Source organism: Myotis nattereri (assembly GCF_964212035.1).
Source record: "Myotis nattereri genome assembly, chromosome: 1".
Classification (NCBI taxonomy): Eukaryota; Metazoa; Chordata; class Mammalia; order Chiroptera; family Vespertilionidae; genus Myotis; species Myotis nattereri.
In genome coordinates this window covers 88572358-88644446 of record NC_138075.1, presented here as the reverse complement: position 1 = coordinate 88644446, position 72089 = coordinate 88572358, and the positions used below count along the sequence as shown (strand labels likewise).

Sequence of the window (72089 nt, the reverse complement as noted above, 5' to 3'; positions counted from 1 at the left end):
CGTAAACACTGGACAGCTAAAGGAGACCACCGTGGCATCGGCGAGGGACGTCATATGGAAAGCGTAGTATAAAAGGATCATGGCGGTAGAACCGAAGACTCCTCTGAGAATGAGGAAGATTCGTAGGTCTTTTGGGCCTATAAACCCAGTTTTTCTGTATATTAAGCAAGGGATAACGACTAACATTTGGAACACACATCGGAATGTACTAATTTCTACAGCATGGAGGTCTTGCACTTTTTTAACAAGAGGCCACTGAGAAAAGGCAGGCAGACAATAATGTGTAAAACAGACCAAATCCACGACATGCTTTCTTCTTGGCTTCCGGCTGCGCGCACGAACCGCAGGGCGAGGAGCAGCATAGCGGGCACCAGCTGGGGCCCGGGGTTTCCACTGCCTCCACCGGCTCTTCCCTCACGGCCAGCGACTCTTCACTCGCAGATGGGGATGTGGCTGTGACAGCTGTGAGCGCCAGCCCTGGCGACTCTTCACTCGTGGACAGGGATGTGACAGCTGTGAGCGGCAGCCCGGGCTCCCACAGCATGGCGACCTGGGTGCTGCTGAGTGCTCTCCCCGTGGCTGTTGGAGTGCCAGATGTTGGGGTCCAGCCCGAGTAGGTCCAGGGGTTGCCAAAGGTGTGGACGGAGTCGTGGAAGAAGGAATGATACCGAGGCAGCATTCAGATGATCAGCAAAGCCAGGTTCTCTAGCCAGGTTCTCTTTTATTCTCCTTGTTACATCTGTATTTATACCAGTTGATTTTAACCCTTTCCATTCTATTTTAAAGGTTAGGGCGTTTCTTATCTCCATTCCAAGGTTACTGTATTGTTCTGTTAAGCTACAAGGAAGTAACTGAAGGAGATTATCCTAAGTAAAGATTATGTAGCTTAAGCGTGATTGTTCGTAGTTAAGGTGATTAACTACCTGCCTGGCACTTAGTTAAGGGGTTTTACTGATTTATTCCCTTCCTTAGTCCTGTTAATCCCTAACTCCAGGGAAAAACCCCCACCTGGGGAAACAACCTTTCTCGGAGAGGTAACCCTGGTTAGAACACATAGTGCTAAGAAGGGGAGCAAACATATTAAGAACAGTATGCCACATACGCCAGGTCCCTTGAAACATATGCTGTGCCGGATGGACCGGCCTCCGGCAACTCTCCCATTCTTATTTTTTAAATGTAGCGCTTGTAAATCGGCAGCCACCTCTCAGATTGCGTTGTTTAAGACTTGGAAGAAGACTGGGAAAAGACAAATAGTTATTAAAGTTATGAATAAAAATAGGCCTTCGGCCCTAACCGGTTTGGCTCAGTAGATAGAGCGTCGGCCTGCAGACTGAATGGTCCCAGGTTTGATTCTGGTCAAGGGCATTTACCTTGGTTGCGGGTACATCCCCAGTAGGGGGTGTGCAGGAGGCAGCTGATCGATGTTTCTCGCATTGATGTTTCTAACTCTCTATTCCCTCTCCCTTCTTCTCTGTAAAAAATCAATAAAATATATTAAAAAAAAAAATAGGCCTGCGCTTAAAAGCATGGGGATAATGCTTTGTTTAGAGATGGTTTAAAAAAAACAAACCCAAGTCAGAAGACAATTAAAATTATGGAATGACAGTTAAAGTTGCTAATGTCACTGAACGAGAAACTATTAGTCAAATTTGGTGATTTAAAAACTTTCAAATAGTTTACATATAAAAAATCTGGCATTAAAATTAAAAAGGCACAGATTAAAATTAAAATTAAAATTAAAAAGGCACAGATATGGGTTAAAAGAATAATAATCATTTATAAAAGTCTTGAAAATAAGGCTAATTTATTCGTATCTTTAACACCATTAAGTAGGACCTATTCGACAGTATTGGTGATAAGGATGGAATGCTGACAGAGACATGGGCTGCTGGATGATGAAGGATAGTGGCCAACAGGCCAGTGAGAGATGAGACAACTCCCTGGCACCCAGTAATAAATGCTCTTGCCCAAGTATTAGGTTGATTAGGGTAATAAGGACCATACCAGTATCCTACTTGTTAAAGATTAGAGGCTGAGCAATGGGAAGTAGGATTGAAACAAACTGCCTAAATGGTGCCTTAGGGGTTCACTCTTCTCTGGGCAGGTAGAAGTAGGAATCTTATTATAATGGGACAACTCTGAAGACAATGTGACTGGCTGTGAAGCCAAAGGATCCCCCAAACTGAAATAGATGGCATCTGCAGTAAGGGACAAGTTATTCAATACAGACCTTTGCGTGGTCTGAAAACATGTTCATTAGGGTGAACTGGGAGTGGGTGGCCACTGACAGTGAATGCAAAGCCTTGCTTATTGGCTCAGAGCTCTCTCTCCCTTTGTGCTCCCTTCTTGCTCCTCTTCTCCCCTGACCTCGCTTTCATTAAGGAGAAAGGTGATTAAGGGTGAGACCTGATACACACCTGCCTGAGGATGCTGGGGGCACTTTGTAGAGGGGAGAGATTCAAACTTTTATCACTCTGTTGGTTATAGCCACTCGAGTCATTATCCTATCAAGTCCTGTGTGAGGAGTGGGCACCAGAATCCAACTCTTGGAGTTTGGGCAATTTTTGCAACGAGCAAGGAAATAATGTGACCCTATTGGGTGGAGCCCTTTGGGCCTATTCAGTGTACTACTGCTGTAGCTTCCACTGATGATTGTATACAGGAGTCCTTGAATCATGTTATTTTATTTAATGTTTCACTATGACCTTATGAGGAAAAGTAATGGAGTCCCAGCAGGGGTCACTGTCTGTGTGGAGTTAGTGCGTTCTCCCTATGTCTGCGTGGGTTTTCGCCAAGGACTCCTGTTTCCTCCCACATCCCAAAGATGAGCATGAGGTGAATAGCGTGTCTACGTTGCCCCAGTCTAAGTGAGAGTGGTGGGTGTGAGTGGCCCTGCGGTGGAAGGGCGTCCTGTCCAGGATGGGGTCCTGCCTTGCATCCTGAGTTGCCGGGACAGGCTGCTGTCACCTGACCCTGAAATGAAATAAGTGGGTTGGAAAATAATTATTTTACTTTTTAAAAATGTTTTTTTAAATTTTACTTGTTTTTATTCATCTTTTTAAAATGATGAATAGCTCAAAATCTGTGTAATGTTTACTATTAGAACTACTTTGGGTCTTTATTTTTGGGATCAGAAATATGCCATAGGAATTTAATTCTTATTTATATCAATTAGCCTGTGGGAAAATTGTTTTTGTTATGTATGTCGCTTCGCTTAAAGTTGCAGTTCCCAAGAACCTATTGATGATGTTAAGTGAGAACTTTCTGTAATTGGTATCAATGTTTACATGTCTGTACTATGAATGCTTATGAGTACCAGGTGAATTTAGAGAATGCATCTCTTCCTAAATAATACTAGTGCCTTTGCATCCCCACAACCCTATCGACCCCTTTGGGCTACAAGTCTCTGTGACTAGTGGTTTATCCAATTAGAGTCTGGCAAAAAGAGGCATCCTCCATGTGAGGTGCTTCTGGTATTTGGGAATCCTGGGGCCGCTGGCTACCCTTTTGAAAAGCAGCTATTAACCTGCCACTAGACTGTTCTTGAAACTGACCCATGGAAGCCTTGCCACTCTTTGGCATGATAGTCCCATTTTGGGGCAGATCAACCAACTTAAAGGCAAACCAGGTGGGGAGGTCCAAACAAGCCTCACTGTCAAGTGGAAATGCCATGTTGCAGAACGCAGCTGAGCTCCTCAGCTTTCCATGAAAAAGTGGCAGCTTTGCTCTGGGTTATTTACTTCTCGTTCTGCTGCCTGAAGCAAAACTGTTGGTTCAATAGGGACCTGTTTGCAGAGATTACCCTAAGTGCAGGGGCCCACTTCACTGATGGTGTGGCTAAGCTAAGCTGAAACCTGATGTTCCCGCTGAGCTGCTGCTGCGGTTGAGCCTCAGTACCAGCTTTGCAGAACCAAACATGGGCAGGATTGATCCATTTGCTGTGCAAAACTCAAGGCTGTTCTCACAGCCCTGGCCAATACTCCTCTTGATAAAACTTGTATAGTTGCCTGGCCAGCGTGGCTCAATGGTTGAGCGTCGACCTATGAACCAGGAGGTCACGGTTTGATTCCCAGTCAGGGCCCATGCCTGTGTTGTGGGCTCGATCCCCAGTGTGGGGTGTGTAGGAGGCAGCTGATCAATGATTCTCTCTCATCATTGATGTTTCTCTCTATCTCTCTCCTCCTCTTCCCGTCCTCTCTAAAAAGTATATAAAAAACTTGTATATTTACTGACCGTTTGGGTGTAGCTCATGATCAGGTAGTTTGGTCTGTCACTTTGAAAAGTACAGATTGGTAGGTTAATGGCACCTTTCTTCGGGGCTGCCAAATATGACAAGTCACAGCTGCTGATCAAACTCTCTGGGCCACTCATGTAGATGCCCATAATAAGGGCCAGTTCTCTGGTGTCAAGCTGCTGTTCACATCAAGACTACGCTGCCCATTACTGCCTGGCTGTATTGTTGCCCTGGACATGGCAGCACATCCATCCTCTTAGGCTCAGCTCTTGGAAGATTGAGTATATCAGACTGTTGACCTCCTCTGCTGTTGACACCTTTTCAGCTTACAATATTGCGGTTCCAGCCTAATCAGCTAGTTCCAGCCTCTCTATTGTGGCCTTTGAAACAAATCTGTGTCATGTTTTCAGCTTTCTGGACCACCTATAACTTGATGCTGCTGTGCTTTTTATTACAAAAGCTGCTCAACAGTGTGCTGATGGTCAAGGTATTTGATGGATATGTCATGCTCTCTATCACTCACGGGCACGAGATACTGTTGAGTATTGGAATGGGCTCCTCAAACTAAATTCAGTTAGATTTTAAGCTCCAGCTTCCTCACCTCTTCCTGGCTCACACACTTTAATAAGGCACTTTGGTCGCTGACCATGGCTGTGCTCAGAAATGGGATCATCTCTCAGCCATTTCCTGGTTAATGATCAAGATGATCTATTATTATTTAAAAAATTGGGATTTCTTCCTGACCGTTCCTGGGCATGATGATCTTCTGTTCATTCATGGCAGCTCTAGACCGGTAGGTTGGCAGCCCAGTCAAAAGGGGCCCTCAGGCTTTCAGATTGGCTCAGCCACCTGGCTTCTTTTGTTGCATTGATATAGCCCCATATCATAAGGCTGATCACCACCTGGTGAGTGCACCGCCTTGTGAGTCATGCAGTGGTTCATGCTGGCCAGCGTGGGTGGCATAATGAGTTTCTGTAAGTTTTATAAAACGTCTTACCCCACATGCACCTGACTCTTCTGAATGAAAGGTCTGGGTGTGAGTAGAGATTATTGGAAAAAAGGCGAAGTTACAGCTATTGGAATGGGACAAACTGATTTTGTAGTGACAGTGAGAGAGCAACAACTCCAGCACCTGAGGCAAGAGCACGTTAGACCAAAGATCTTCAATCTTTTCTATCTCACGGCACCAATTACTATGTAAACCAATTACTAAAATTCTGCAGCACACCAAAAAATATAATTTCTGCCAATCTGACAAAAAAATAGGCATAATTTTCATTCATCCACACTGGTCGGCTATTGTGTTGGCTGTTTTTTATTTGGCAATCTAAGGGAAAATAGAGCAGTGCTCCTGACTAAATTTGTCAGGTATTGCACGTTTTAAAAATGCTTTGTGTTACACCAGTTGAAAATCGCTGCCTTAGACCTCGGAAGGGGGAGGATGGAACTCTAATGACATTATGTCTTTCAGAACCACACTGGATCCTTCCTCAGCTGTGACTCTTCCAAACTGTTACAAACGCCTTAAAGGGTCCTGATGCTGGAACTGCCATCTTCCTCCCCGACTTCCAGATGGCTCTGACCATGGTTTTGATTGCCATCCCCCTTGACCTTACCAAAAATCTATCAGATAAAACAGGACAGCCCCAGCTTCGGCATCTCCCATGCAAAGCACCGGTTACACCTCTGGATGCCTTCCATTCCCACAGCCATTGCAGGTCATTCGGGGGAGTGGTGAACGAATGCCACCTTTCTAGTGGTGTGCATAGATAGGACAGTTTGGACTGATAGCTCTCACTCAACCCCTCCAAAAATAGGGACTAGATTCAATTATTTACTAGTAAACGGAATGGGCACTTGCCAGAATCACTACCATCAATAAATCAACAAACGACAAGTGCTAGAGAGGATGTGGAGAAAAGGGAACCCTAGTGCACTGCTGGTGGGAATGCAGACTGGTGCAGCCACTGTGGAAAACAGTATGGAGTTTCCTCAAAAATTAAAAATGGAACTGCCTATGACCCAGTGAATCCACTTCTGGGAATATGTCTTAAGAATCCTGAAATATCAATCAGAAAGAATATATGCACCCCTATGTTCATAGCAGCGTTGTTTACAATAGCTAAGTTCTGGAAACATCCCAAGTGTCCACCAGTAAATGAGTGGATAAAAAAGCCGTGGTACATTTACACAATGGAATACTATGCAGCTGTAAAAAAGAAGGATTTCTTACTCTTTGAGACAGCATGGAGGGACCTGAGCATATTATGCTGAACAAAATCATCCCATGAGAAAGACAAATATCACATGATCTCACTTATATGTGGAATCTAATGAACAAAATAAACTGATAAATAAAATAGGTTCAGAATTATGAACACATGGAACAGAATGACAGATTTCAGAGGGGAGTGGGGTTTGAGGGGACGGGAAGAGATTAACCAAAGAATATATATGCATAACCCATGGACACAGACAATAGTGTAGGGAAGGCCTGGGGTGGGAGGGACTGGTTTTAGGGGGACAAATGGGGAGGATGGGGGGACATCTGTAATACTGTCCACAATAAAATAGAAATAAATAAACTGAATGGGAAATCCTAACTAAGGCTTACCAGCTTGCTAGGAGGCCCCGTTGGAGGAATGTCAACCTATGCTCTTTGAATGATGTAGGTCCCACTTGGTTTACAATGGTTACAACAATTATAAACATTTTCTTTCCAGGGATATCGTGTGTGCCCTCTGGACTTTATTTTTTGTGTGGAAGCCAGGAGTTAACTTGCCTCTTCTGAAAATTCCTTATGGACAGTCATAAGAGACCTTTGAGTTTTAAAGGAAAAACCTCTGATAGATCATGTAGCCCTTAGATGACTGAGAGATCTCTCCTAAATGAGGCACTCCAGAAATGAACAGTGCGCAATAAATAATGAACAGTTATGCGCACCTCGTGGGCAGTTATCCCTACAGTAGGAGTCATCCAATTAGGAAAGGTAGTACAGAAGTTATTCATGATTTTAGCTGAAGTGATTAATGACGCCGCCTTAGTCCTGGAAGGAAGTCAGGTCGGCCTCAGCTCATTAGCCACAGTTGTTACATGTGGGAGAATTGCCCTTGACGTCTTCCTCACGGGCCAAGGTGGAGTCTGTGCAGTCCCTATCACGTACTGCGGGGTCTGGGTTAGTGCCTTGGGACAAGTGGAAAGGTCAGTACAGAAACTTAAGAAAAAAGCCACTTGGCTTTCTTAGGTCAACCTGGATGGTTTCGGGATTCATTAAGTTGGTTGCTTCTAAGACTTCGGGGACCATGGTTGAGGCCAATATAGGATGGGCACACCCAGCGACATGGAATCCTACTGGTAGTAGCCTTCATTAAATGTTGTGTTAGACAACTTGATTTGGTTCCAGCCTCTGTTGGTTAGACTAATTAGAGCGGTGATGGAGTGGCACACGATGTGTTGAAATAGGTGTATCTGGGGAATGAACATTGTTGGGAAATCGTTCTTTGTGGGCTTCTCACATTTCTGCGTGTCTGCGAACAGTGGCTCTGATTGTCTTTGTTCCAGACTATCTTTTCAGGGATGTTTGTCAAGGGAACAAAACAACCGTGGGAGATGTAGTGTCTCCTTTTAGAGCTAAGCGTAGGTTTGCTTAAAACCTCGGAAGATACAGTGTTTACCTCTGACACAAAGGGCAGACATACTGACTGTCCAGTTTAAAATGATTTGGGTTGTCTAAGCACACGGGTGCTTGCCTATAATGAAACCCATTGTAAGTGTAGATGTCACCAAGACCCTCTTTGCGCCTGCTTGTGGGATTTAGAGCTTGAGGAAATAGAACAAGAAAATATTAATAGCAGCTAATGCTGTTGCTCTGGGCAACAAAGGCCTTTGTCTCTAACCTTAGAGTCTCATGTCTTTTGTCCACATCCATGAAACAGTTATTAGGCTAACTTGTTAGCTTTCAAGCAGGATACAATCTCAGTTCCTTTATACTTTCCTAATTTACTTTGAGCAATAAAGTCATACCAAGGTTTAATTGAAGCACACATTTTTTCCTTGCTATTTGTTTTCTTGCTTTGTCAGCTTCCAGACTTCTGAATATATATAAAGCCTTGCTCATATGGGTTTTTAAAAATAGTTTACAAGGAAACTCTAGTTTCCATGAATCTGTAATATTCACCAGGGTTTTTAAGAGCATATCCTATGTTCTTACACATTTTCACAAAATTGAACTTTTCACAAAGCCTAAGAACTATCTGTTTTACTCCCTTCTCAGTGAGGGAAGGCTAGTTTAGTAGTCCAAGTGAGACACAGTTGGTAACTTGGATCAGAGTGGTGGCACTGCAGGTAGGAACGACAGGATATGTTGACTGATTAGATTTAGAGGGCAAGATGGGGAGAGAGTCCAGGTTTTTGTCTTGAGCAAGTTGGTAATTGAGGACATTCACTAACACAGGGACTGGGGGGCAGGGGGCGGGGAAGGATCAGATATAGGGGTGATCATGCAGAATTAAGTGGGGTTGTAGATGGTAAAGGACTTTGCAAGCCATATTAAGGAGTATGGATTTTATCCTATCAGTGAGGAGTCACTGAAGAATTTTAAGTGAGGAAGTGATATTAGATTTGCATTTTAGAAAGATCACCCTGGCTACTATGTTGAACATGGATTGGAGGGAATAAAAACTCCACAGGAAAACTATTTAAGAGGCTGATAGAGTAATTCAGGCAATGCATGGAGATGAGAAATGAATAAAATTGAGAGATATCAAGGATAGAGGAGAGGTGGAAGTTGTGGTTACTGACCAGATTTTTGGCTGGCTTGGTTGAGTGGTTAGTGGTTCCATTAGTTAAACATTAATATAAAAAGATGAATGGGGAGAGGAAAATGGCAGAGGTATAAGCGGACGTGTCCTGTGCCTTGTCCTGGAGCAGATAAGGGTGAGCAGCTGAAACGGGTAACATTCAGCCCGAATAGGTAGAGGATTTTCAGCTGAGAGACTGTCTGCAGCTAGGAAAGACCGAGAACCCCCAGGAAAAAAAAGGACGGTTGGAGACTGCGGCTGAAGCCTCTCCTGGTGCGCCAGCTAAGCAGCGGAGACTGCGCCATCTTGGGTGGTTGTTGCCGGCATCCAGAGACCAGCTACTAACCTGGAAACAAGGGATCTCAAGCAGCGTGACTGCGTGAACTCAGACAAGCACTGCTTCTTCTCACGGAAAGGTTGGACATCCCCTAAAGGTGCGGTTTGCAGTTCGGGTTGGAGGGAGGACCGAGCTCGCGCGCGGGGCGCAATCTGCGCCCCACAGAGTCCGCAGCCGTTGGGACCAGCGTGACCCGCGAGTGGGGAAGGGGCCCCACAGGGCTGCTGGCAGAAGGGAACGCGAAAAATGAGCCCATAGCTGGACTGGATGTAAAGGAGCAGCCTTGGACTTTGCCAATCTGCTGGCTGCTTGGTGCCAGGGGCGAGTGGGCGCGCGGAGACTGCGCGCGGAGACTGTGCGCAGACCTGGAAGGTGGAGGCTTGCGAATTCACACAACTATCAGGCTCTTGTTACAGTTCCCCTTAGATCCGTGCATTTGATTATTAAACCCAGCACATGGGATTCCCCAGTTGGGGTCATTCGCAGAGCCTGTAGGGGAAAGTTCTTTTTGGGGAGCCTGGGAAACAGCGGACAGTGGCAAGGAACCAGCTCTGGGCAGTGGTCTTTCCCGAATCAGTTCCAAATACCATAGAGGACAAAACCCTACTGATAGAGAGGACTTAGAGCCTCGGAGGTAAATCCAGACACACTGCCACCCAGAGGCAGAGCCACGAACTGTCTCTTTTGCGATCACAAATAAAGGCAGTCTGGTAAAAAAATACAACCTGCCTTAAAATCAGGTCTGTGGTTTACTGCACGGAGGGACAGTGTATCGCAGGGAAGTTCAACACTCCCCTGAATGCCTGGCAGGACTGAGGCGTGCCAAAAAGAAGAGTGGAAGATCTGAAGCACCTTCACTTCCGAATATTTTTATATATATATATTTTTTAATTCTTTTTTCACCATTTCATTAAGAACCTATTTTATTTATTTATTTATTTTTTATTTTTTTCATCACCTGATTTTACCTTTTTAATTACTACATTTTTTAACCAGTATTATTGCTATCCTTTTACCATTTTTTCAAGGGTCATTTTATTTTTTATTATTTTTTTAAATTTTTCTTTATTTTATTTTGGGATTAGTGTTCTACACTCTATTTTCATCGTTCCTTTAGCATCATTTCTCTCTATCTCACATTTACCCTTAAGCCAAAACTCTCTTCCTCACTTTTCCCCTTTTGTTGTCCTGATTCTCTTACCCTATTCCTGCTTTGGATTTTACCTATTCCTTCTTTCTACCCACTGTCTAAATTTCACCCTACTTATATATCTAATTTCCAATCCCTCGCTCTCCCCATACAAATAGTCTCTTCCCCACCTCTATTTCATTCTCTTAATTTTTTTTTTGTTTTTGTTGTTGTTGTTGTTTTTTGTTTTTTTTTTTTTTTTTGGTCTTTTTGTGTTTTTTTTTTTCTCTCCCTTTTCCCAATCTCATTTCGGCACTCCTTTTTGTTTTTTATTTTTCGCTCTAATATTTTTCTCTTTTTTCTTCTTTATCCCCTAATTCTCTTTGCTCGGGGGGGGGGGTCACCTTTATTTGGGGTTATTAATATCGCGAATGCATTTAGTTTGGTGCCTTGTATGTTGTGCCTTGTTGTGTTGTATTTTGTGCCTTTGAATCAGCTCAACAGAGAGAGATCTACATAACCAAACACCTTGAGAAGAGAAATCATGGTGAAACAAAGAACCAACCCAAATATGAAAGAAAAACAGGCATCATCAGAAAAGGAAGTAAATGAAATAGAGGCAATGGAGGCAAGCAACCTGTCAGAGAAAGAATTCAGAGTAATGGTCATAAGGTGGATGAAAAGAATGGAAGACCAATTCAACAATATGTGTAGGAACCAAGAGGAAATGAAGAAGAACCAAGAGGAAATGAAGAGAAACCAAGAAGAAATGAAAAACGACATCACTGCCATAAAGAACTCAATAGAAAGCATCAACAGTAGACTAGAAGAAGCAGAGGACTGTATCAGCGAGCTAGAAGACAAGGTAGAAAAAAATACCCAAACACAACAGCTTCTAGAAAAAAAAATTAAAAAGCAGGAAGAGAGCCTAAGAGAACTCTGGGACAATGCTAAATGAAACAACATCCGAATAATAGGGGTGCCAGAAGGAGAGGAAACTGAGCAAGGAATAGAAAACCTGTTTGAAAAAATAGTAACAGAAAATTTCCCTGATATAGGGAGGAAAAAACTCACACAAATCCAAGAAGCTCACAGAGTCCCAAACAAAATGAACCCGAAAAGACCGACACCAAGGCACATAATAATTAAATTGGCAAACACCAACGACAAAGCAAGAATCTTAAAAGCAGCCAGAGAGAGACAGAAAGTTACCTACAAAGGATCCCCCATCAGACTAGCGACCGATTTCTCAACAGAAACACATCAGGCAAGAAGGGAATGGAATGAAATATACAAAGTCATGCAAAGGAAGGGTCTGAATCCAAGAATACGATACCCAGCGAGGCTATCAATCAAAATTGAGGGTCAAATCAGGAGCTTCACAGACAAAAATGGTCTACAGGAGTTTATTACAACCAAACCAGCAATGCAAGAAATGCTAAAGGGTCTGCTGTAAATAGAAAAAACAGGAAACAAAGAAGGAACGCAGCGGTAAAGAACAAAAATGGTGACTAACAAGTTTCTATCAATAATAACTTTAAATGTAAATGGATTAAATTCCCCAGTCAAAAGGCATAGGGTAAATGAGTGGATAAGAAAACATGACCCATATATCTGCTGTCTACAGGAAACCCACCTCAGAAAAAAAGACGCACACAGACTGATGGTGAAGGGATGGAAAAAGGTTTTTCAGGCCAATGGAAGTGAAAAAAAAGCCGGGGTAGCAATACTTATATCTGACAAATTAGATCTCAAAGTGAAGGACATAAAAAGAGATCAAGAAGGCCACTTCATAATACTAAAGGGAGCAGTCCAACAAGAAGAAATAACTCTGGTAAATATATATGCACCCAATATAGGAGCACCCAAATACGTAAGAAATCTTCTGGAGAAGATCAAGGGAGAGATTGACAGCAATACAATCATAGTAGGGGACCTTAACACCCCATTATCGCCACTGGACAAATCCTCTAAACAGAAACTCAGCAAAGAAACATCAATCCTAAATGACTCACTAGATCAGATGGAATTAATTGACATCTTCAGAACATTTCACCCCAAAGCCACAGAATATACATTCTCCTCAGGTGCACATTTGTCATCTTCAAAGATAGACCATATATTGGGTCACAGACAAAGTCTCTTCAAATTCAAGAAAATTGAAATCATATCAAGTATCTTCTCAGACCACAAAGGCATAAAACTGGAAATCAACTACAACAAAAACAATCCAAAAAAAATCAAACACATGGAGACTAAATAGCATGCTATTAAACAACGACTGGGTCACCAGTGAGATCAAAGAAGAAATAAAAAACATCATGGCAACGAATGACAATGAAAACACAACAATCCAAAACCTATGGGACACAGCAAAAGCAGTCTTGAGAGGGAAGTTCATAGCTCTACAAGCCTACTGCAAGAAACAAGAAACAATGAGAATAAATGACCTAACTCTACAACTCGAAGAATTAGAAAGAGAGCAACAAAAAAAGCCCACTGTAAGCAGAAGGAAGGAAATAACAAAGATCAGAGCGGAGATAAACGACATAGAGACCAAAAAAACAATACAAAAGATCAACAAAACCAAGAGCTGGTTCTTTGAAAGGATAAACAAGATTGATACACCTCTAGCCAGGCTCACCAAGAAACAAAGAGAGAGGACCCAAATAAACAAAATCAGAAATGAAAGAGGAGAAATAACAACAGACCCCATAGAAATACAAAGGATTGTTAGAAAATACTATGAACAACTCTACTCCAACACACTAGACAACCTGGAGGAAATGGACATATTCCTAGATAAATACAACCTTCCAAAACTTAACCAGGAAGAATCTAAAAATCTAAATAGGCCAATAACTATGGAGGAAATTGAAGCAGTAATCAAAAAGCTTCCAGCAAACAAAAGCCCGGGGCCAGATGGCTTCACAGGGGAGTTTTACCAAACATTCAAGGAAGACCTAAAACCTATCCTCCTCAGACTATGTCGAAAGATCCAAGAGGAAGGAACACTTCCCAGCTCATTCTATGAAGCCAACATCACCCTAATCCCAAAACCAGATAAAGACAATACAATGAAAGAGAATTATAGGCCAATATCCCTCATGAACATAGATGCCAAAATCCTCAACAAAATCCTAGCAAATCGGATCCAGCAGTACATCAAAAAGATCATACACCATGACCAAGTAGGATTTATCCCAGGGATGCAAGGATGGTACAATATCCGCAAATCAATAAACGTGATACATCACATAAACAAATTGAGAGAAAAAAACCACATAGTCATATCAATTGATGCGGAAAAAGCATTTGACAAAATCCAACACCCTTTCTTGATAAAAACTCTCAGCAAAATAGGAATTGAGGGATCATACCTCAACATAATAAAAGCCATATATGACAAACCCACAGCCAACATCATAATCAATGGGCAAAAACTAAAACCATTCCCCCTAAAAACAGGAACAAGACAGGGATGCCCCCTCTCACCACTCCTGTTCAACATAGTACTGGAAGTACTAGCCATTGCGATCAGACACGAAGAAGAAATAAAAGGCATCCAGATTGGAAAAGAAGAAGTAAAACTGTCCTTATTTGCAGATGACATGATACTGTACATACAGAACCCTAAAGACTCCATCAAAAAATTATTAGACTTAATAAATGAATTCGGCAATGTAGCAGGATACAAAATTAATGCTAAGAAATCCATGGCATTTCTTTACACCAATAGTGAACTTACAGAAAGTGAAACTACAGAAGCAATCCCATTTACCATTGCACCAAAAAAATTAAAATACCTAGGAATAAACTTAACTAAGGAGGTAAAAGACTTATATGCTGAAAACTACAGGACACTGAAAAAAGAGATAGAGGAAGACATAAACAGATGGAAGAATATACCGTGTTCATGGATTGGTAGAATCAACATCATCAAAATGTCCATACTACCCAAAGCAATTTATAGATTCAATGCAATCCCCATTAAATTACCAACGGCATATTTCACAAATCTAGAACAAACGTTCCAAAAATTCATCTGGAATAAAAAAAGACCCCGAATAGCTGCAGCAATCCTGAGAAAACACAAAGTAGGTGGGATCTCAATACCAGATATCAAACTGTATTACAAAGCCACTGTTCTTAAAACAGCTTGGTACTGGCACAAGAACAGACATATAGATCAATGGAATAGAATAGAGACCCCAGAAATCGACCCAAACCACTATGCCCAATTAATATTCGACAAAGGAGGCAAGAGCATACAATGGAGTCAAGACAGTCTTTTCAATAAATGGTGTTGGGAAAATTGGACAGATACATGCAAAAGGATGAAACTAGATCACCAACTCACACCATACACAAAAATAAACTCAAAATGGATAAAAGACTTAAACGTAAGACGGGAAACCATAAAAATACTAGAGGAATCCACAGGCAGCGAAATCGCAAACATATGCCGAAGAAATTTCTTCTCTGATAATGCTCCTAGGGCAATGGAAACTAAAGAGAAAATAAACAAATGGGACTACATCAAAATAAAAAGCTTTTGCACAGCAAAGGAAACCATCAAAAAAACAGCAAGAAGACCCACTACATGGGAGAACATATTTACCAATGATACCACTGATAAGGGTTTAATTTCCAACATTTACAGGGATCTCATGAAACTTAACAAAAGGAAGATAAACAATCCAATAAAAAAATGGGCAACGGACCTAAATAGACACTTTTCGAAAGAGGACATACAGAAGGCAGAAAGACATATGAAAACCTGCTCAAAGTCACTAATTATACGAGAGATGCAAATCAAAACGACAATGCGTTATCATCTCACACCTGTCAGAATGGCTATCATCAACAAATCAACAAACAACAAGTGTTGGAGAGGATGTGGAGAAAAAGGAACCCTTCTGCACTGCTGGTGGGAATGCAGACTGGTGCAGCCACTGTGGAGAACAGTATGGAGCTACCTCAGAAGACTAAAAATGGAACTCCCATTTGACCCTGTGATCCCACTCCTAGGAATATATCCCAAGAAACCAGAAACGCCAATTAGAAAGGATATATGCACCCCTATGTTCATAGCAGCACAATTCACCATAGCTAAGATTTGGAAACAGCCTAAGTGCCCATCAGCAGATGAGTGGATTAGAAAACTGTGGTACATATACACAATGGAATACTATGCTGCGGTAAAAAAAAGGAACTCTTGCCTTTTGCAACAGCATGGATGGAACTGGAGAGCATTATGCTAAGTGAAATAAGCCAGTCAGAGAAAGATAAATACCACATGATCTCACTCATTTGTGGATTATAGAGAACAACATAGACTGATGAAAAAGGACAGACCCAAAGACTGAGAAACAGCGATCAGGCTATCAATCCCCAGAAGGAAAGTAGGGGAGGGCGGGGGTAAGGGGAAGAGATCAACAGAAGGACTTGTATACATGTATATAAGCCAAACCAATGGACATGGACAACGGGGGGATGGGAGCATGAGTTTGTGTGTGTGGGGGAGGTTGGGGCTTAAAGGGGGGGATGAGGACACATTTGTAATACCTTATCTAATAATAATAATAAAAAAAAAAAATAAAAATAAAAAAAAATCAAAAATAAAAAAAAAAGATGAATGGGTTTGGCATAAGAGAAAATGATTTCATTTTTTATATATTAAGTTTGATATTAGTGAAATATTTGAGTGGAGTTGTTTCATAGTCTGATGAATATGGAGATATGATAATCAGGAAATGGGTCTTGGCTGAAGATATACATATATATCTATATCCCTATCTATCTATCTATCTATCTATCTATCTATCTATCTATCTATTTTAAGATAGATATGTGTCAAATATTACGAAGTCATAGATAGATGATGTCTATAACACTTCTGAAGTTATATGCCCCACTGTATGTAAATTTCCTGGGAAGCTTTCTCAGTACTTTAATGAGATTTCCAAAGTCATCACTGACTTGATTAAGATCCACTGTTATAACCTATATTTGATTTTTTGCAATTAACATGAATTAATTAGTAATTAGAAAAACCCTTGGCATTATATGCTAGATTGGAACATGACAAAATGGGAGAAACTGGCAATGTTCACTATCCTAATCTAAAACACATTTTGGAAATCAATAAGAAATAGAGTTCCATAATTCCTTATCAAAAAACATTGGGACTATAAATATTTCAGAATTCAATTTTGAGGGAGCTTTAGAAAGGTCAATGGCATATATTAGTTAATATGCCCAGTGAGGTCCAGGGCAGGATGCAGTTAAGCAAATACATTTTTAGTTCTGCATTGAAATAATTAAATATTCAGGTTAAATGAGATAGGTAAAACTATAAATATCTTTGCATTAGTCCAGAGACGGTTTTGCTGACAAATGAATTTAGCTCAAGCCAGATTTTGCTACCAAATGGGTTGTTAAGAATTTAAGCTGTTTAGAGTTTTAAGCATTTTTTGAATTGCTGATAAGAGATTATTGATTTGCACTAATGTTTTAGTAAAACATTGTGCAAAGAGCAGAAACATCACAAAAGATGAAATAGGAAACAACCAGTAAACATATAGAAAGGCATTTAGTTTCACTGGTAATAAAAAATTCCAATAAAAACAAGATAGCTTTTTTTTAAAAAAAATATATTTTATTGATTTTTAAAAAATATTTTATTGGTTTTTTACAGAGAGGAAGGGAGAGGGATAGAGAGAAACATCAATGAGAGAGAAACATCGATCAGCTGTCTCCTGCACACTCCCCACTGGGGATGTGCCGGCAACCAAGGTACATGCCCTTGACCGGAATTGAACCTGGGACCCTTCAATCTGCAGGCCGACGCTCTATCCACTGAGCCAAACCGGTTAGGGCTATTTTTTTTTATTTTATTAATTTTTTACAGAGAGGAAGGGTGAGGGATAGAGAGTTAGAAACATCAATGAGAGAGAAACATCAATCAGCTGCCTCCTGAATACCCCCTACTAGGGATGTGCCCACAACCAAGGTACATGCCCCTGACCAGAGTTGAACCTGGGACCCTTCAGTCCGCAGGCCGACACTCTATCTACTGAGCCAAACCGGTCAGGGCAAGACAGCTTTTGTTATTTGTCTGACTGGCAGAGGTTGATAACCTAGGATTGGCATGGGGCCCTGGGCACCCTCAATGTGGTAAGCAGAATTCTAAGATGGCTCCATGATCTCTGCCCATGTGGTTACTAGTATGCTTTCTAGAATCCCCTTTCCTTGATAGTGGGTGGGACTTGTGATTTGCTTTTATAACAACACAGTGATGAGATGTCACCTCCATGATTGTTACATTCTATTTATTATTTTATTTAAAAAATATGTTTTTATTGATTTTTTTTTTTTTAGAGAGAGAGGGAGAAAGATAGAGAGATAGAAACATAGATGAGAGAGAATCATCAATAGGCTGCCTCCGGCATGCCCCCTACTGGGGATCAAGCCTGAAACCCAGCCATGTGCCCTGACTGGGAATTGAATTAATGATTTCTTGGTTCATGGGTTGATGCTCAACCATTGAGCCAAATAGGCTGGGCAATTGTTACATTTTATACGACTCTGTCTTGGCAGACTGGAGAGTCTGGTGCTGGCCTGTAAGCAAAGAGCCATGCTGTGAACTTATTGGGGAGAGTGCCATGTCAGGGAGCTCTGGGTGGCTTCCAGGAGCTGTGGGGAGCCTCTAGCTGACAGCCAGTAGGAAGCCAGACCCTCATTCACACAGCACCAAGGAAGAGAATTCTTCTCTATTTGAGTGTTCAGATGAGAACACAACCCAGTTGACACCTTGATTGTAACCTCGTGAAACCCTGAGTGGAGGACACAGGAGAGCGTACCTGCACCCCGAACCACAGAAAGTTTTATGCTTTTCAGTTCGTGGTAATTGATTATGCAGCAATAGAAGACTGATGCATCCATGCTGGTAGAAGTATATATTGCCTCAAACAAGAGGTAGCAATATTTAAAAACAAAAACACACAACAAGCAAACAAAATATACATGCATTTTTACCCAGCAGTTACACTCTTGGGCTATAGACAGTTGTATAAAATTGAATGTTCAAAGATATTAACTGAATCAAGCTCAAAATAGTAGAAAAGTGGTAACGAGATGAATGGTTCATAGAGGACTGGTTAAATTATGGTGTATCATACTGAGGACTGTTAAGCAACCCTTAAAAATGATGTACACATCTAGTTTTTGTTATGAAGAGACAGCAAATAAGAAATGTCATGTGTTAGATACCACAGTGGGCCAATATACCATCTTTTTTTCTATCAAAGGGCATGATGTATTTTTAGGTCTGTTATTCAAATGGGCTTGTTCATCTCTAAGCCCAGGATTAGTCACACTTTCTCTCTTAGTCACAGGCAGTGCTGGATCAGGGCAGAGGGGAAAAAGCCAGCATCTGAGGAGCAGCCAGATTGGTGCTCCCTGTAGGCAGCTCATTCCTAAGGAGATAGGTGAATACTGGTCTTGCTTTCCCAGTTCTTCCCAAATTTCCAAGCAGGTAAGTCACTTCACCTCCCAGGTGGATAGAGGCCAGGAGTGCCTTCAAGCACGTTTGTGGCAAAACTGGCCTCTGATTCTACCCTCCAGGGAGCAGATGCTGGAGGCAGCCTGTAGATAAGGCCACAGAGAAGTCAGAGGAGATGGAGCTGCCTTCAGGGGCACATCTGAATCCTCTGCCCTCACTGTGGTGGCAGCAAGAGACACGTGGGGCTTGGGCCAGTGTGGGCAGCCCTGAGAGTCTTTGGGTGTTTCTGAAGGAGAGCCCTGGGAAAGGATGAAGCCATTTAGATGTTCCAGGAGACGTGGCCTTTCTTGCAGTTAGAGGAGCTGGGGTCCGGAGACATACTGATTACACATCTCTGGGTTGACCGCTCCCAAATTTTTAATGCAATTCAGACCTTGTTTCTGCGCACCTATCTTTATTTCCTGCTCTGTATTGGACACTGTAATGTCCTCTTTTCAGCCCCTAAGACCTGATCCTGTGTCAGTATTCCTCATCTCAATAAATAGTATTCCCAAGCCAGTTACCCAAATCAGAAACCTGGAATTGATCCTTATTGATTCCCTTTTCCCCATCTGCTGTTTCTAATCAACAGTCAGGTTTTGTTGATTTTACCTCCTAAGTAATTGATTTGACCTGTCCAATTACTTTATTATTTTTTTCTTTCCTACACTGCCACTACTCCATTCATGCCTACTTCCCCTGAATCCGTTCTTAAAATAAAACTCTTTTTGTGCTCAGAACACTTCCAAGACCAAATGCATGTTTTTCCCCCTCACATACAAACCAATTCTCTGACGCCAGCTGAATGTCCTACATTTCATTTAAATTCTGACACCAGCTCCCTGGAGACAGCACCAGAGTCCACAGGTTAAGGATCCAGGCCCACAAGAGGACCTGCACTTCCAATGCCCATGGAAAGCCCTGACTTCCTGTACCTCTCACCTATTGGGTGTAAATCGAAGCTTCCCATGACCTCCTCCTCAGGTTTGATAATTTGCTAGAACTCAGGAAAACACTTTATTTACCGTTACTGGCTCATTATAAAGAATACTCAGGAACAGCTAAACGGAAGAGGTGCATAAGAGAGGTATGTGGGAAGGGGCACGGAGCTTCCATGCCTTCTCCAAGTGTACACTTTTTCCAGCATCTCAATGTGTTCACCAACCAAGAAGCTCTCAAAACCCCATTGTTCAGTTGTTTTTTATTTTTTAAATATATTTTATTGATTTTTTAAAAATATATTTTATTGTTTTTTTACAGAGAGGAAGGGAGAGAGATAGAGAGTTGGAAACATCGATGAGAGAGAAACATCGATCAGCTTCCTCCTGCACACCTCCTCCTGGGGATGTGCCCGCAACCCAGGTACATGCCCTTGACCGGAATTGAACCCGGGACCTTTCAGTCCGCAGGCCGACGCTCTATCCACTGAGCCAAACCAGTTTCGGCTGATTTTTTACAGAGAGGAAGGGAGAGGGGTAGAGAGTTGGAAACATTGATGAGAGAGAAACATTGATCAGCTGCCTCCTGCACACTCCCTTCTGGGGATGTGCCCGCAGCCAAGGTACATGCTCTTGACCGGAATCGAACCTGGGACCCTTGAGTCCACAGGCTGACGCTCTATCCACTGAGCCAAACTGGTTTGAGTTGTTTTTTTAAAAAAATATGTTTTTATTGATTTGAGAGAGAGAGAAACATTAATTGGTTGCTTCCCAGACTCAGACAAACCAGTGACCTTTCAGGATGACACTCCACCACTGAGCCACACTGGCCAGGGCTTGTGGAGGGTTTTAATTGGAGATTTGTTTATGTAGATATGATTGGCTAAATCATTGGCCACTGGTAATTAAACTCAACCTCTAGATACTCCCCTCTCCTGGGAGGCGAGAGATTGGGGTGGGGTTGAATGTTCCAACACTCTAATCACAAGGTTGGTTTCTCCAGCCCCCATCCTGAAGCTATCTATGATTCCATCAAGAGTCCCTCATTAACTTAAACACAGGTATGTGAATAATGAAAAACAATTCTCTCACTTTCATCACTCGGGAAATGCCAAGGGTTTTAGAAGCTCTGTGCCAGGAACCGAAGACAAAGACCAAATATGTTTTTTCTCATTAGATCACGATATCTCAGTTCTTCATGATGCACCCAGACTGATCTCTGAAAGAACAGATTAGTTATGTCACTTCTACCTAAAACCCAGCACAGTTTTCTACTGCATTTAGGATTAAGTCCCAAATCCATAACATTTCCCCAAGGCCTGGATGATCCTCCACTCTGTGCTTCAGAAGCTTTTCATGTGACTGTCAGCCCTCTCCGCCCTTCCTCCCCAGGCCTTCTTCCCACCACAGGGTGTTTACCCAGTTTCTTTCCTCTGCCCCTCCAGTGCGTCCTTACTCGCCTTCTAGATTGTCACTTGTCTACCAGCACAGGTGTCTTCCTCAGGAAACCTCTGTGACCCTCCAGACCAGGTGAGGGACCCAGTGATACAGTGTCACTTAGCATATTCTAGTATATCTGCTATAAGTGGTTTCTTTCCTACTACTCAACAAAAACTTTGAGAATAGATTTTGTGTCTGTCTTGTTTATTTCTATTTCAGTAACTATAAATATAACTGGGATGAAAACATTTACATTTCAAAGAGATAAAAATAACTTTTTTCCTTTGCCCCTATTCCACGAAACTGACCCACTTTTCCCCATTTCTTTAAAATTTTAATATCAGATTCTTTAATGGGCACTTAAAGGCTAGACTTTTCAAAAAGCAAGACCCATTAAAAATAGAAGTACATTAGATTCCACATATGAGTTAGATCATGTTATACTTATTTTCTCTGATTGGCTTATTTCACTTAGCATAATACTCCCTAGGTCCATCCATGCTGTTGCAAATGGTAAGAGTTTTTTCCTTTTTGCAGCTGCATAGTATTCCATTGTGTAGATGTACCACAGATTTTTAATCTACTCATCTGCTGATGGACACTTGGACTGTTTTCAAATCTTAGCTATTGTAAATTGTGCTTCTATGAACATAGGGGTGCATATATTATTTCTGATTGGTGTTTCTGATTTAATGAACAAAATAAACTGATGAACAAAATAGATCCAGAGACATAAACATGGAACAGACTTTCGAACCTCAGAGGAAAGGCAGGGGAGGGAGGGTGGATGGGAAGAGATCAACCAAGAACTTATATGCATATTAGAGGCCCGGTGCATGAAATTCGTGCATGGTGGGAGGATCCCCTCAGCCCAGCCTGCACCCTCTCCAATCTGGGACCCCTCAGGGGATGTCCAACTGCCAATTTAGGCTCATCCCTCACTAACCCCCTGCCAACCTGGTTGTAGGCAGCCATCTTGTGAGGGCATGAGCATTAATTTACATATTACCTCTTTATTATATAGGATATGCATAACCCATGGACATAGACAATAGGGCAGGGGGTGGGGATGGGCTAGAAGAGGTCGATGAGGAAAGAAGAGGGACATATGTAATACTTTCAACAATAAAGATTAAAAAAAATTGAAGTGCCTTTATTTTTTTTCTCTCCCAGTATAAAAATATGAGCTTTTTGTGCCAAATATCAGGAAAATAGGATGGCACTTATCAATTTTTGTTAAAATCATTCTCTTATTTTAATAAACACTTGTTGGAACCTATTATGTGGAAGTACTTTATACACAGAATCTTTAAAGTAGCCCTGCCTGGTAAGCATCATCTCTAGCTCACAAATAAGGAAAGCAAGGTGCATAGAGACTTTCACAGGCCACAGACTAACAAGGGATGAGCCTGTGGTGACGAGAGCAGCTTTATGCCCAGGGCTATTAGTCTGGGAACTCTGTGTGCCTCCCTCTGTAAAGTGGCTCCTAACCAGGACGGCCGTCCTGATTATTCTGATCCAGAAGATCTGCCATGGAGCCTGGACATCCTTACTAGTCAGTCATGCTATTCTAATAGTAGTTCTACAACACCAGGCAGTTTTCTTTTTAAAAAAATTTAAAGTTCAAACAGGCCAGACTTTCCTTCTATCATTCCACTTAGGGCGCAGTTGTTCGTGCCCATGTAATTGACTTTTGCCAGCAAATTAGCACTAAAGTAGGAAGCCCTCCTGCACAGATCTGCTTGTTAAGCTCTGTGTAAATCCTCTTGTAGTTAAGGTCTCAGTTTACTTCTCAGCTGCCCACCTTTTGGGCCTGGGGCATCGTGCCTGGGCTGTGAGCCCTGGGATCCTCAGGCTGTGGGCTCAAGTTGCTGAGGAAGAAAGGAGAGATCAGAACTAAGCTAAGCAATGTTGGGAAATAAGAGAGAGAAGGAAGAGGAAAGTGGAGAAAAGAGAATGGGAGGTAGAGAGAGAAGAATCTGACAAATAAAGATATTTTGTGATTCCAGAGTAACGAGACTCATTTTTCCTGTGTGGCTGATAATCCATCTCTGAAGGCAGTTTTATTAGACGAGTCCAAACATAGGTTTTAAACATTTAGAAATGTCACATGAAGGGAAACAGGACTGTAATAACACTTTAGAGGAGAAAGGTTGGACTAGTGCCAAGATGGAAAGATTTTTCATTCAGTGGAATCAAAGTCATCGTTGATTTTGAGAACTTGCATTTGGCTACCACTCAAGCCAAAGCTTGATAGCATGATACAGCCCTGAGGTGAAGTATAAAAGGCTAAAATGTGCAGTCAGAATGAAGGTTGGTGCATGGACATTCAAGGGAAGGCTATTTTAAGTACTGACCAGATGCAGGGTGAAGTTGCTGGCGCAGGACAATGGCAGCTCAAGGATGCAGGTGCCCGTCTGTTTCAAAGGCACCAGAAGGACCAACGACCCGATTGTTAGCGCCAATGTATGCTAAAAGGGAAGTTGTACTGAATGGAATATTTGTCATTTTTTGAAATAGTCATTGAGTGACCCTAACTATTCAAATATCTTCTTATACACAACTGTCGAAAATGTCCTAAAATTGATAAAACCCAGTGTTGGTAAGCATGTAGAGAAATAGGAGTTTTACTCCTTATTGGTAGGAGTGGGAATTGGTACAAGTATTTGGAAGCTAATGTAGTACTATTAAATGTGTTTTTTTAAAAATTTATTTCAGAGAGGAAGGGATAGACAGAGAGATAGAAACATCAATGATGAGAGAATCATTGAGCAGCTGCTTCCTACACACTCCCTACTGGGTATTGAGCTTGCAACCCGTGCATGTGCCCTGACCAGGAATTGAACTATGACCTCCTGGTTCATAGGTTGATGCTCAACCACTGAGCAACACCAGCTGGGCACTATTAAATGTTTTAATGTTTGTATCATTTGATCTAGTAGTTATACTTCTATAAATTTATCCTTCAGAAATATCTGTTCAGGTTCATAATGATAAATATAGAAGGATATACACTTAGTATATTTAATGTGCTTTTTTGATGAAACAGCACATTAAAAATATTCATAAAATTCACATGTATGGTTTAATGAATAATTATGAAGCAAACATCCATGTCACTAACACTCATATCAAGAAAGATAATGCCAGTTCCCCAGAAGTCCCCATGTGTCCTTCTCAATTCTAATCCTACCTCTCTCCTGTAGAGATAACCTCTATCTTGACTTTCATAGTTGCTAGAACTAGGCCATCCAGTATGGTAGCCACTAGCCACACGTGGCTAGTAAGCACTTGAAATATAGCTAGTTGGAATTCAGATGTGCTGTAAATGTAAAATTCACACTGGATTATGAAGACTTATTAGAAAAGAAGTACCTCATTAATACTTTTTAATACTGATTACATATTGCAATGATAATATTTTGAATATATTGAGTTAAATGAAATATATATTAACTTCACCTGTTTTCCCCCTTTGTTTACTGTAACTACTAGAAAACTGAAAATTATACATTTAGACCTTGCTTTTGTGGCTCACATTATATTTATACTAGAGGCTCGATGCACAAAGATTCATGCAAGAATGGGCCTTCCCTCCCTTGGCTGCCGGCACCACCTTCACTCTGGCCCGGAGCTGCCTTTCTGCCTTCGTTCTGGCTGGTGCCGCCTTTCCACCTTCCCACGCTGCCCAGAGGTCTGGAGCAGCTGGGGTGGGGCGGGACGCCTGCGCCATTGCCATGGCAATGGCGTAAGCATCTCGCCTTGCCCCGGCCACTCAGTGCCTGTGTATGCAAATTAACCCACCATCTTTGTTGGCTAATTTGCATACTCACTCCTGACTGGCTGGTGGGCATCGTGAAGGTACAGTCAATTTGCATCTTTTGTTAGTGTAGATTGGACAGCACAGTTTATAAGTAACTATTATCTTGACTTTTGGATAATAACTTTCTTTCTTTTCTTTAGATATTATCACCTGTATATGCATCCATAAAATAATATAGTTTAGTTTTGACTAATTTTGAAATTTACATAAATAGAGAATGTTTTATGTATTGCACATTGCTTCTTTTGCTTATGTTTGTGCTCTTACATATAACTGCAATTCATTCATTTTCGTTGCTATATATAGTATTGTATTTTATGAATATACACTATGATTTGTTTATCTACTCTACTATGCTAATTTATACTCCTACCAGTGGTGTATAAGAATTATAGTGTTGTTTTTTAAAAATTTCTCTAATATATTTATAGCCAGTACAAATTATTCATCCAGATTCAACAAAATAGAATTTTGAAAGTACTGCTAGGCTCTCTCTCTCTACACCTCCTGTTCATCTTTAAAATCAGGAATAAGACAAAGATGCTCAGTCTCATCAACCTTATTCAACATAGTTCAGGAAATCCTAGCCAAAGCAATAAGGCAAGAGAAATAAATAAAAGGCATCCAAATTGGGCAAGAAGAAGTAAGTGTCACTTTTTGCAGGCAACATGATTCGGTATATAGAAAACCCTAAAGACATTCCACCAAAAAACTATTAAAAATAAAAACAGTAAAGTTGCAGGATACAAAATCAATGTATAAAAATCAATTGCTTTTCTTTATACTAACGATGAAATTTCAGAAAAATAAATGAACCCCCCCATACACAATTCCTTTTGTAATTGCAACCAAAAGAATAAAATACCTAGAAATAATCTTAACAAAGGATGTGAAAGACCCATATCCTGAAAACTACAAAGCATTATTAAAACAGATTGAAAAAACACACAATGAAATGAGAAGATATTCTGTGTTTATGGACTGGAAGAATCAACATAGTGAAAATGGTCATATTACCCAAAGCAATACACAGATTTAATGCAATCCCCATCAAAATCCCAATGTCATTTTTAAAAAAAATATATTTTATTGATTTTTTACAGAGAGGAAGGGAGAGAGATAGAGAGTCAGAAACATCAATGAGAGAGAAACATCGATCAGCTGCCTCCTGCACATCTCCTACTGGGGATATGCCTGCAACCCAGGTACATGCCCTTGACCGGAATCGAACCTGGGACCTTTCAGTCCGCAGGCCGACGCTCTATCCACTGAGCCAAACCAGTTTCGGCCCAATGTCATTTTTTTAAGAAATAGAACAAAAAACATCATCAGATTTGTATGGACCTACAAGACCCTGACTAGCCAAAGCAATCTTGAGTAAAAAGAATGAAGATGGAAGTATCACACTACCTGACTTAAAATTATACTACAGAGCTATAATAATCAAAACAAAACAAACAAACAAAAATCCCAGCATGGTATTGGTAGAAAAACAGACACAGATCAACGGAACAGAATTGAAAGGCCAGAAACAAAACCACATGTATATGGACAGATAATTTTCAACAAAGGTGCCAGAAACATACAATGGAGAAAAGAAAGTCCCTTCAGTAAATTGTGCTGGGAAAATTGGAAAGCCACATGCAAAGAATGAGACTAGATTACAGTTTGTCCCCATGTACCAAAATGAATTCAAAGAGGATCAAAAACCTAAATACAAGATCTGAAACAATACATTGCACAGAAGAAAACATAGGTACTAAGCTTATGGATCTTGGTGGAGAACATTTTATGAATTTGACCCCAAAGGAAAGGGAAGTAAAGGAAGACATAAATGAATGGGACTATATCAAACTGAAAAGCTTCTGCACAGCAAAGGAAAGCAACAATGAAACAAAGAGGCAACTGATCAAATGGAAGAAGTTATTTGCAAACAACAGCTCTGACAAGGTTAATATCCAAAATATATAAAGAACTCATAAAACTCAACAGCAAAAAGACAAATAACCCAATTAAAAAATGGGCAGAGGACCTGGACAGACACCTCTCCCAAGAAGACATATAGCCCTAACCGGTTTGGCTCAGTGGATAGAGCATTGGCCTGTGGACTGAAGGGTCCCAGATTCAATTTCGGTCGAGGGCATGTACCTTGGTTGCGGGCACATCCCCAGTAGTGGGTGTTCAGGAGGCAGCTGAATTGATGTTTCTCTCTCATTGATGTTTCTAACTCTCTATCCCTCTCCCTCTCCCTTCCTCTCTGTAAAAAATCAATAAAATATATTTTTTAAAAAAGAAGACATATAAATGGCCAACAGATATATGAAAAGATTTTCAACTTTACTAGGTATTAGGGAAATGCAACACAGCCCTCGTTAGTGAACATTTGAGATGTAGTAACAGATGATAAAGCTAGCATTTCCAATGGGTCATTTTAGCAGATGACAGTGTCCAATGACAGTGTGGGGGGGGGGGGGGGAAGCAGTGGAGATCGCAAAGTAAACCATTTTGAATGTTTGTAAATTTTCATGCCTATGTACTTCTGAAGCTTCCTGCTTTTGCCTCTATAGAAACCTATGGAAAAATTCAGGTTTTTTTTTGAAAAATTCAGTTTTGATTTAAGAAAAATTTGATTTAATGTCAAGGTTTGTTCAATTAGCTGAGAATTCAGAGATAACTCTGGATTTTCATTTTATTGGTTCCCTTTCTGAACCTGGAGAATTGATCATTCATCAATTCATGAGAATGAATTGATTCATTCTCATCAATTTTTAAGAACAATCTCTAAGTTCTGTCATTTCTAAACAAGACTCATGCGAGAGACATCAATTGATTGCCCCCCATCCAGGTTCATACAGGCAACCTGGCACGTACCCTGACCAGGAATCGAACCTACCACCTTTCAGTGTATGGGATGACACTCCAACTAACTGAGCCACACTCGCCAGGGTGAAATTTCTGTTATTTTTTCATGAACTTAATAAAACTTCACGCTTTTTCCACTGTATAAAGTTTAAAAAATTGATTCTTTTTTTTTTCCTTGTTTGATTCAACTATGCTAAAGATGGCCATCAGAAATGACATTAATTTTTTACCTTTTTGTCTTATCTTCTTCCAAGTTTTGGGGAATTGCCAAACAAGGACACAGGTAGGTTTGTTGATGGGATACTTACTGCAATCAGGATGAAAAGTGCTGGTTTATAGGTATTTGTAGTTAGTACAATGCTAGGTATACAAATTTCAATATACATAAAAATAAAAGCCATTTATTATGCCCATAAAATTAAAGTGACTATTCTATAAGAAAAACAGAAATATAAGAAATACAAGAAACTATTTTTATGAGTTAAACCACAGCTACTTTTACTTTAGTTCCAACTATCATAAGATTGCTCCCCAACTTATAAATTGGAATATTTTCAGTAATTCAGATGAGTAATACTACATACTTATTATATAGGTTTATTAATTGTTAATATTTTCTGACAACTCTAAATTGTTATTAGACATCTTTTATTTGGGCAGTTGAGACTTATATTTTGTTTCTGCTTTTTTGGGGGGGGAAGTTTACTTCTTGGTGATTAGTTACAGAGACAGAAAGACACGATGGCAGCATTATCTCCTCACATAGGTCAGTGCCAGCTTCATGGTCTCTGCTACTTGTGACCCCTTCATTTAGGGTATGGGTTCTCTTGCATCACAGCAAGAGAAGACAAGGAGGAGAAATAGGGTAATCTTTCTTCTATAAAGTGTCTTCTGCCCCATTTTGATGAGTACTTGCTGGTCTGAAGAATTAACCATGTGCCTCAAGGCAGAGTGAATTCAATTTTCTTTTCTTCCTATCAGGTGAAGAAAGTTCAATCTGTCTAGTTTTTTCTGATATACTGTATTATCCATCATAGAGTTCACTATGCTTTTGGATTTTGTTATATTTCCCACAAAATATAACAGGGTTAATAGTTTATAGCACTCTCCTTCAGATAAGAAGGATCGGTGCTGGAGGATTTATGATAGCTAACCTAATTTTCCATCACCGTACCCTGACCTTGGCCTTATAAGTTATAGGCCATACAAAGCAATCGATTGCTCCTTGATAGAGGCAAATGGCCCTCTTTAACTCCAGGGCAACAGCTAATAAGGTCCTGATAATTGTGACTTATCCACTGTCAGCTGGGCTTGCAGGTGCCTCTCTGAAGCTTCCTTGCACCAATGGATGCAACTTGTGTGGCAGGAAGCCTGTTCCGGGGGCTTCTCCTTTTACCTGTAGCCTCACCAGGGCTCCAGGAGTGCGATTGATGAAGTCATTTTTCTTCACTGTGGACTTCTATAATGGAATATAGTAAAAATTCATCTTCTCTTGAGCATGCTGTTTTTTTGTTGTTGTTTTTCTTGTCAGATCTGCAGCCTTTCGTTGACTGAACCAATTTATCTGCAAAAGCAGTGGCCTTGAACTTCCCATTTGATTCAAGGAGCTCTGGATTGGCCAAGAGGAGTTTTCATCTATATATTTAGTAGAGGGTCAGCTTTTTCCTTAGCCAAGACATTTGGTTTCCTTTTTAATGAAACTGAGAGACGAGAAAGTCTGTTATGGAATACTTCAAACTGCGTCATTCTTCAAGCATACCAGTAGTTGACTGAAACTCTAGGCAAGCCATGTTAGAAGGATACGTTAGCCAATAGTAGAAATTAGGATGCAATAGATCTCCTTTATTTAAACTTTTTATTTAGAAGGAAGAGAGAGAGAGAAAGAGAGAGAGAGAGAGAGAGAGAGAGAGAGAGAGAGAGAGACTCCAGTAAATGCCCCGACCGGGGATTGAACCTGAACCTGAGTGGGGATGCCACCTTTTGGTGTATGGAATGACACTCCAACCAACTGAGCCACACTAGCCAGGGCAATCCCCTTCATTTAAAGTAGTCATCACTTATGAATTTGAGGAATCCTCAGAGTCAAGTCAAGTTACTTCTGATTTATCCAAAGTGGAAGTCTATTGGCATGTCCTCTGGTGATTAGTTACAGATACAAGAAGACACTGTGACAGAATTATCAAAGTATCGAGTCATAGATAGTATTGGATTAGTATTAATGTGTGAAAGCATCTGGGGTAAAAGGAGAAAAATCCTATATACTGACATTCAGCCCTGCCAAAAGGATGCATTTTTACGTGTTTTCCCATTGGCTTTGTAGTATTTGATTTCAATTCAATTTGCAGCTGAAGTTCAGTTTGCATCTGAACCCTTATTTGTTTTTGTGTTCATACAGATTTATTGCCTAAATAAAAGTATGTTAAACATTTTTGGTCAGAGAAAAATGAAGACTCCTTACATTTAAATAAGGCAGCATGGCCCTAACCAGTTTGGCTCAGTGGATAGAGCATCGGCCTGCGGACTCAAGGGTCCCAGCTTCGATTCCAGTCAAGGGCATGTACCTTGGTTGTGGGCACATCCCCAGTAGGGGGTGTGCTGGAGGCAGCTGATTGATGTTTCTCTCTCATCAATGTTTCTAACTCTCTATCCCTCTCCCTTCCTCCTATAAAAATCAATAAAATATCTTAAAAAAAAATAAGGCAGCATGTTTTGGTTGTCATATCAAATGTGGAGCCTCTTATTGTCAGAGATGCAACATGATTAGGCAACACCTCACACAAGACCCAAGATAACTGCCTATTTGTACAAATGGAATCACCTCAATCATAATGGCCCGAATGAGTGGGCTCTTATCCCACTCACTCCAGCAAGACTTCACCCTGTGTAATAGGAGGCTTCTCCCATGTGTACATAAATGAACACCCTCCCGCCTGGCACTGCAGATGCTTTGCTACCTCCACAGGGTACCCTTAGGGTCCTGCTGTCATCTACTGAGTCTGAGTGCCATGAATCTGATACTGTCCCTGATGCCCTAGGTTATTCACAGGGGCATCCATGTGACATGTGTGAGGTAGGGAGGAATGCCCTCTCAACTTAGAGTTTGGTATTGCTCTCAGCTAGAGAGGTTGTAAAGCATTCCTTGCCCAAGCATACCATGTAGGTTTTCCCTTTTTATGTCACCCACATTCCATAGGACTCAGGTATGGGCCCATAAGGGGTGGGCCCTTGCTAGCCTAGCCGGTTTGGCTCAGTGGATAAATCATCAGCCTGCAGACTGAAGGGTCCCAGGTTCAATTCCAATCAGGGGCACATACTTGAGGTTGTAGGCTCCAGCCTTAGTCGGGGCGCATGCAGGAGGCAACCAGGAGGCAACCACTCGATATGTTTCTCTTACATTGATGTTTCTTGCTCTCAGACTCTTCCTCTCCCTTCCACTCTAAAAATCAATGGAAAAATATCCTTGGGTGAGGATTAACAACAATAACAACAAAATAATAATAAAATAAATAAATAAATAAAATCTTGCTAGTGGGGAGAGAGACCCTGTTAGCACACCACAATGGATGCCTCTATTAGGTCCATGTCTGGTTGCCTTAGGCCAGCGGTTCTCAACCTGTGGGTCACGACCCCTTTGGGGGTCGAACAACCCTTTCACAAGGGTCGCCTAAGACCATCGGAAAAGACATATATAATTACATATTGTTTTTGTGATTAATCACTATGTCTTAATTATGTTCAATTTGTAACAATGAAATTGGGGATCACCACAACATGAGGAACTGTATTAAAGGGTCGCGGCATTAGGAAGGTTGAGAACCACTGCCTTAGGCTATTCCGCTGGGCTGTCTTTGAATGGGGCCAGCTGGTGAGTCTGGAATCTGGAAAGAATCCATGCAGTTCGGCTGGGCAGCTTAATTACATCCAAGTGGCCAGGCATTTAGGGGTTGGACTACATAATCACATTAAGGTTAGACAGACATTCACGAGCTAGGGATCCCCAGGCAAAGGTGACTTATTAAATCCTATAAAATATATGGATGCAAGCATTTATATGCTTACACTAAAAGCACCTTGACCATCATTGTTCAGTTCAGTCAGTTCAAGTCAACTGCAGGAAGCAGTCGCACTTACAGGGCTTGGGGAACAAAGTCTGGGTTATTAAAATTTAACAACGTGGGGGAGGGGCCCTGTGGAGTGGAGGCCAGCCTATGAGGAGGAGGAGATATAGCTCTGCTGGAACTGGTATCTCTGAGCTTGGAGAAGAGGCCCTGTGGGTTTGAGAACCAGACGGCTAGGATTTAAGGAGAAGGCACCACCTGAGATGAGGCTAGTGCTACATGCATTGGGAAAACTGCACACTAAGTGTAGATGCTGCTGGGAGGGACAGAAACACTGCTGGTGTGATGCTCACAGGACTTGTGAGCACACAGGAAGGAGTCCCTTCTACCTCCTGTGGCCTCTCAGTCTCCCTCTAGCCCTCCTTTTTGGCAAAGCCCAGCAGAAAGATGGCTTGCCAAGAGGAAATGTGGCTTCAGAGTCCCCGCCCCAGCACATGGGGCATGGAGAGATGGGTTTGGAGCTGAGAGATTATAGAAACTGGCACACACCTGTATGGTGTTCAAATTCAGATTGTTTCACGTTGTGTCAGCCAGCATTGGAGGTGAGGCTTGTAGACTTCAACTACTTAAGGGACAATCTGGTGACTAAAGGAAGAAAGACTTATTGCAAGCTGACATTTGAATTGCCCAATGGAGATGAAGCAGATAAAACGTCACAAGGCTGGTGATAGGAAGTAAGTCTGGAAGGATGAAAGGTGTTCCTTAGGCAAGCCAGCGGACAAGGGTGTTTTAAGCATGAGGGACAATAGGTGTGAAGGCCAAAATGTGGGCCCAAACCCTTCAGTAGATAGAATTGCGTGGAAACCCTCAGGGAAAACCCTGAGCCCCACGTTTTGGGTTTTCCAAGGAGCAGGCAGGAGTTGGGGCATGGGTGACTGGGGAGAGCAGAAGTCTCCCCCAGGACCAGTGGGCTTTTGGGGGTCTCGCCCTCAGAGTAATTAGCACCTTCTAATCTATCTCTTCTTTCTCTCCGTTTAAGGACAATCTTTTATGCTGGGCAGACATGGGCAAGTTGATTAAAACCTCTGAGAAGAGAATATGTTCCAATGTGAACGCCCTCCTTTTCCCTGTGCATAGCTGCAGACTTCTTTCTAGATTCCTGAGGTCCGGGGTAACTGTATGGCCTGGGCTCCTTCCTTCTTCCTGCCTCCACACCCCAACCTCAGCCCACACAGCCAATCCCTAAGTGCAGGTTTGACCTGCTAGATATACGTTCTCTACTCTCTGGCTTGTCTTTGTTCAAGCACTCCCTTGATTATTGCTAAAACTTTCCTTTGGTCTCCCTGCTCCCAGCTTTGCCGTTCTCCAATCCAGGCACCATTCTGAGCCAGAGGAAGCTTTAAAAAATGCAAAAAGTGCGGGACCCTAGAGCTGGGGAGCACCGGCCTCTCCAGTGCGTCTGCGTGCCTGGGATTCTGCGGATCTGAAGCGAGCTTGCCGTTACATCCCTGGTGCTTCTCTGCTTGCTTGCTGAAGATGCCACCACTCAGGCCTCTGTTGCAGAAATCGCCATAGACTTTTAGGGGCCGGGGAGTCGGGCTGACCTTGGTGACTGATTTGCACATTCCCGGCAGATCTGCAAGCAGGAGTTGGATGCAGACATGGGCTGTAGAAGGTTTCATTTTCCCCAACTTTGCAGCTGCTCTTTGACACCATTCGCTTCTCAGAACGGGCTTCCCCAGCCTCGACTGAAAGCTGAGGGGTGAAAACTCAGACAAGCAGTTACTCTTTCCGGGTGAGGCTCCCAGAGGATCAAGAATAGCGAGCGCCCTGATTCCACTTGCAGCCGGTTAGAGGTCGGTCCCTTTGGATAGAGATTGGTCTCTTTGTCTTCCCCTCACAATCGTGACCTGCTAACGTTCCCGTCTTGCCAAAATGAGTGACCGCCATCTAGAACAAGGGATTAGTATAAAATTTTGCGTGAAATCGAACAAGTCTCCAAGTGAGACTTGTTCTTTCTTTAAAAGAAGTTTATGGGAAGAAGTCATGTCGAGGGCCAGAGTGTTTGACTGGCACACACGGCTTGAAGAAGGGCAGGAAGATGTTTGAGATGATGCCCGAAGTGGCTGTCCAGGTACCCACCGGACAGATGACAATATCCAGAAGGTCAAGGACTTGGTTTGTTCAAGTAGGCAGTTAACAGTGAGGATGATGGCTGAAAAGTTAACTTTAGATAAAGAAACTGTTAGATTCACTCTGAAAGAAAACTTGAACATGAGAAAAGTTTCTGCCAAAGTTATATCCGGTATTTTGAAGGATGACCCTAAACCTCAAAAACGTAACTTTCTGATCTTTCCAAAGAAACTAGGAAAATAGCTTGTGCGTGAAGAAACAGGTAACAAGTTCTGTCATCTCCAGGGTGAAGCTGGTGGGGAAATGCGCCAGCCTGCATCTCGTCCAGAATCCGCTCTCCTGCCAGCAGCTTCTACAGCAATGATGGCGAACCTTTTGAACTTGGCGTGTCAGCATTTTGAAAAACACTAACTTAACTCTGATGCCGTGTCACATATAGAAATTTTTTGATATTTGCAACCACAGTAAAACAAAGACTTGTATTTTTGATATTGATTTTATATATTTAAATGCCATTTAACAAAGAAAAATCAACCAAAAAAATGAGTTCACGTGTCACCTCTGACACGCGTGTCATAGGTTCACCATCACTGCTCTACAGCCTCATCTTCAACAAGCCTCCCACCAGGGCAGCTCAGGATTGGTTCACAGGGAACTGTGCAGCAGCTGAACCTGAGCTAGAACCCGCCTCACTGTTAGGCGCCTTCATTTACAGCTCATCTACTTTCAGTCTTCTCTCCCGCCCCTCCCTACATGCCATGGCTCTCCTAGTTCCTCTGCTGGGCTGTTGGGCCGGCCATCTTTCTTGCTGTTCTCCACAACCTTGAAGAACCTTTGGCTGTTAACTTCTGGTGTTTGCTTATTCTCGATTTCTTTTGCTTAACAAGTTTGGATCTCTTCACCTCCCCCCAAAAAGAAAAAAAAAAATCATGTAATTATCTTTCTTAAAACTTAAAATATTTTTTTTTATTGAGGATATTTTTTCATTGCTTTTTAGAGAGAGTGGAAGGGGGTGGGAGAGCAAGAGGGAGACACTGATTTGAGAGAGACACATCAATTGCTTGCCTTCTGCACTCACCCCAACCAGGGCTGGGGATCAAACCTTCAACTTAGGTGCTTGCCCTTCACCGGGAATCGAACCTGAGACCCTTCGGTGCACAGGCTGACTCTGTAACCATTGAGCTACACTGGCCAGAGTCCCTTCTTAAAACATTTGATGGCTCCTGTGGCTTAATGGAGAGAATGCTAGCTCCTTCATATTTCACAGTGAGGTACTGTAATATGGTCCCTACCTGGCCACTGTCTCCCTATTTTGTGGGGAGCAGGGGACAAGCCTGGCCAGGCAAACAAGATCAGGGGTTACCTTCTTCCCTCCACTGACCAAACTGTGGGCAAGAAACTGCAGTGACATCACGCTGCTTTCTGTGTCCTCCAGGAGGTTCCCTGATTCAGTAGCTTTGCCACTTCAGGGGCTGCGCACTTCACCTGCTGGCTTCCATTTTCTGTGCTGGAATGAATGTGTGAGGACGCCTCCGGGGATTGCTTCTGTGCTCTTTCCTGGTCCTCCTCCTCGTTTTCTTTCTTTCTGTTTAAAAAATACATTTATATTAGCAGGAATATTTGAACGTCAAGGGTAGAAACTCAATTAGAATGAGCTTAAGCCTAAAGTGGGAACTTACTGACTTATTTAACTGGTAAATCTAGGAGTGGGGCTGGATCCAGGGATATAAATATTTTCTCTCTCCCCTTCTGTTTTGCTACTCCCTGTGTTGGGCACATTCTCTCCTGTTTCAGGGTGCACTTCTGTTGAGCAGGAGGTGAAGGGCAGCATGACCACAGACAGCTCTGAGCATTTATCATCTCAGCCCAGCCACCCCAGAGGCGGGAGAGGTTCTCTCTCTCAGCATCTCTCTACAAAACCCTGAGGAGAGACTTCACTCATTTGTCCTCCCTGCACACTCCCATCCTCAACCCCCAATCCATGGAGCCAAGAGAAAGGGAACAAACTTTACAAAGGCTGGGATCAGAATCCCATTCTTGTGGTCAGGATGGGGGGATTGGGCACTGTGATTGGCAGTTCCTCAAGGACCACATAGAATTAGGGGGCAGTTACCCAAGGGAAACAGGGTGTCATTATCAGAATATGGAGGAAAGGGATGTTAGGCAGACAAAAAAAAAAAAAAAAAAGACAACCAAAGAGATATCATCACCACTTCTACTATCATCCCCAGCACTATTAACTTCTACTACCACGACTACTACTACTACTGCTACTGCTACCATCACTGTTACTATTTATTGAACAACTACTGTATTCTAGGCATTGCGCCAGTCCTTTATGTACACAGCCTCTTTCTGAAAACTGCATGGCACTCTCCATTTAATAGAAGAGGAAACTGACAGGTAGAATATTTAACACACCTGCTCGAAGTCATGGAGTTTGTCTGGCTCCAGGTCATGCACTTTGCACTACACTAAACTTCTCCTGTTTGGAGAGTCCTCTGTCTTGCCATTGCATGTTAATTATGGCTCATAAATGACCCTATGAAGGAGTGACTGGAAGAGTTCATGGCTTTTTAAATTGACTGTCAGTCCCAATGGCCTGCTTATGTATTTGTAATGTTGAAGAAGTGCATTTTTGGATCTAAGCTGTGGACTAAGGTTAATAAAGCAGTACTTTCCTCACATGGGCTGACTGAGCACTGAGCTAAAGATGAGGGGCTGAGCTATTTATAGGACCAGGGCAGCATGAATACATGTCAGGAAGAAAAAGCACACCTACATTTTAAACTCAGAGCTGCAAAACAAGGATTGGACACTAGAGCACTGGAAAAAAGTCATGTGATCCGATGAATCACGTTTCCAGTTGCATCATGCAGATGGCAGTGAGAATTTGGCGGAAACAGCGTGAAAGCATGCACCCCACATGCATGAGTACAACCCTTCAAGCTGGTGGGGGCAGTGTTATGGTTTGGGGCATGTTTTCCTGGCATGATTTGGGCCCTTTAATTCACGTGGAACAACGTCTGAATAGCACAACATACCTAAGTATTGTTGCTGATCAGGTTCATCCTATCATGTTGATGGCTTATCCCAATGGACATGGCTTCTTCCAACAAGACAATGCGCCATGCCACGGTGCTCGTATTGTGCAGGAGTGGTTTCAAGAACATGAGGGAGACTTTACCTTGCTTAGGTGGCCCCCACAATCACCAGATCTCAATCCAATTGAGCATTTGTGGGACGAAGTTAAAAGAGCCACCAGGCAGCTGGTTCCACAACCATCAAATCTCACAGAACCGGACAGTGCTATTCATCAGGCATGGTGTCAGATTCCTCGCATCACCTTTCAACATCTCGTGGAGTCAATGCCAAGAAGAATCGCTGCAGTATTGAAGGCAGAAGGTGGCTCAACAAAGTACTGAGGGGGTGGTCATAATAATCTGGCCACTCAGTGTATATATACAGATCCCGCATTCAAAGGCTATTAAATCGCATTGTTTACCCATATCTTCAGAGAAAAATCACTTCTACTGTTGTGGTAAACAGCCTGCTTCCCTATTTATAATGGTCTGGCCCTCTAGCAACTTCAGCGCGAAATTATAGCTAATTTGCCTACAAACGTCAGGTGGTCATAATAATCTGGCCATTCAGTGTATATACTTAAAATGTGGCTCACTTCTTCAGTGAAGAAGCTTAGAGGAGTTACCGTGGGTCTCATTCTGATCGCAGTGCAATTTACCAGGCTGGGGGACTCTCAAGGCACTTGAGAAACATTTATTTAACAGAAGTCTCCCAGTTACAAAAGCTACACTTCTTCAGTTAGTGGCTGGTTGTCACAAAGGGTTTAGAGCGTCTGTGGTGTTTATAGAAGGGTCAGTCACGGTGCTGTCTTAGGCACAGTCTCTTGCGGAGGGTGGGAGGTCATAGTTGGTTCCACTTTCCTGGTCAGGGGTGATCACCCAGGTCAACGTGAGTCAGGCTGTAGGTTGGTCAATGGCCCATAAAATGGCTCGATACTAAGGATCTCCCCAAATTGTCCTGATGGTGACCACACTGGACTAAGCAATTTCTTTATCTTTAAGAGAATTGAGACATAGGGAGAGTTGGTTGGTTGTGGGAGCAGGAGCTGAAAATACAAAGCGAATAGTCTGCAGATGCTACAGACCTCAAAGCCACGAGTCAGCCAAAGACGTAGAGGAAGGACATGTATCGCTCCCAGCCATGGAGCCTGAGCTGGTCTTGCAGCCCATAACAGGTGTTCCTTAAATGGGGTGTCATAGGCCCGTGCATTAGAGAAACCCCACATTTACACCCCCTTTTAGAAAGTTGCACGGAGCTTTAGCATTTGAAAGGCTGAGAATCCCACAGTAAAAAGCGTGTCTAATGTTCACTCAGTGTTTCCCAGGCATTTGGTGACAGAACACCCACCTGTTAGCATTATGTTCCATGGGACAGAGCTTAGAGTAAGAGCTGGCATGTGGGTGTCAGCAAAAGAAGGGGTGGCAGCAGAAACAGGGAGGCAGCTTGCTGGGCCCGAGTCCCTCTGCTAGGGACAGGACCTCCGTGGGAGCCGGGAACTGGAAGAAGACGTGAGCAGCCGCAGGTAGGTGGGACATGCTTTATTGCACACAAAGCAGCCAGCCACCAGCTGTTCAGTAGCACATTTTATACTAACGCAGACGAAAGAGGCTTCAAGCCAAATGGTGACATCAGCGTCGGGTCAACTAGTTACATACTATAAAGGTGCGCCTGCGCAGTACGTACAATAAAACTGCTGTGTCATTGCCTTTGCACATGTGTATGGCAAATGGGCTTTCACATCTGGAGTACTCTGCTCAGGGTCCCCACACAGCTCTGGCCCCATGTCATGGGAGGCAGCACTCCTTTGCTGAGGGGTCCAGTGCTCCCGGTCATTAGATGTGTTTTACACTCTGAACTGCCTTCTAGTCCTTGGGAAGTCTGGGTACAGCTGCCCTCGGGCTGCTGTAGAATTTGAGTGCTCCTTCTTCCATTGGTCTTCTTATCTCAAAGTTCCACTAATTAAGAAGAATTGAATGAGTCTTTTTTCTTGTAACTGTGAGTCTGACTAATGTAACAGATGTTAGATGTGACTTTTTAGTTGTCTGCCCGGATACTACGACAGGTGACAAATGTCCCTACTTCCTCCTGAGATGCCAGACCACCTATGAGTCTGTGGAGCTGGTGTTGCTAGCATTCACCCCTCTCGTGCTCCAGGGGAGGTGAAGAATCATCTGGGGCTGGGCATTGAGAATGAGAGAGAGAGAGAGAGAGAGAGAGAGAGAGAGAGAGAGAGAGACCACCATGCTTTGCTGGTGGGAGAGGAGAGGGGAGGAGAGCTCCCACAGTGGAGTACACCAAATGAGGGGGACTTCACAGAGTTTCAGGTGAAGGGACCGGTACCTGTTTCTTTCTGACCAGAGTTGGCAGAATGAGGCGAGAAGACAATGATGGATGAACGGCACTCCCACGGGGGGAGGAACTAAAGTGCAAACAGGTGAGGACCCATGGAAGAGAGAGTGGGACTTGTGTCACCTTAATGAAGAGGACCTCCTGAAGGGCGGGGTGAGCCCAGCACCAGGAGGCTGGAGGTGGACAGTAGGGGAAACCAGATCTGAGGGGATGGCATTGGTGGCCAGTTAGAGAAAATACCATCCATATTGGTGACTACATCAGGGTCCTCAGAGGAGGAGGGCGCCCCACTGAGGAAGAAGAGTCAGTAATTATGCTTTTGCTGCTTTCAGGCCTCAGCCCCACTGACATAGGAAGGCTCCAGGCTCTGTATCTTTCCCTTCCCAGCACTCCCCTAGCCCAAGGCAGAACCAGAGGGGGGGGGGGGGTGGGTGCAGGCGGGAGGAGACACTGAAGGAGCTGAATGTGCCTCAGGCGCCTCATCTTCAGCAGGTTTCCAAGCAGAGGAAGGTCCCAAACTATTTGACCAGACTAGAATTTTTGCCTAACAGCGATCAAATGACTTATTTTCTGCGTTGCTGGATAATCCATGAGCCATGAGCCTCAGGCTGGGCTGGAGAGGTCCACAGAGAGTTTTGCGGAGGTAGTCATACCTTCGGCTGATCCACTCACTCTGTGCTCCACACGCTGGGAACAGGACAAAGCTGGAAACCAGCTTAAAGGGCCTATAAGTGTTGCTACTGCTTCCTAAGAGTTAGACAGACATGAGCTGAGCAAAGATGAGGTACAGAAACTCACCAGGGCAGAAAGCTCCCGATGCCTAGCAAGGGGCAAGGCTGGGAAAACAAGAACCTCATCCCCAGGGTAACCTGTCCTCCCCTAGCATGTCACTGACATGCGGTTTGAACCCCTGATCTTTCATATCGCTGGTCGTGAGGTTTAGACCCCCTGACCTTTTCCTCCCTAAGCATAACATCTGGCCTCAGTTGTATTTCAGCTCCAGGACCAGAGAAGCAGCAAAACCAGACAAGCGACTCTGCGGCTGCCTCAGGACCAGCTGCATTGACTAATGACCCCTGACCTGGCACTGACCAATCAACGGAGACCACCACCCTGAAAGGGCACAGCTGGAAAGCTGATGAATATTCTAGTAAGATCCTAGGGGCATGTGGTGCCATTTCCTTCCCTTCCCCCTCTCCTCCTCCCACAGGCATGCATCCCCTAACCTTTAAGCGACCCCATGAGACTTGCAACTAGGGAAGCATTGGGCAGTGGCAGCTCATCCCAGGCTCACCCCCTGACCCTGTCTCCAAGGCCCCCTTTTCTCTGACTTCACAGGGAGCCAAGGCAGCCCAGCTGAGGCTTTCCTATTGCTTCTCCTATGCGCTTCCTTGTTTCACTGTCCTAAGTACATTTTTGCTGCCATCATGGAACCAATACTTTTTGGTTCAGTGCTGTGTAGCCCTTCCCTTTGGCTATCACATCCTCCATTCCCTTTTCCTTAAATAAATTAAAATTCTCTTTGATCACTGTCTGAGATGGCTATTTATAGCCTGCCTGCTCACCACCATGTTAACCTTTCAATCAGTGTTGTTGTTCTTTTCCTTTTTATTGAATTTATTGAGGTGACACTGGTTAACAAAATCATACAGGTTTCAGGTGCACAATTTCACAACACATCATCTGTATATTGTATTGTGTGTTCACCACCCTAAGTCAAGTCTCCTCCCATCACCATTTGTTCCTCCAAGCCCTCCTCCACCTCCCTCCACCACCTCCCCCCAGCAATCACCACACCTTTTAGTGGTGGTTAATGCATCATCACCTCTAAGTCCAACTCCGTAGGTCTGTACTGGGACCTAGGAATCTGCATTTTAACAAGTACCTTGTGGTAGGACCACTGATGGAGAAACAATAATCTGGCCCTCTAATGAGGCCACACACCAAAACAGCTTTTAGGGCATTGGGCCACACATTACTGATGGTCCCGGAGTTTGGCAGAGTCAATAGCTCAGACTGCAGGACAATAGCACCCATTTAGATAAAACAAAATTTCATTTATTACATCAAATGAAACAGCTGGGTAGATTTTCACCAAATTAGAAGAGCATGTTTGGGCTCCTCTGATTTAAAGGAAAGGGTTAGGGTTAGGGTTAGACATTTGGAAGTTCCCGAGGAGGGGGTCCTTCTGAGAGAGAGGCAGCCCTTTTCAGAGCTGAGTCAGGCACTGAATTCTGACAATGCCACCGCTTCTCCCAAGAGCAGCGGGGCTTAGGGTGGACCTTTGATGATTTAACGGTGGTTGCTGTGAGCAGCCCAGGGGAGGCCAGGATTTTCACAAAATATTTTCAGGAGAAAATGAACTGTTAGCATGTGAACAGAGTTTTAATCCCCATTCAGCTATTTTTATGGAAATTTGCATAAGGACCTTGCCTTCTTTGTTGCCCTTATGGAAATGGCTCACCTTTCCAAATTTCAAATGACGGAGTCGGAAACCGAAGTATGGTGAAAATGAGACTTTTAATATACTCTCGAGAGCAGGCGTCCATTGTACAGGCACATTGTGGGGCAAGAAACATGCCTATTTATTCAGTCCCTCCTCCGGTTCCTCATTGGCTGAGTACTATGAGGTCACCTGTTTCCTCATACATCGCCTAGGTCATGCTGTCTCCCATTGGGCTATTTAAAAAAATTGGACCGAGGCCTTTCTAGCTGCCTCTACCTCCCCCGTCTAGGTGAGGCAGACGCCTGCCTGGGGGGTTGCCCACGTGCACAGTTCTTTGTTCCTCTTCCCTCCTCCCTACATTCTGTTTGCCCTGGGGAAGTTCAGTAAATTCCATCAAAAGCCGACCATGCTGGAGATGGATCACAGAGGTCCATTTCCTACACCCTGATTATATGATCAGATAGTGCTGACTTTATTTCATCAGGTTGTTGTAAGGAATAAAGGATGAAACCCCATGTTAGCACTTGGAAACTTTATAATAATGAGTTTTTTAACAATTTATCTTTATTGTTGACAGCATTGCAGATGTTCTCATTTTATTCCCCCAATACTCCCTTCACCCCACTCCTCCCCACCCCCTGCCCCAGGCCTTCACCACACTACTGTCTGTGTCTATGGGCTATGCATATATGTATATAAATTCTTTGGTTAAACTCTTCCTGCCTCCCCACTCCCCTACCCTCTGAGATTCTTCAGTCTGTTGCATGCTTCCATGCCTCTTGTTAACGTAAAAAAACCACTGAAACCTGTAAAGAATTTTTGTGAGTTATTTGAGCCAAACTGTTGACATATGCCGGGAAGCAGAACCTCAAAGAATTGAGATAGTGCTCCGGAGAATGGCGGGGTTACATTTCATTTATACATTGCAATCAAAGGAGGAACATAGGTGGGTTACACGAAATTCATTGGTGATAGATTAAGGAGGAGGGATAAGCAAAGCAGGGAAACCCCTGGGATTGGATAAAAAGTAAAATGATGGACACATACTTAGGTGGGTGCAGGAACAATTAACATGATGATGAAGGAATCTGTGGTATCTGTCCTGGGGCCCAGCACACCTGGCTGTGCCCCAAGGGGTCCAGATAAAGGGAAGTCACAAGTCACCCAGACATTTCGAGGGTGTGTTATCACAGATGCAAAAAGACAGATGGCTCAGTAAGGTGAAGGTTGATCTTGTCAGTGAAGACACCGGCCCAGGACGTACCTGCCCGCCATCACTGCTTTAGTTAAAGTTTAATTTCGGACCATCCTTTGTGGTTACTTTAGGTCTCCGAGTTTGCAAAACTGCCATGCAGGCCTCCCCTGAGCTTGTCAGGTCAGCATGTGGCCCCTTTCGTCCACACTCTGGATCTGTTTTGTTTGTCAATTTATTTTGCTCATTAGATTTCACATATAAGTCAGGTCATGTGATACTTGTCTTTCTCTGACTGGCTTATTTCTGCTTAGCATGATACTCTCCAGGTCCCTTCATGCTGACTCAAAGGGTAAGAGAGCCTTCTCTTTTATAGCTGCTAGTATTCCATTGTATAAATGTACCAAATAAAGATGAATTCTTAAAAAAAAATGAGTTTTATTGTATGTTAAGTATGCAGAATAAGTGGAATAAGCTAGATTTTATTGCATGCTCTTGGACTTAATATTCATCCCTTATAGCTTATTGTTGGTTTATTTCATTTATTGTTTTTATTTTTATTTTTTATTGTTGATAATATCATAGATACCTCCCATCCCTCCCCTCTTTTTACCCCCCATATTGCCCGTGTCAGTGGACTATGCATATAAGTATATAAGATCTTTGGTTTATCTCTTCTCATCCCCCCACCCCCACATTGAGATATGTCAGTCTGTTCCATGCCTCCATGCTTCGGGTCTTATATTGTTGGTGAATTCATTTTGTTCATTAGATTCCACAAATAAGTGAGACGATGTGATATTTGTCTTTCTCTGACTGGCTTATTTCACTTAGCATAATATTCTCCAGGTCCATCCATGCTCTCCCAAAGAGTAAGAGGTCCCTCTTTTTTACAGCTGCATAGTATTCCATTGTGTAAATGTCCCACATATTGTTTGTTTTGATGCCTAAGTTGGCAAGTGTGATGTAATTTTAAATCACACTTGATTAGATTTTAAAATCTAATGTGGTTAAGAAGTAGTAATTGGTAGTGATTAAATAGTCACAGGGAGGAGTCAGAAGTTGAGAGCTGAGAGTGAAGGTCGCCCTGCAGAGCACTGACTTCTGAGAACCTTGCTACCTGAGGAAGAAGCCAGAGGAGGAGGAAGAGGAGGGAGGGTTCAGCAATGGCTCTTTCTCAGGAAATCAACAGAAATGGCTGACAGTTGGAGATTCTTTTTATTTATTTATTTATAGTATATAAGGGAGAGGGAGAGAGAGATAGAAACATCAATGATGAGAGAGAATCATTGATCGGCTGCCTCCTGCACGCCCCCTCCTGGGGATCGAGCCTGCAAGTAGGGCATGTGCCCTCGACTGGAATTGAACTTGGGGCCCTTCAGTCTGTAGGCCAACGCTCTATCCACTGAGCCAAACCGGCCAGGGCTGGAGATTCTTTAGATCTGCTTCTTGGAGTTGCATTTCCCCCCTAAGATTGTATCCTTTGGCACAGAGAAATCCTTATGTTTGATGCAGGGATGGCTAACATTCAAGGATGAGGATGTTGAGTTCTCTCAGGAGCAGTGGGAATACCTGAACCCCGCTCAGAGGGCCTTGTACAGGCCTGTGATGCTGGAGAACTACAGGAACCTGCTCTCCCTGGCATTTTCAACCAGTTTATCATGATGTGCTATTTGTAAATAACCTCAAGCTACTTGCTGCCTTCACCTCAGGAAGCTTCAGCACTGGGTCAACTGTTTTCAACTAAGGTCCCTTTACAGACAGGACATTCAAAATGATGTACAGAAAACCAAAGCAAACAAAATGAAAATAAAAGAACCTTCATGCTCAAAAAGAAAGATAGTCACAGGGATACAAAGTACACCTTAGGAAATATAGCCAATAACATTGTAATAGCTGTGTATGGTGCCAGGTGGTATTAGAATGATCAGGGGGATCACTTTGTAAATTAAATAATTTTCTGACCACTATGCTCTACACCTGAAACAAATATAAAATAATATTGAATGTCAACTGTAATTGAAAAAAAATCTAGTGTGGGAACCAGGGCAATTATGAAACAGGGTAGGCATAATTTTAGAAAGCCGAATAAGTTTTTAAAGCTAAAACAAGTGGAGAAATATGCTGCGTAACTGACTAGGGACTTACAAACAAAGGAGTCTATAACCTTTTGGTTATTAATTTGCTAGGGGGCCTTGAGACATGAATATAGATGAAAATCTATGAAAAACTGACACACGGACTCAAATTGGGGCAATATATCACCACACCCAAGATATAGTATGATATGAATATTTAACATAATGCTATGCCATATACTTACCTGTATGACATTATCTTTAATAGGAGCTGATTAATGAGGGTGACATAGGCAAGAATGATTATTAGCTATTCAGACACCAGACAGCCACCTGAAAAGTCATTTTTTCTCCAGGTCTCATTCCTTAAGATTATAGAAATGTCAATTGTTTTTGCAGAGTTTTCATTTCGAGAAGCAGTTATTCATAATCCCCAGAGAACTCTTCCCTAACAGACTACAATAAAACTTAGAATTAATGGCAGTGACATTTTAGACCTACATTACTGTCTTCCTGGTTTAAGTAATTATTCTGCTATGTCTATGCAAGGAGCTTTCAAATTTTCCACTTCATTTCTGGCTTATCTCTCATCTCCACGGCTTGACTAGTTTCTTGCCCCTTACAACTGAATACAGGAGGCTGGATTTTGAATTTTCCTCTTCAAATTCTCCTGCTTGTTAACAGTACTTTAAAGGTAATTAATCTAAAATGGTTTTTCAGAAACCTCTTCTCCAAGCTTATCTTGGCTGTGCATTTCTTCTTTCATCTTGGCACCGAGTAGCTGCTGTGCTTGGGGGTCCGCCTTGGTATTTATGTTCCCTCGTCTCTTTTTCTCTGTTTCTTTACTTTATTCCTCAAAGATGACTATATATACACAATGAAATCTATTCTTTTAGAGCAGTTTTAGTTTCTCAGCAAAACTGAACAGAAGATGCAGAAATTCTCCATGCACCCCCTGCCCCCACATATCAATAGCCTTCTCCATTGTCGACATCCCCACCAGAGCGGTGCATTTGGCACAATTGGTGAACCTACACTGACACATAATAGTTCCAGAATCCATACTTTACTTTAGGATTCACTTGGTGTTTTACCTTGTATGGGTTTGGATAAATGTATAATAATGTCATGTCTCCACCATTACAGTATCACACAGAGTAGTTTCACTGCCCTTAAAATCCTCTGCACCCCACCAATTTATCCCTCCCTCCTTCCCCTTAACTGTTCATTTTCAATACATAATTTTTGAGAGCCTACCATCCACTGGGAATGGACTCGTCACTTAACAAAAACAAACCCAAAATAAGGTCCCATGTCATTAAGAATTTTACAGTCTGTTGGTAAGCCTGTTTCATAAACAAATAAATTAATTCAATAAGCTAAATTGCTTTAATGAGGTTGTGTATCAGTGTTAATGGGGTCATAGGAGAAATGAGCTCATAAATCTACCTGGGGAATGTAGATAAGGCTTCCCAGCAGACATATCTTTTCTAGTAGGAGTGTCTGGTATGCAAAGTGGGGAGGGGTGGCAGAGGATGGCATCTAAGCTGAGAGAATGGTATGTGCAAAGGCCGAGCAGCTCTGGAGGACAAGGCATGCTCAGAGTAACCACAGTAGTTTAGTATGTTTGAAGAACAATGGAGAAGGCTATTGATATGTGGGGGCAGGGGGTGCATGGAGAATTTCTGCATCTTCTGTTCAGTTTTGCTGAGAAACTAAAACTGCTCTAAAAGAATAATTTCCATTTTATATATAGTCATCTTTGAGGAATAAAGTAAAGAAACAGAGAAAAAGAGACGAGGGAACATAAATACCAAGGTGGACCCCCAATCACAGCAGCTACTCGGTGCCAAGATGAAAGAAGAAATGCACAGCCAAGATAAGCTTGGAGAAGAGGTTTCTGAAAACCATTTTAGACTAATTACCTTAAAATATAGTCTAACCTAAGTCAACTTTGCAACTGGTTATTTTGATGATTTTTTCTTGACTTTTATTTTTCCATAGAAACCTGCATTACAAATAGCTTGGTGGCAAATAAAAGGAGCCAAATGCAAACTGACTGAAGGAAAAAAGGGAATCTATAATAATAAAAGCATAATATGCTAATTAGACTGGACGACCTTCCAGATGAAGCCGGGGCTGTGAGGGAAGCCCAGGTCCCGGGTGCCGGAGGGAAGCCGGTGCCGGCAGCTGGGGGAGGGAAGGTCTACTCTTGCAGGAATTTCATGCACCGGGCCTCTAGTGTATTATAAAAATATAGGGGTAGTCAGGTATGTAAATATAGTCATGTAACTAGAATTTGTGACTAGAACATATGGGAAACCCAAGAAATTTTTTTGTCTTTCCTTTCTATTAAAAAATTCCCAGGGAAGACCGGAACCAAGATGGCGGCATAGGTTAACGCTGGAGTTTGCTGCCTCGAACAACCACTTCAAAAAAAATCAAAACTAAAAGACGGAACGGACATCACCCAGAACCACAGGAAGGCTGGCTGAGTGGAAGTCCTACAACTAGGAGGAAAGAGAAACGCATACCGAGACTCAGAGGAGGCGCAGTGCTGAAGTCAAATTCTGAGGTGCAGAGTGCATGCAGAGCGGGCTGGTGGCTGAGGGCGCGGTTGGTTGGCGTTTTCAATCAGGAGGGAGTCGCAGACTCTGAGCTCCAGATCCGGGCGAGACTTTAGGGACCCAGACTCAAATGGGAGAAGCGGGACTGTCTGGCTTCGGTCGGAACTCGAAGGCAGCTTTCTCTCCGAGGTTTGCAGCGGTTGCTGGGACTCAGAGAGGCAGAGCCCCTGGGATGGGACTGAGAACAGCCATAACTGCTCTCTCCGGCCCACCCTGTTGATCCCATGCGACCCGCCCCGCCCAAGCCCTGCACAGAGGCATTTGCCGGATAGACTCAGGCAAAGGCTAGATTAGCACCTCCCTAGAGGACAGAAGTTCTCTCACTGCAGACACAGCTGATTCTCACAGCCAGTTGGCCTGGAGGTCAAATCCCCACCAGTATTACCTACAACAATCTAGGCTTAACTACAACAAGACTGCGCATAAAGACCACTAGGGGTTGCACCAAGAAAGCATAAAAAATGCGGAGACAAAGAAACAGGATGCAGATGTCAGAAATGGAAGATATAGAGCTCAAAACCACACTTTTAAGGTCTTTCAATAATTTTCTAAAAACTGCCGATAAATGTAGTGAGATCCTCAAAAAATCTAATGAGACCCTCGATGTTGTGATAAAGAACCAACTAGAAATTAAGCATACACTGACTGAAATAAAGAATATTATACAGACACCCAACAGCAGACCAGAGGAGCGCAAGAATCAAGTCAAAGAATTGAAATGTGAAGAAGCAAAAAACACCCAACCAGAAAAGCAAAATGAAAAAAGAATCCGAAAATAGTGTAAGTAGCCTCTGGGACAGCTTCAAGCATACCAACATCAGAATTATAGGGGTGCCAGAAGATGAGAGAGACCAAGATATTGAAAACCTATTTGAAGAAATAATGACAGAAAACTTCCCCAACCTGGTGAAAGAAATAGACTTACAGGTCCAGGAAGCGCAGAGAACCCCAAACAAAAGGAATCCAAAGAGGACCACACCAAGACACATCATCATTAAAATGCCAAGAGCAAAAGACAAAGAGAGAATCTTAAAAGCAGCAAGAGAAAGAAACTCAGTTACCTACAAGGGAATACCCATACGACTGTCAGCTGATTTCTCAACAGAAACTTTGCAGGCCAGAAGGGAGTGGCAAGAAATATTCAAAGTGATGAATGCCAAGAACCTACAACCAAGATTACTTTATCCAGCAAAGCTATCATTCAGAATTGAAGGTCAGATAAAGAGCTTCACAGATAAGGAAAAGCTAAAGGAGTTCATCACCACCAAACCAGTATTATATGAAATGCTGAAAGGTATACTTTAAGAAGAGGAAGAGGAAGAAAAAGGTAAAGATACAAATTATGAACAACAAACATGCATCTATCAAGTGAATCTAAGAATCAAGTGAATAAATAATCTGATGAACAGAATGAACTGGTGATTATAATAGAATCAGGGACATAGAAAGGGAATGGACTGACTATTCTTGGGGGGGAAAGGGGTGTGGGAGGTATGGGAGGAGACTGGACAAAAATCGTGCACCTATGGATGAGGACAGTGGGTGGGGAGTGAGGGCGGAGGGTGGGGTGGGAACTGGGAGGAGGGGAGTTATGGGGGTAAAAAATAGGAACAAATGTAATAATCTGAACAATAAAGATTTAATAAAAAAAAAGTGTTCACCGTATAATAGATTTAAATAAAAGATTATAAGACAAAAAAAAAAAAAATTCCCAAGGAAGACACTGATTACTCTTGCTTAGTGAGGCCCACTCATGGGCTGGTCAACTGAGGTGGGGTGGTGGAAGCATGTGAGTATACAAAGATGACAGCGGGGTCTCATCTGGGGGTCAGGGGCATTTCCTAGAGAGAGAAATCGTTAATCAGGCTCTAAGAGGGTTTATTGCTGTGGCATTAAGGCAATGAGGGAAAGAGTTTTACGATATGGGCATGGGTTACAGAGATATGGCAGGTGGTCAAATGAGACAGAAAAAGGTACCCATTAGGTCTGGCATTCAGGATGCTAGTGTTTACTTTAGCAGGATTAGTTTTAGTGGAGTAAGGGCAGTGGACTGAGGAGGGAATAGGATGTAGAGAGTAGAGGTCTATACTAGAAGCTTGCTTTGAAAGGAAGGAGAGGTTTCTGCTAGCAGCTAAGGTTTCAGGTGAAAGAGACTTCCTAAAGCAGGGAGTCCTTATTTGGGCTTCATGAGGCTGGAATCTATCAATCCCTTAGAAATGGCATGCAAGCTCTGCCAGTGCGGCTCAGTGGGGGGTTGAACGTCGACCTATGAACCAGGAGGTCACAGTTTGATACCTGGTCAGGGCACATGCCCGGGTTACGGGCTTGATTACAATAGGGGGCGTGCAGGAGACAGCGGATCAGTGATTCTCTGTCATCATTGATGTTTCTATCTCTCCTCCCTTCCTATCTGAAATCAATAAAAATACTTTTCTAAAAAAAAGAAATAGCATGCAAAAGTTACCTGCTTCTCAAAGAGATTTGTGCTCTGCAAATACGAAGGAACACTTGCTAAAGGAAACATGGCAATAGAAAGGGAGACTTGAAAATTAGGTGAGGTGATGGATCGCTCAAGCGTGCCAGCAAGGAGGGGTCAGGTGGGAGCCAGAACTCAAATTAAATTACTATTCCTGTTGGGAAGAGGACAGTTTGTATATATTTCTGCTGAGACAGGGGAAAGATGTGAACTCCAGGGCAGGTGCAAACACCTTTGAGGGTAAGGTGGCAGGGAACTGTGAGCATTCCATTGTTCTCTATTTTGCTCTTGGTCCATCTTGGCTTGGCATCAGGATAAAAGCTCTTACTATTGATAGCTGGTCAAGAGAGGGCCATAATCTGTTCTCTTTCTTAGGGTTTCTGCCTCCATGATTGCTTCTGACTGATGTGCATTGTCACATGCACCAGACATGCAGGGTGAATTCAAATTGGAGCTGCCCCCTGCCCTGCCTCTAAGACAGGTCACTCATTACTCTTTGTAAGTGCAACTGACAGGCGTGAACAATTAATCACACTCTCCCTCTCCTAAAGGTAAGCTAGGTCCAGGGCTTTCAGCCAGTTTGGGGCTCCTTGTGTTGGAGTCTCCTGGGGATTTCAAGAGAGTAGGTTCTTATGTGGGTGGATATTTATTGGAGTTAATTCATTTACAGTGGATAACCTTTGTTTCTTAAATGATCTTCAGCCAGAATGGAGGGAAAAGGTGGCCTCTGGGCCGGGGGCTTAGGATCTGGAATCTGAACTTCTTATGGAATGATGGCAGCACAGTCTTGTAGACTTCCCATGCCTTAATTTTACCATTTGCAAAAGCAAATAATATTTCCTCCCTATGTTAGAAAGGGAATGGACTGACTATTCTTGGGGGGGAAAGGGGTGTGGGAGATGCGGGAAGAGACTGGACAAAAATCGTGCACCTATGGATGAGGACAGTGGGTGGGGAGTGAGGGCGGAGGGTGGGGCGGGAACTGGGAGGAGGGGAGTTATGGGGGGAAAAAAGAGGAACAAATGTAATAATCTGAACAATAAAGATTTAATTAAGAAAAAAAAATATTTCCTCCCTATGTTAATGAGGGACACTGGGTCTGCTGACATTTCTGAGCGGTACTGTGGGAACAGACTGTTGGACGCCTTTTGTTAAAGAGAGAGCTGGAAACCCTTATAAGGGATCTGAATGTTCTTCAAACTGCAATTGTGAAAGAACTGGTTTCTGAAAGAAAAGCTTAGTGACGGACTTTAGAAAATCTTACTCATGGACAACACTTGTATAGCAGAGGGAGTGTATTAAATTTTAATTTAAGGCATTTTGTTGTTGTTGTTAATCCTTACTTGAGGATATTTCCTTCATTGCTTTTCAGAGAAAGTGGAAAGGAGGGAGAGAGGGGGAAAGAGACAGAGGAGAGAGAGAGATAAACATCCGTGTGAGAGAGACTATCAATTGGTTGCCTTCCACATGCACCCCGACTGGGGCCAGATGGAACCTGTAATCCAGGTATAAGTATAGCACGGGCCCTTGACTGGGAATCGAAGGCCTATCCACTGAGCCACGCTGGCCAACGCTAATTTAAGGCATTTGTGATAAGGGCATATATTTTTCTACTTTTGATTTTTATAAACCCTTGAAGCTGGTAACTTTTCTGTACTACTGAGAATCTGCTTAAAAAATAATGTAGTCATGAATCAGCAATTATTAAGCTACCTGGGACTTAGCTATACTTAAAAAAAGTCACATTCAATTTATTCTTTTTTAACTTTAAAAATTGTGGTAAAGTATGCAAAACATAAAACTTACCCTTTCAGCCATCTTTAGGTGTACAGTTCAACGGCATTAAGTACACTCGCATTGTTGTGCAATCATCACTACTATCCATCGCCAATCTAGCGGTGCTTCCTTAAAAATGAAAGTCAGTGATCTGTTGACGTAGGTGATTCCTTCGGCTGGGGGTCTGTAATAAGGCGCAGGCCGTGTAACTCTTCGCTCCTGGGAAGCCTCCTGCTTCTGAAGAATGGTTCTGAGATGAAACGAAAAGTTGAAGACAAAAGGCCTCCACTAAAGACAGACCTTGTCTGGCCCATAGTAGTTCAGGATTTCTATCACAGCTCAGCATGAAGGTTCGTTCTCACAGCTATTGTTTGCTGACAAGATAAAGTGGGTTTCATTTGGGGGGCAGCTGCCTGTCACAGAAGCAGTAGGAAGGAGCAGGAAGGTGGCTGTGAGGGGATGAGAAAAAAAGGAAGAGAGAGACACAGGTGCACGGACTGAGAGGAAAACCAACCCACTCATTGATCAAGTCTCTTTCTCTCTCAATTTCGTTTTGTTGGTATGGATCTAGTCTTCTTACATGTTTCTTATGAACCAACACGAATGATCAGCAATGGTGTACAGCACTATCTGTCTGCTGTGGGAAGTGTAAACGATTGGCAAAAAATTGGCAACTCTGAAGTACAGAGAAAATAAATAAAAATGTGTTTGTACCTAACGACTAGAACACAATAGGACTATTATACAATATGTCTTGCGTGTTCAGCCGAAGTGATTAGGTTTAAGCTTTGGAGTCCAACTGACGAAATTCACATCCAGGCTCCTCTGCTCCCAGGTGTGGGGCTTCGGGGAAGTTACTGACCTTCTCAGAGCTCAGTTTTCTGATCTGTCAAATAGCACCTCCTTTATGGAGTTCTTGGGAGTTTTTAAAGAGAAATGATGCCCCAAAGTGCTTGGACAATGACCTTTAGCCTTTTTAAAAAAATATATACTTTATTGATTTTTTACAGAGAGGAAGGGAGAGGGATAGAGAGTTGGAAACATCGATGAGAGAGAAACATCGATCAGCTGCCTCCTGCACACTCCCTACTGGGGATGTGCCCGCAACCAAGGTACATGCCCTTGACCGGAATCGAACCTGGGACCCTTGAGTCCACAGGCTGACGCTCTATCTACTGAGCCAAACCGGTCAGGGCTGAACTTTAGCTTTTTTATTCTATAGATTGTGAAGGCAAAGTTAATTTAACTTAGAATGCGGAATAAACTCGTGTGTGGTTAAGATGTACTGGTAGTGGCTGTGTTGTCCTACTTTTAAAACTCAGAGACCTAATTTCAGAGAGAGCTCTCCTCAGCCCAAGCACTGCCGTGACCCGGACTATCCAGCCCGGCCACCTGCTATCTGCTAATCAGACAGATAATTTTGGAGGCTGGGAAAGCCCTGTTTAGAGCTCCACTCCAGGATGTGCTCCCTCCTCGGAGTTCCAGCGTAGGATCTATTTTGAATGCTTAATGAAAAGAGAGATAGAGAAAGACAGAGAAAAACAAATAATGATAATGACAATCCTAAATAATGAAGAGCTAATATGCAAATGGTCACCACGCTCTCACGCCCTTGTGCCCTCGTGCCGGGGCCGGGGCACCTCAGGCCGGGCAGGGAGACCTGAGGCTGCGTCCCCCACCCTGTGGGGTTTGATGGGGGTGGGGCTGGCAGGGCCTGGGTCTTGTGTGATTTCGAGGCGTGAGTGGGTGGGCGGTGACTTGACTCTGGGTCCCACAGCGTGCCCCAGACTCTGACAGGAGGGAGATTTTCATATACATTTTACTAATTTTCTTTCATCTCTGACACTTCTATTATAGAGAAAGGGCAAATAGCAATATTAAAATATTTCCTCTAATTAATTCCCTTTTAATGTGCACGAATTCATGCACTGGGCCACTAGTAATAATAATAATGAGGAGGAGGAGAAGGAGGAGGAGGAGGAAGAAGAGGAGGAGGAGGAGGAGGAAGAAGAAGAGGAGGAGGAAGAAGAGAAGGAAAGAAAAATAGGCAAATCACTTACGTAAAATTTGCCCTTCAAAAAATGTTGGATCACCTTGGTCCTATCTTGTCCTTCCTCTCCCCAAATAAGGAGCCATTTCTCAAACACACCAGGCACTTTCACATGCTGGTGCATTTGCTGTCGTGGTTCTGTTTGTCCAGAATACCCTTCCTTTTACTTTCCCAGCATTTCCAATAGTCAAAAGCCCAGGAACCATGCTGAGTAGCTTTCTCCAACATCCACAGATGGGATGCACATTTCCCTCTTCCGTACACCTATGCTGCTTTGGAAACACCCCTATTATGGTCATTATTACAGTCTGCCTAGTTAGAAGCAGGGTGTCTGCCCCCACTTATCTGCTTTGTGCTCTTAACAGGTGGACAGAACCCCTGAAGATTCTGGGGGGAAAGACAGAGAGCCTTTGGTCATTTGTCACGTTCCAAAGTTTACTTTTTTTGGCCAAGGAGAGCCCAACTAGCATGGCTTAGGAATTTCCATCCCACAGCAAGAGACTAGACAGGAAATGGTTGTAGGTTGGTTTTATATTTATTTATTTATTTTTAAATTTATTGTTTAAAGTTTTACATGTCTCTTTTTTCCCTGCTTGACCCCCCCCCCCCGCCGCCCCCAAGCCATTCCCACCCTGGGCAAGCCCCCAACCCCTTAGTGTCTGTGTCCATTGGTTACGCTAATATGCATGCATACAAGTCCTTTGGTTGCTCTCTGACCCGCCCCTCCCACCCCATTTGTCTCTGGATCTATTCTTTTTTTTTTTTTTTTAAACGAAGGCATTGTCTTTTTAAAATACATTTTATTGATTTTTTTTACAGAGAGGAAGGGAGAGGGATAGAGAGTTAGAAATACAGATGAGAGCGAAACATCGATCAGCTGCCTCCTGCACACTCCCTACTGGGGATGAATCGAACCTAGGACCCTTCAGTCCGAAGGCCGACACTCTATCCACTGAGCCAAACCAGTTAGGGCTGGATCTATTCTTGATAATCAAAAATTGTTGATCATTATATCCCACATATGAGTGAGATCATGTGATATTTATCTTTCTCTGAATGGCTTATTTCACTTATCATAATGCTCTCCAGTTCCATTCATGCTGTTGCAAATGGTAAAAGTTCCTTCTTTTTTATAGCGGGGTAGTATTCCATTGTGTAGATATACCACAATTTTGTAATTTACTCATCTGCTCATGGGCACTTAGGCTGTTTCCCAATCTTAGCTATTGTAAATTGTGCTGCTATGAACATAGGGGTGCATATATCCGTTCTGATTGGTGTTTCTGGTTTCTTGGGATATATTTCTAGAAGTGGGATCACTGGGTCAAATGGGAGTTCCATTTTTAACTTTTTGAGGAAACACCATAATGTCTTCCACAGTGGCTGCACCAGTCTGCATTCCCACCAGCAGTGCAGGAGGCTTCCTTTTTCTCCACATCCTCGCCAGCACTTGTTGTTTGTTGATTTGTTGATGATAGCCAGTCTGACAGGTGTGAGATGGTACCTCATTGTTGTTTTGATTTGCATCTCTCGGATGATTAGTGACTTTGAGCATGTTTTCATATGTCTCTGGGCCTTCTATATGTCCTCTTTCAAAAAGTGTCTATTTACGTCCTTTGCCCATTTTTTTGATTGGATCGTTTATCTTCCTTTTGTTAAGTTGTATGAGTTCTCTGTAAATTTTGGAGATTAAACACTTATCGGAAATATCACTGACAACTATGTTCTTCCATGCAGTGGGTTTTCTTGTTGTTTTGTTGATGGTTTCTTTTGCTGTGCAGAAACTTTATATTTTGATGTAGTTCCATTTGTTTATTTTCTCCTTTGTCTCCATTGCCCTAGGAGCTGTGTTGGTAAAGATATTGCTATGACATATATCTGCTATTTTGCTGCCTATGGAGTCTTGTAGGATTTTTATGGTTTCCCATCTTACATTTAAGTCCTTTAGCCATTTTGAATTTGTTTTTATGTATGGTGTGGTTTTATATTTTTTGTGGCTTGTATTATATTATGATATTATTATCAGAATTGTAATTTTGAAGTACCTTTAGCAGAAACTAGAGGAAGCCCACTCTTCAACCCAAACCCTATACATAGGAAAAGTTGTGATTGGATACTGTCACTGTCAATCATCTTCAGTATGATAAGGAGGCACGTCCTCTGAAGAAAGAAGGGCTTTCTAGGAGATGTTTGCTCTGCTTGATTGTGGACAGATCTTGTTTAGTTCACCCCTTCTAACTTGGGGATCTTGACTGTCCATTGGACTTTAAAAATGTTGAATATTTAAGGAAATAAAACCTGTGTTAGAAGTTTGAAAAACTAATGTAATATCTGATTAGTTCTTAATGTTGAGGAGAAAAAAAAGAGACTCTTCTGTAAAACCCTTCAGACTGATGTCTCAGAGTTCAGAATGTCTTGCAACCCAATTTATAATAAGAACCTGCTTATCATTTCTGGGGATTATGGGAGAAGGAAGGCTGCCATGATATTTGGACAAAACTTCCCTAAAATACTAGGATTTAGTACAATCACATAGTACAGAGGAGGTGGTTGGGAAATGCTTACTGGACGACACAAGTTTATGCTGCCTAAAAATGTTTCTTTCGACAGACTGCAATGTCCATCATTTTACTATAAGATGAGCAAAGTAATGATGTAAGCTGAGGAACTAGTTTGCATGGCCTGGGTTGAACTTCAAATTCTACCATTTTAGTGCTCTATGACTTTGTGTATCTAAATCACAGGCAGATTCAGATCCTGGGCAGGAATTTTAAATTCCTGGATTGACTGTGAACTCTGGGCAGGTGGCACCACTAATTTGCCCTTGACCAACTTCCACCCAAGAGCTGGGGCTCTGGTGCAGGCCTAAGAATTGGAAAGAATGGCATGAGGTCTCCCTTACCCCTGACCAACTGAGGGAATATGAGACTCTTTCCCCCTTGACCACTGAAAATTCCATACCAGATCTGATATCTGCTCCGAAAGGGTTCTCATCTCTTTAACTGAGTTTAAACTCAGTTTTTACAGTAGTCCTGCCTTATCCATAGTTTCATTTTCTGCTGCTTGTTAACTGTGGTCAACCCTGGCCCCAAATTATTAAATGTATAATTCCAGAAATAAACAATTCACAAGCTTTAAATTGCCTGCCATTCTGAGCAGTGTGATGAAATCTCAACAGTCCCACTCCACCCCACACAGGATGTGGGTGGTTTTTTGTCCAGTATACCCACTCTGCATGTGCTACCCACCATTAGTCACTTAGCAGCTGTTTCAGTTATCAGATCGACTGTCCTAATATCACAGAGCTTGTGCTCAAGTCACCTTTATTTTACTTAATAATATCCTGTTCACCTCACTTCATCTTATCATGTAGGCATTTTATCATCTCACATCAGCACAAGGAGAAGGGTGAGTACAGTACAATAAGAGAGAGAGACAACATTCACATAACTTTTTTTTACAGTATATTGTTATAATTATTCTGTTTTACGATTAGTTGTTAATCACTTTCTAGGCCTAATTTGTAAATTAAACTTTATTACAGGTATGCGAGTATAGAAAAAAACCCCACAGTCTGTATAGAGCTTGGTGGTTCCAGGCATCCACTGGGGGTCTTGGAACACACTAGTGCTCCCCCAGGAGAGGGAGGACTACTGCAGCCTTAATTTGGCCACAGTAGGGTGATCTCTCCTATGCCCTTATAGACAGTGTTTTGCAGGGAGGGGAGCAGGTGGGGAGGTGCCAGGGTTCCCTGCCATGTTCAATGAGAGTTGCAGGCAGCCCTTAAGCTTTGGAGAACCGCAGGGTGTGCCCTGCCACGTTGCACTGGGTGGTGGCTCCTTGAGCCTCTTTGTTCACACTTGTCATTAGCCCTTCATTATAGCTGTCTTTCGAGGCTGGATGTGCCACAGGGCTGGCCAACTTGACTTAGTCAGAGGGTGACTTGGGTGATGATTTAGCTTCTGAGTTGACGCTTGCCACTTGCCAGGTTCCTTGTGCCACACAGGAAGCGCAGGTCACCAGCGGCAGGGGAGGATCCAGTCTGCTGTTACTGGAAATCCTGCAAGTCCTGACCTGTGTGCCGCAACGCAGGAACTGCAGGAGGTGATTAAGGCTGAGGTTGCAGGAACAGAGTAGTGTCGTGTGAGAGCAGGAGCTCTGGTGACAGGCTCCAGGGACGCAGATCCCAGCCATGCTGCTTGTCCACGCTCAGGCTCTGGACGAGCCTGGTAGGCACTCTGACCCTCAGGAACCTCACCTGTGATCATAGCACACCCCTCTGAGGGTTGAGGGAAGGACCAGTGAACAGTGGTGTAGGGGCACCCGGGGCATGAGTCCTTACCCACTTATTTCTTGCTGTTTGGGTATCAGCACGCATTCTATCTGTGGTGTGAGGTGCCATCCTGAAACCTGACTGGGAAGAGACATAATAGGTGGCCTTTTAGAAACCCACAATTTAAAACACACATGTTTGGTGTGGTTGAAGCAAAGCTTGTAGAGAGACACAGAAAGCAGTGCATGAATATTTAAAAAGTGACCTGAACAAAAAAAAAAAAAATTAAAAAAATCACATTTTGTATTTTGGTGAACAGGAAATTGCACTAGTTGGGGGACAGGATTTCATCTGGCTGCAAATGTGCTTGTAGAGTCTTCAGGGCCCAGATGAAAATCCAGGGTTTCTTTGGCTAATCAAAGCCAGAGGAGTTGTGCCCGGCCAGCGTGGCTCAGTGGTTGAGCGGCGACCTATGAACCAGGAGCTCAGGGTTCAATTCCAGGTCAAGACACATGCCTGGGCTGTGGGTTCAATCCCCAGTGTGGGGCATACAGGAGGCAGCTGATAATCATCCTTTTTCATCACTGATGTTTTTCTCTCTCCTCTCTCTTCCTCTCTGAAATTAAAAAAAAAAAAAAAAAAAAAGCCAGAGGACTTGTAAAATGAGGGAAAGGATGTTTTATGTCATCCTTATTCCCTAATACCTATAGATTTTCTGGGATGAAAGGGGTCTATGCTCACATACTAGTAAAGGGTAAGAAATGTTGCTTTACTATGTAGGTGACCTCCCTGATCCCAATGGATAATGTATGTTAAATATATTAAGATTTTTGAGATGTGTGGTAGCAAGAACACCCTGCATAACTCATCATTTTGTAGCTCACTTGAATAAGAGACCTTTTCCAGGTAACTCATATTTAAATCTAGTGGGCAAAGGTTGAGAAATTTAGCTTTGATTATTGGGTGTGGTGTGAAGTTGATTGTGTAAGGTTGTGAGTAGGTTTTCCTAAAAAATTCCAAGAGAGAACTAATACAGATGGACATTATGTGGCCTTGGGAGTAGGTTTTCTTTTTTTTTTTAAAATATATTTTATTGATTTTTCACAGAGAGGAAGGGAGAGAGATAGCAAGTTAGAAACATCGATGAGTGAGAAACATCGATCAGCTGCCTCCTGCACATCTCCCACTGGGGATGTGCCCGCAACCCAGGTACATGCCCTTGACCGGAATCGAACCTGGGACCCTTCAGTCCGCAGGCCGACGCTCTATCCACTGAGCCAAACCAGTTTTGGCAGGTTTTCTTAAAGAAAAATATTTTTATTGATTCCAGAGAGGAAGGGAGAAGGGGAGAGAGAGAGAGAGAGAAAGAGAGAGAGAGAGAGAGAGAGAGAGAGAGAGAGAGAGAGAGAAAGAGAAATATCAATGATGAGAGGGAATTATTGATCAGCTGCCTCCTGCACACCCCACACTGGGGATCGAGCCCACAACCCATGTACCCTGACCAGGAATGGAACCATGATCTCTTGATTCATAGGTTGAAGTTCAACCACTGAGCTACACTGGCCGGGTGTGAGTAGGTTTTTATTTGTATTTAAAATTTTCTCACGTCCTTAACTTTTTTCTTGTGAACTATTTTAAACCTACAGAGAAGTTGAAAGATTAGTACAATGAACTCCCGAATTATACATATGTTTTATAACATCACTTTTTATTGTTCAACATACACCACTTAAGGATACAAATATTTGTCCACAGAACCATATGGTTGCTGTCCCTACTAAGAAAATTAACCATCTAAAATCAACTTAACATTTAAATGTCTCCAATTGTACCCCAAATGCCTTTTTAGCTGTTTGTTTTTTTTTTAAATCAACTAACCCATGCAATACTTAATTTAACTTATGATAATTCTTCCCTCTTTTTTTTTTCCCTCGTGATGTTGACCTTCCAAAGAATCCAGGCTGGTCTTCCAGAATGTCCCACCTTATAGATTTGTCTGTTTCCTCCTGACGTTCGTTTGTTCCTCTGTCCTGGTCATCCTCCGCCCTGGGCGGACATCAGAACCACCTGTTTCATTGCATTACAAGGAAGGGGTAGTAAGAGGCCCACTCTGTTCTCACTGGAGGTTAAATCAAGCTTAAAGCCTAGAAAAGAGGGTACCCCACCTGAGTTCCAGCCTAAACCCCTTAAGCCAGAAGCTCATCAGAGGAAGCCCAGGTGGCCCTAGTTTCCAAAATTCCCAGGTGTTTCCAATCAGCAGTGTTAAAGATCACTGCTTTGTTTTATTGTGTTTTGCTTTATTGTGCTTCACAGGTGTTGCATTTTTAACAAACGGTAGTCAAGACCATCCACCAGCAAAGAGATTATGGCTGCTTTCTTGTGATACTTGTTTTATTATGATAGTCAGGAAGCAAATCCGCAATATCTCTGAGGCATGCCTATGTATCTTATAAACTAAAAGTTAGACTCAGAGTATATGTTTTTGTCCAGGATACCTTGACTGTACAAAATACCTGATGTGTGGGTCCTACTTCAGAGATTCTGATAGAGTTGGTCTGGCAGAGTGGCCTCGGCAGTACTGTATGAATGCCCTGTTTGCTAATGAGTTTTCATACAATGGTTTGATTTCCATTGGTGATCATTACCACACTCAATTATTATATCAGGGGTTATAAAATGATGATCTTCTAATCTTGTCATTCCTTCTACATTTATTAGTGCTTTCTTTTGTGAAAAAGAGCTGTTTATTCTGTGTATCTGTTGGGGCCCATCCCCAGCAGGTCCAGGGGTTCCCAAAGGTGTGGATGGAGTCAGCAAAGAAGGAATGACACAGAGATAGCGTTCAGTTGATCAGCAGCCTAGCCAGGTTCTAGCCAGGTTCTCTAGCCAGGTTCAGTCTTTATTGTCCTGTTACATCTGTATTTATACCAGTTGATTTTAATCCTATCCATTCTATTCCAAAGGTTAGGGCGTTTCTTATCTCCATTCCAAGGTTACTCTATTGTTCTATTAAGCTACAAGGAAGTAACTGAAGGAGATTATCCTAAGTAAAGATTATGTAGCTTAAGCGTGATTGTTCGTAGTTAAGGTGATTAACTACCCGCCTGGCACTTAAGGGTTTTACTGATTTATTCCCTTCCTTAGTCCTGTTAATCCCTAACTCCAGGGAAAAAATCCCCACCTGGGGAAACAACCTTTCTTGGAGAGGTGACCTTGGTTAAAACACATAGCGCTAAGAAGGGGGGGCAAACATATTAAGAACAGTATGCCCTATACGCCAGGTCCCTTGAAACAGATGTTTCTTCCCTGCAGTGACTGTGTCAAGCACCAAGGATGGACCGGCTTCCGGCATGTATCCTCCCCTCCTCCTGGATTCATATTTTCATTTAACAACCAGTTACAATCATTATCCTTTTTTGATTTTCAAAAATTGGCCACCAAGCCCAGCCGGTGTGGCTCAGTGGCTGAACATTGACCTATGAACCAAGAGGTCATGGTTCGATTCCTGGTCAGGGCACATGCCTGGGTTATGGGTTTGATCCCCAGTGTGGGGCATATAGGAGGCAACCAATCAATGATGGTCTCTCATCATTGATGTTTCTATTTCTTTCTTCCTCTTCCTTCCTCTCTGAAATCAATAAAAAACTTTTTTTTTTTATTGCTTAAAGTATTACAAAGGGTATTACATATGTGTCCTTTTTTCCCCCCCGCCCTTGACAGTCCCCTAGCCTCCCCTATCCCCCAGTGTCTTATGTCCATTGGTTATGCTTATATGCATGCATACAAGTCCTTCGGTTGATCTCTTACCGCCCCTTCCCACCCCCCAACACTCCCCAGCCTTCCCGCTGTAGTTTGACTGTCTGTTCGATGCTGCTCTGCCTCTGTATCTATTTTTGTTCATCAGTTTATAATGGTCTTTATTATCCATAAATGAGTGAGATCATGTGGGAGATGGCTTTTTAAAAAAATGAAAATATAACATATAGAGAAATACACACACAAAATCAACTCTATACTTAAAATTTTTTTTCACCTGTGCAACCAGCTCCCAGATCAAGAAACATTGCCAGTTCCCGAGAAGCCCCGTCACACCCTCTTCCTATCACGGCTGCCTCTGCAAAATGCGGGCCAGGCTGACTTCCAGATCTATTGATCAGCTGCCTGTTTGGGAACTTTGTGTAAATAGAATCATGTAGTTTCTCTCTCTCTCTCTCTCTCTCTCTCTCTCTCTCTCTCTCTCTTCACTTGTGCTCTTGTATCTGACTTCTTTGTTCATCATTATGCTCATTAGGTTCACTACCAAGTATGTAGTTTCAGTTCTTTGGTTTTCATTGCTCCTGCAATGTATGTATCCATTCTAATGTAGGTGGATGTTTAGAATGATTCCAGATTCAAGCTGTTACAGTGGTGCTGCTATGAACACTCTGGTGCTTGTCTTTGGATGAGTGCATTGTTATTTTGGGTGGGGGACATACACCTCAGTGTGGAATTGCTTGTTCATAGGATATGTTCAGCTTGACTTAGTACTGCCAGTTTTTCTCCTGTTTTCTTTTGATATAACCCTACTGCTCTTTCTGTACTTCTGGCAGAAGATGTCCTGGGCTCATCTTGCATGCTCTCTGCCTGAGCCCTGGAATCAGCCCTTTCTCTGAGGAGCCCTGGTTCTCTTGGATAGGGAATAGATTTTAAAACCAAGGTTTGGGTGCTAGCTGTACTTATTGCTACTGAGATGGTAATGCTTTTAGTAAATGAGCTAGGAAATACACTAAAGAAAACAATCATGTGTTTGAATTGACAATTCTAATTTCAATTTAACATTCAGTGTTTTTATTCTTAATTCTGTTTTATTTTAAATACTCAACTCTTCTCTCTTATGTTGAAAATCTTGATTCCTAATAACATAAATATGTTTTGTTTATTTGCTTTATTCTACTTTACATAAAACAGTTGCAAAATTGCAATACTAATATTACTATTGACCATGATATTATGAGTGAAGTGACACGTGTGAAGCTTCATATTTCTTTAAAGTTCTTTTTCTCATGAGCAACTTTGATAATAAATTGAATGGCTTAAATCTAATGAAGAATTAGATTCTTCATTAAGGATGAGGATGAGGAACTTATCCAGTGGTTTAAGAAGGTGAGTGTTGTGCTCAGAATATTGATTGTGGGCGTGGCCCTTCCAGACAATTACTGCTGCTGAGATCTCACTCTTTGCCTCTTCCTTCTCTAAATTCCTTTCAAGGTTTTCAAGGTTTCCACTGGGGAGGGTGCACATCTGGGGTACACCTCCTTCTCTCACTTAGAAGCCCTATAGTCAGCATCCTCCCACCGTGGTAGTTAATTCTGTGTGTCAACTTGGCTAGATGCTTACACTATCTAGATGCTGCTGTGAGTTTTTTTTAAAAAAAATATATAATTTACTATTTAAATCAGTAGACTTTGAGTAAAGCAGATCACCCATCATAATGTGGTGGGCCTCATCCAATCAATTGAAAGGCTTAAAAGAAAAGACTCAGACCCATTCAAGAGGAAGGACTTCTGCCTCTACTGCCTCAGACTCAAGAAATTAACTTGCGGGAACTGCTAGCCTGACCCCCTGGATTTTGGATTTGCCAGGCCCCACAACTGTGTGAACCAGTTCCTTGAAATTGATTAGTCTTTCTCCTCCTCCTTTCTCCTACCTCCACACACACACACACACACACACACACACACACACGCACACACACACACGCACACGCACACACACCCTGTTGGTTCTCTTTTTATGGAGAACCCTGACCTGAACGTTGGTTATCTCAAACCTCAGACAAAATGGCTGGGAATCCCTGCTGTGGCCAGTGGATCAGGGTGAGAGGCAGACCGTGTCGCCCTGGCAGAAGAGGAATGGAGCAGGACGACAGAAGGCCCTGCTGCGGACGTGGGTGCCGGGGATGGTGTGTAAGAACCTGCTTCCCCTCCCACTCAGAACTTGGCTGACTTGGTTACCAGCAGCGCATGGCAGGTGTGACTTGTGTTTGAGTTGGAACCAGCACAACCTCCGAGGCCAGGAGCAGCCTAACGTGCCCGGCTTAGGGAGAGAGGAAGAGGCTGCCTGTGAGCCTCCCAGACCTCCCAGCTCCCTTGACTTAACGCTCCTGCCAGTGGCTCTCAGGTGGGACAGGCTGTGTACATAACAGGTGGCTGATGTTGGGGAACCCTTCCCCTCAGCAGTGGAGAAAGTGGTGTTTCCCAGAACCTAATTGTTTTCATTGCTTAAGGAGTAAAGGCCAAGCCACTTGTTACAAGAGGCCGCATAAGATTGTCTCAGTTCTTCCTCCTTAATTCTTCTTCCACCTTATCCCTCCCCAGGAGGAGATGTTGGCAAAATAGGGGAAAACACACGATACTGAGAAGGATAATAATGCATTGAAATTACACTCTGGGATAGACAGCATAAGCAACAGGAGAGTTTGTTTTCCAGACTCTCCATTCTGGGGTTTAACGGTTCCTCCAAGGATGCCTAGTAAGGCTCCGCCATTGTCCCCCCAGGAAGGAGATGGACCTTGTCAGGTGACCAGACCGAGTGGGAAAGGATCAAGAGGACAGTGGAGGAAGAGAAGAGAGATCAGGGGGAAGAGACCCCAGGCTGACTGGGAGGGAAAAGGGGGCAGTCTTTTGCATCATCTTGTGGACATCGTGTTTATCTGTAAATATCTATGTATTACTAAGACTCTGTCTGTAATTGACTGGACCCACAAACCCTCCTAGAGGTCTAACCAAGTGGCGAAATTGATGACAAGTCTAGAGAAAAGCTACTGCCGTCCTAAAGGGGCTGAAATCCGGTTTGTGTGCTATGCGTTGTTTGCGGCTGACGGAGTGGCCGAGGGATGAGGAGGGTAGCCTCTAAGCAGTGGTTCTCAACCTTGGCTGCACCTTAGAATCACCTGGGAATCTTTTTAAAATCCTGATTTCTGGGCCTCATCCTCCAGGAATTCTGTTTCTTTGTTATGGGGTGGGACTGCGGCTGGACTCCAACGCCTGGCTCTGCACAGCTGTGCACACGGGTCCGTTCTGTAACCGCCCTACACCGCAGTGGCCTCGTGCTGGTGTTTATTCTCCTTTTATTTCTTTCATATTTAAGAATATATTCATTTTATTGTTTCAGGTTCTCTTCTCTGTTGTTGCTGCTGACTCTTGCTTGTGGAGAATTAGTTTTATATATGTTTCATTATTACTTTTAACTTTTGAGTTTATTTTCAGTGGGGATTTTGTGTGTGTGTGTGTGTGTGTGTGTGTGTGTATGTGCATTCCAAGCAGCCTGGATTAAGAAGGATTCCCCTAAGGCGGATGTGTGTTTGCCATGTCAGGCACACTGAGGGGATCACCAGCCTAGAAAACCAGGAACAATATTTGTATTCATTTCTTGGTTTGGGGATTCCCACGTCACACATTAAGATTTCAAATCTACTTGTGGCTTAGCTTCAACTCCTCCCTCATGTGGGCCCAGGACTTTGTCTCCTACTCCTAGTCTGATTCAATGCCCCATCCACCCTGCCCTCTGAACATATACGGGCCCTCACAGCATCTAGCTTTCACACTTTTGTTTTATTGAGCTCAGTTGTGTATCTAACACATTTTCTTTTTGTTATACTTTACCCAACATTCCCAGATGACTTTGTCACATTATCAGATCTGGAAGTCCCATCTTGTTCAGACCTTGATGAAGTGAAAGTTTGAAAAACTTTAAGCAAACATTAGATGGTAAACGGGAAAATATTGCACACTATCCATTGTTGTGCATTTAACCTAGTGAACCTTGCTTTATGATTCTCATTATCCATTGTCATCTTGATTGTTCTATTAGAGGCCCGGTGCATGAAATTTGTGCATGGGTAGAGTCCTTGGCCTGGCTGGAGATCAGGATAGTTCTGTGGGGCGACCGGCGGGGTGAACGGCGGCCCCCACTGGCACCCGCTTTGGCCTGCCTGGTGCTGCCTGCTCGCTGGCCCTGCCCCTCGCTGCTGCCCCCAGTCACCTCCCTCTGCAGGGCAGCGGGCAGGGCAATCAGGGAGCCCCCACTGGCACCTGCCTTGACTGGACTGGGGCCCGCAGGCTAAGGGCAGCTCCTGCATTGAGCATCTGCCCCCTGGTGGTCAGTGCGCATCATAGAGACTGGTTGTTCCACTGTTCAGTTGATTTGCATATTAGGCTTTTATTATATAGGATTTTAGTAAAGACAAATAATCTGAAAAAGAGCTTTTGTAACTCCCTCCATGACCTTGCCCCCTCACTATTCCTCCCCACAAGATCTCAAGTTCCTCAATTGTTGCTAGTTCTTCTGCCTTGAGGGGTAAGTTCCTGACTTGTAGGGAGTCTTCCTGTAGCCAGGCTGTGGCCCAGAAACACATATGCCCTTAGTCTTTGAGGGCTTCATATCCTGCCAGATGGAAGTAGCACCTGGCCAGATAGTGTCTCCCCAGAAGAGGCCCAAATGTGAGCAGGCACATTGCTCATGGGTTCCACTTGTAGCAACAAGCAGATAGGAACTCCAAGCAACCTGGGAGGTAAAATGTGAGGCATAAAGGTCCAAAGCCCTCAGCTCCATGAAATTGGCTCACCTTCCTCAACTCAGTGCAGACAAGAACAACAGGAAAGAGATGTTGGCTCTGAGGCATTGGAACAATCTTGCTCTCACTTTCCTTTTTCTGTGGGAAATGTAGAAGTCTTAACTTGGCTTCTTATACCTGAATCCTGAACCCAATATTTGTTCTTCTTTAGGATTATTTTCTTTGCTCTCATGAACCATTTTTCACCTTTTGTCACCAGCAACTTTCTTTGCTGATGGACCCACCCCCATTTCCTCTTTTCTCTACAAAAGCCAAGGCCATTATGTTGTCTTAAATAACTTAATATGGGGATTTAATCAATCAATTCCTTTATAGAAAACAATTTGTTGCTTTTTGACCATTGGATTTAATGTTGAAGAGAAGGATAATGATGTCCTTGAGTTCAGTGTTTTTCAACCACTTTTACCCAGCATCAGTGACGCTTTCTCTGTAGTTCACAAAGGGCAAAGACACTGCTGAGAAAACTGCTTTTCACACGTTAGAAAAGTAAAGGAAACTCTAGCTCAGCGATTTTCAACCGAGGCACACTGGTGTGCTGCAAGCATTTTGAAGAAATGCAATAACCTTATACTTTGTCAGGGCCACTGACCTCTTTTACCTTAGATTGTCAAATAAAAAAATGATAACAGTCAACCCAACAGCTGTCCAGTGTGAATGAATAAAAACTATACCTATTTTTTGTCAGCTTGGCAAAAATATATTTTTTGGTGTGCTGCAGAATTTTAGTAAGTAGTTTATGTGTGCCATGAGATGTAAAAGGCTGAAAATTGCTGCTCAAGATAATGTCAAAGTTGAATTCTCCCAGCACTGTTAGAAGTGCTGATGATTCAATTTTTTGATTAAAGCAGCTCCCTGTGCTTTAGATGCTGCCTATTGATATTTTAGTGACAACGGAGAAGCCAGACTTGTGTCCTCATTCACATTTGCTTATTGGCAGATACACCAGTCAGCAATCTTCTTACTGTGGGTGACCTCAAACCACAAACGAACTAGTTTAAACAAACAAAATAAGCAAAGGAATTTACTGGCTCTTGTAACTGAGACTATCACAGGTAAACTGGCTTCAGGTGAGACTTGAGTCAGGACTCAAACATGCTTGCAGGATGCCCTTCTCGCTCCCATTCCTCTGTGTTGGCTCCTCTCTAAGACTCTGTGTTCCGGTCCCTGGAATCTTCAGGTTCCCATCTTTTTGACATACAGCCTTCTGGAGGATGAGAGGAAGACTCCCTTACCCATGAGTGTAACAAACCTATCCTCCACTGAGAAAAGTATTGTGGCCAAGAGAATGTGCAAGGTTAAATGGCCTTGGAGGTGGGACATGCACTCATGTGGAGCTAAGGGTGGACTGAGAGTGGGTAGGCTCCCTGGAGGAAAATGGGGGCACTATGACCAAAGCTGGGGAAATGGGAGGCAAAATGGGATGTTGGTAGACAAAACCAAACATGTCCACTTCATGATTTAGATAGTTATAGGAAAGACAAAAATTTTTCTCAGAAATGAATATGCTTTTGGACAATTTTCAGACTCAAAGACTTTACCACATTGCCCTGAAGAGAGATTTAGACCTAAAAAAATGCAAAGCATTAAAGGAAGTCGCCTATAGAGTGTTAGGGTTTGGCTGGTGACCTGGGCTGTGAAAGAATTCACAACTAAAAGAAGAGATGCAGAGAGGAAGTTTATTTTACTTTCCAAGAGAGGAAAGGGCCAAGTATTGCTAGTCAGTATAGGGCAGGGAACAAAGGGTGACCTGCTCGTTTAAGCAGTAGCTGTTGCCAAGCAACAAGGAAGGGAGAGGGAGTTGTGTTGAAGTTGAGCAGATACCAGGGGGGTTGTCTTAAAAAGTTATAGTTTGTTTGCTTTCCAGGAGATAGTCCAGCACATGTCGTAGGGAGGTGTCTTATCAATATTTTTCCCAAGCCTGTAAAACATGCTTAGAGCAAAAGTTATGAAGAGTTTAAAAGAGGCTTGTTTGAAGGGAATAGGGGAAGGGACTTTTCTATGAACTAGAGCAGGGGTGGGCAAACTTTTTGACTCGAGGGCCACAATGGGTTCTTAAACTGGACCGGAGGGCCGGAACAAAAGCATGGATGGAGTGTTTGTGTGAACTAATATAAATTCAAAGTAAACATCATTACATAAAAGGGTACGGTCTTTTTTTTTTTTTAGTTTTATTCATTTCAAACAGGCTGGATCCGGCCCGCGGGCGTAGTTTGCCCACGGCTGAACTAGAGACTTCTTGGTGAGAACTATCTCTGAGTTGTGAAAACAACAGGGATGAGGAGGATGCAAGAATGTAGCCTTGAGAGTAGCTTTTGTCCCACAGTTTGAACAGAGGAGTTGTTTGAATCAGAGGAGCCAACAATCTTGGGGTTTAATTACCAGGTGCTTCTCATAAATCTTGTTAGGCCACAGCAAAGAAAAGGAGAGGCCCTTTTCTGTCTTTACAGAGAGCAATTATTAAATTAAAAGAATTTCCCTATAGAGCATTATTTGTCTGCTCAAAAAAGCAGTCACATTATTGGGTCCAGAGTAGGCTAATCATCAGAACCATTTGGGAATTATTATTATTACTTCTCTTGTTTGTTAATCCTCACCTAAGGATATTTTTTCTATTGGCTTTTTAAAATTATTGTTTAAAGTATTACATATGTCTCCTTTTCCCCCCATTGATCCCTCCCTGGCCACTCCCACCCCCAGAACAAGCCCCCACCACACCAGTGTTCATGTTCATTGGTTATGCTAATATGCATGCATACAACTCCCCTCCCCTGAATTCCCTCTGAGGTTTGACAGTCTGTTCAGGGTTTCTCTGTCTCTGGATCTATTTTTGTTCATCAGTTTATGTTGTTCATTATATTCCACAAATGAGTGAGATCATGTGATATGTTGCAAATGGTAAAAGTTCCTTCTTTTTTATAGCAGCGTATTATTCCATTGTGTAGATGTACCATAGTTTTTAATCCACTCATCTGCTGATGGGCACTTAGGTTGTTTCCAAATCTTAGCTATTATAAATTGTGCTGCTATGAACATAGGGGTGCATATATCCTTTCTGATTGGTGTTTCTGGTTTCTTGGGATATATTTCTAGAATTGGGATTACTGGATCAAATGGGAGTTCCATTTTTAACTTTTGAGGAAACGCCATACTGTTTTCCATAGTGGCTGCACCAGTCTGTATTCCCACCAACAGTGTATGAAATTCCCTTTCTCCATATCCTCACTAATACTTGTTTGTTGATTTATTTTTAAAATTATTTTATATTTTATTTATTTCAGAGAGGAAGGGTGAGAGAGAGAGAGAGAGAAACATTAATGATGAGAGAGAATCATTGATCGGCTATCTCCTGCACACCCCCTACTGGGGACTGAGCCTGCAACCCAGGCATGTGCCCCAACTGGGAATCAACCCGAGACCTCCTGGTTCATAGGTCAACACTCAACCATTGAGAAACACCAGCCAGGCAGGACTGTCTTTTGGATGAAGGGGACTGTTTTGGGCTGGAGTCAGGGCATTTTTGGGGGGAAAAGGGAGGAGGAGTGTGAAGGGATAGTTAGTGCTTTTTCACTGGGAAGGCTGCCGGTTAGGTCTCTGCTATAGGGGTTCTCAAGTTATGCCTGCTAGGTTCCATATGAGGTTTGTGTGATGTTTATTAAAAAAAAAATTCCTTGGCTAATATGTCTTAGTGGTTACTTGGCCTGTGGACTAAAGGGTTTTGGGTTCAATTCTTGATCAAGGGCACTTACCTGGGTTACAGGTTTGATCCCTGGCTCTGTTTAGAGTGCATGCAGGAGGCAACCAATTGATGTATCTCTCTCATATTGATGTTTTTCTCTCTCTATCCCCCTACTTCCCTTTTTCCACTCTCTCTAAAAATCAATGGGAAAAATATCCTCAGCTGAGGATTAACAAACAAAAACAACAACAAAATAAAAAATAAAATAAAATAAAACTGCAGTTGGCTAGCTTATATGCAGGGTATTCCCCAGCTCTTTTCAAATCCTGTGTCAAATAAAGTTCCCCAGCTACCTGTTAAAGGACAAACTGTGGACTTGGCAAACTGAAATCTGAACCTCTATGGTAGAGTTTGTAGGGAGATCTTATTCCCTGAACATAAGAAATGTTCTTGTAAAAGTGGCATTACCTCAGTAGGTCAGAGCCCTTATTCTGGGCCTTAGGTTGTTCACAATGTAACAATTCCCTTCAACTCACCATCTTCCACTACTGGGTGTCAAAAGTTAATGAATCTCTACTCAGTATTCTCAAAGTTGTGAGCCTTTGGGGAGGGGGCAGGACCCAGGAATCTACTTCTCTCTTCCACGGGCCCTTAAAGCAAAAGTTGGAGAGGACAGAAAGGAAACCCCATCTTCAGGCCACATACTCTTCTCGTTTGTCTCTGAGCTTTCAGGTCTGAGAGCCAAGGGGAGCCCTTTTATGGCAAACCCCTCATGATACATTTATCAGCGCGAATCTTAATTTAATTCCCCTTTGGTCATAAACATGAAGCAAAGCTGCAAAGGGCGAAGCTTTTAAAGGGACCTGAAAAACAAGTTCTGTTAAAGCCGGTGAGGCCCCTGGCTTCCCCGAATCTGTGAGTGTGAAATTTCTTTTCCCTGCCTCCTCCTCCCTCCTGCCATTTGCCTAGGCCGGATGATTGGAGCTGTGGTGCCAGTCGGGGCAGGTGAAGCTAAGACAGGGAAGCCCTGTGTATGCACGCTCTGGGATCATGGGCCCAGCAGGGGTGCCTTTGGGGACTGAGGTCCCAGCGGGTCCCGGGAGATGTCTGCTCTGTTACCCCTGGTGCAATATCCTCACAAGACGCTCCA

The 72089-nt window shown here is 42.9% G+C and overlaps 1 protein-coding gene and 1 pseudogene across 2 annotated transcripts in view; one reads left to right on the top strand and one right to left on the bottom strand.

Annotated features, from left to right (window-relative positions):
* Positions 1–679, bottom strand: part of LOC308523929 (solute carrier family 35 member G1-like) — a gene marked incomplete at its 5' end in the record, with an annotated part of 1420 nt that extends 741 nt beyond the window's left edge. The window contains 2 exon segments of the mRNA XM_081098025.1: positions 1–250; positions 252–679. The exon segment at positions 1–250 is cut by the window's left edge and continues 741 nt beyond it. Of these exon segments, the coding sequence (XP_080954151.1) occupies positions 1–250; positions 252–679 (678 nt within the window).
* A 33421-nt stretch (positions 680–34100) lies between these two features.
* Positions 34101–45034, top strand: LOC308523844 (protein GVQW3-like; annotated as a pseudogene). Its single transcript has 2 exons — positions 34101–34655; positions 44885–45034. The product of its transcript is annotated as a protein GVQW3-like (transcript).
* The last annotated feature ends 27055 nt before the right edge of the window (positions 45035–72089 follow it).